This window comes from Malaclemys terrapin, chromosome 25, assembly GCF_027887155.1.
Source record: "Malaclemys terrapin pileata isolate rMalTer1 chromosome 25, rMalTer1.hap1, whole genome shotgun sequence".
In the NCBI taxonomy this organism is placed as follows: Eukaryota; Metazoa; Chordata; order Testudines; family Emydidae; genus Malaclemys; species Malaclemys terrapin.
This window is the reverse complement of record NC_071529.1, coordinates 8481448-8552279: the sequence shown is the minus strand read 5'-3', so window position 1 is coordinate 8552279 and position 70832 is coordinate 8481448. Positions and strand designations below refer to the sequence as shown.

The 70832-nt window shown below is 44.5% G+C and overlaps 3 protein-coding genes across 5 annotated transcripts in view; 2 read left to right on the top strand and 1 right to left on the bottom strand.

Annotated features, from left to right (window-relative positions):
• LOC128829341 (parathyroid hormone/parathyroid hormone-related peptide receptor-like) overlaps positions 1-5289 on the top strand; it is a 12677-nt gene extending 7388 nt beyond the window's left edge. Inside the window, exons 9-12 of the mRNA XM_054014723.1 lie at positions 828-922; positions 2035-2176; positions 3135-3176; positions 4367-5289. Of these exons, the coding sequence (XP_053870698.1) occupies positions 828-922; positions 2035-2176; positions 3135-3176; positions 4367-4756 (669 nt within the window). The 3' untranslated portion in view covers positions 4757-5289. The remainder of the gene's footprint in view (positions 1-827; positions 923-2034; positions 2177-3134; positions 3177-4366) is intronic.
• A 5785-nt stretch (positions 5290-11074) lies between these two features.
• DDX42 (DEAD-box helicase 42) lies at positions 11075-45432 on the bottom strand. Of its 2 annotated transcripts, XM_054014163.1 has the most exons (19): positions 45349-45432; positions 42091-42198; positions 41134-41370; positions 39241-39391; positions 36184-36245; positions 34796-34832; positions 32298-32447; positions 31557-31661; positions 29655-29774; positions 28403-28579; positions 27149-27277; positions 24689-24788; positions 23038-23085; positions 22334-22431; positions 19965-20241; positions 18188-18414; positions 16349-16459; positions 14160-14264; positions 11075-13070 (listed from the first exon to the last, which is right to left on the bottom strand). In XM_054014163.1, exons 2-19 carry the CDS (start codon positions 42096-42098, stop codon positions 12351-12353), a joined length of 2862 nt encoding a protein of 953 aa, XP_053870138.1. In that variant the 5' UTR covers positions 42099-42198; positions 45349-45432; the 3' UTR covers positions 11075-12350. The 2 variants fall into 2 exon arrangements, with proteins under 2 accessions (XP_053870138.1, XP_053870139.1); XM_054014164.1 differs by lacking the exon at positions 42091-42198 and having other exon boundaries at positions 45349-45415.
• A 4643-nt stretch (positions 45433-50075) lies between these two features.
• On the top strand, positions 50076-70152 carry CCDC47 (coiled-coil domain containing 47). Of its 2 annotated transcripts, none has more exons than XM_054014360.1 (13): positions 50076-50187; positions 54970-55235; positions 56118-56225; positions 58905-59079; positions 59441-59562; positions 61007-61072; positions 62385-62486; positions 64215-64325; positions 64937-65022; positions 65210-65268; positions 66245-66354; positions 67973-68140; positions 68455-70152. In XM_054014360.1, exons 2-13 carry the CDS (start codon positions 54975-54977, stop codon positions 68533-68535), a joined length of 1449 nt encoding a protein of 482 aa, XP_053870335.1. In that variant the 5' UTR covers positions 50076-50187; positions 54970-54974; the 3' UTR covers positions 68536-70152. The 2 variants fall into 2 exon arrangements, with proteins under 2 accessions (XP_053870335.1, XP_053870336.1); XM_054014361.1 differs by lacking the exon at positions 50076-50187 and adding an exon at positions 54263-54283.
• The last annotated feature ends 680 nt before the right edge of the window (positions 70153-70832 follow it).

Sequence of the window (70832 nt, the reverse complement as noted above, 5' to 3'; positions counted from 1 at the left end):
CCTTTCTAAACCTGGCCCTTAATCACACGCTTGCTGAAGCACATCATCCCTAACAGGACTGAGCCCATGTTCTCCGTTTAATGGGCAGGTGTCCCACTCTCTCGTGGTTAGAAGTTGTGCATGTTGCAGGTTTATTTACCCTGAGAAAATTCTTATCGCTGTTTCATTTATATTTGAAAGAGGTGCCGTTTAGGGCTCTGAGCCACACACGGAGGCTTCGTAACCAGAAGCTTTCACAGACGTGGCCACTTCAGGGTTCACCATCCCAGTTGTGTGACAAACAAGACTATCGAACGAGGGATCATTTTCAATCCTAATAACGAGGAGGGTTATTAGCCACCCAGACACGGAGTTTATGTCCAAGAACATTGTGGCCTGATTCTTTGTTGCCCCAGTGTGTGTACAGTCACTTACATGGGTGCAAAGGGAGTGCCAGACACCACCACTGCGATTTGGTAGCATTCCCATTGCACTGGTGTAAGTGCAGGATTTGAGCCTTCAGTCTAAATATACATCTAAAGATGAGAATCAGGCCCTTCCTTTCATCTTGACAGTGAATAGAAGAACCTCCCTGAGGACATTTATATGCAGTCCGTAGCTCAAGGAGATCACTTAGGCTGTGTCTACACAGGGAACTTATTCTGGAATAAGAGAGGGTGCGAATTCAAAGCACTATAGCTGTTCTGGAATATGTGGACACATGTGGACACACAGTCGGCAACAGCTGCAATAGTTACGCTGGTCACTTTCCTGCCCGGACGAGCCCTTCGCTGGCCACATTCTGCGTGTGTGGCTCGTAAGGTGATTGTGGGTGTGTGTGTCGGCAGGTGAATTTCTTCCTCTTCCTCAACATCGTGCGGGTTCTGGCGTCGAAGCTCTGGGAGACAAACACAGGGAAGCTAGACCCTCGGCAGCAGTACAGGTGAGTGGCCATGTGCCGCTGCCAATTGACTAACAGAGATGAACCTTCTGCTTTAGCGTAAATAGCATCTCGGCCCAGAATATGGTGCAGGCAGGAGAGGAAATAGTACTAATAGTTGGCTCTTAACATAGCACGGCCCGTGCATGGATCTTAAAGTGCGTTAAAAAGGAAGTCAGGATCTCTGTTCCTCATTCTACAGAAGGGCATTGACTTGGCCAAGGTCACCCTGCTGGCAAACGGCAGAGGCAAGAACAGAACCTCAGTCTCCCACACTGTGTCCTATCCACTGCCAGGTAGCATCCGGCCTCCAGCTCTGGCCAATAGATGAGGCCTCAGGAATAGGTTGCGAGGGGGGCGGAAATGCCCACTCAGCCACCTGAACAATACATTTTTATTCAGGGCAAACGGAGGCGTGACTCTTTCCCAGCCCCCACAGCCAATCTGCTTTCCCCTGAAGAACGAGGTGCTTTGTAACTTTTTGCTGTCGCAAATATCACACCCCTGAGATCAATGCAGCCCAAAGCTTTTTATTTCGCTACAAATAGCGCCACTTAGGGTTTGGGTCAGGTGCACCACAGAAGTGCAGCCATCTTGCCTTGGACTGGAAACTCAGCCCCGCTCCCGAGATAAGTACGCAATGGGCGATGGCAAGGAAAACCCAGTGGTGCTAGTGCTCTCTGACCCAGTGCATCAGCTGCTGGGGGGGCACTGTGCCATAATGAACACGCATGGGCATTAAATAACCCAGAGCCCTCTTTGTGAGATTAGGGGCAGCCTCAGCATCTTAGTCTTTTTTTCCCCTAATCCCACCTCCCTGCAGTTTCATCTGGAGACAGGGTTCATTTCCTTTCTTGACCATAAACTGTCGTCTGTTGCTGCTGCGTGTTGTCAATCAGCTGCCACGTTCCGCCTGGGAGGTGGCTGCCTTGCAGTGGCAGGTGAAGTACTTGCCAAGAGGATTTGGGGAGGAAAAATGCTATAAGAAATGTAAGGTTGTTACTATTTTATCCAGGATATTGTAGGATAAATCCTAGGCGGTGGCTGAAAAGCTGAGGAGAGAGGGTTAGAGAGAGAGGCCGCAGACAAAGCTGGGGAATGGTTTTACCTTTCAGGAAGCTGCTGAAGTCCACCCTGGTGCTGATGCCACTCTTTGGGGTCCATTACGTGGTGTTCATGGCAATGCCCTATACTGAAGTCTCCGGCGTCTTATGGCAAATACAGATGCACTACGAGATGCTGTTCAACTCCTCCCAGGTACGTCTGCCTAGGACTGCAGATCCTGGGGAGCTCTCCTGCTCTCACCCAGCTCTCCGCATGGTCCAGCGCTGGCTCCAAAGGCAGACAGATTGCCAAGCGCCTCACAGGGCAGATCGAGGTAGCACTAGGTAGGCGCGTTCTGAGGGACCCTGCAAGGCACCTTCGCTTCCCACGTGCTCATGGCTTATGGGCACCTTGGAAAGCCCCCCTCAGTGTCCTGCTGGGGCTCCCAAGCTGTTCAGTGCTTCTCCTGGAGCCTGTGATAGGAGCATCGCAGGGCGCCTCCCTGGGGCGCAACACAGCCCTGCAGGTGCACTGCCCTCAGCTCCCTCATCTAGCACCTGTAAGAGCTTCGCCCAATTCCCCCTTTATGGGTCTCTTTTATTAAGTCTCTTACAGTGTATTAACGAAGCTGTTCCTTAACCCCTCGCATCCAACCCTTGTTCTCTCCTGGATTGAGGGGTCCCACAGCCCTCCTCCTAGGGACCGTGCTGATAACTCAGGCTGGCCGCAGCCCTCATTCACCATCTCCAACCTAGCTCCTTGGAAGTCCAGCCATTTGCCCTGGACTGGGAGAAGCAGGCATCTCCCTTCTTTCTTTACATCTCTGGAGGCTTCCTTTTATCTCCACCCGGTGACAGAGCTCCCCTCTGGGAGGTGCACCACAGTCTGGCTGCAGCTGCCCTGCATAGATGATGCCTGTGGAAGGGCTGGTCTGCTAAACAAGCTGGGACCGGTGCACGGAGTGGGGAGAAAGCCATGGGGGGGCCGAGTGGGGCAGTTGTCCCAGTGCACTGGCCACAGATGTGCATAAAACAAATAGAAATGGGGGCCAAGGTGCCTGGAGCCCTGAGCTCTCTGGACCTGCCAGGGAGTGAGGGGCACTGGGCACATGCTGGGAGCTTGTTTCCAGCACCCCCAGGTGAAATCTGTCTCTTTCTCGGTCTCTCGGCAGGGTTTCTTTGTGGCTTTTATCTATTGCTTTTGCAATGGGGAGGTAAGTGAGATGGGCTCAGCCCTGCAGCGGGTTCCTGGCTCTGGTAGGTACATGGTGCCTTTCCCATCCCGTCATCTTAGGGGGGAGCTCAGCCTGGGCTGTGGGAAGCGCAGATCAGAGCTACTATCCTAAGCCCAAGGGGAGCCATGGGATTTCTCCCTCTGGGGCTGTTGGGGGGGGAGGAGCTCATTTTCCCTCTGACCTTGTAGAACCCCTGCCCTTGGAACAGATTGTGAAGTAACCTTTGACCCTTAAGTAACTCGGCACAGTCCTCATGGAGCAGGAGGGAAACTGCCCTCGACTTGCACTGACCTGCAGAGCATCAGGACGTACTGGGGCTAGTGTGTATTTCACTCTAACTTGGCCCTCATTGGCCCCCTTGCTGATAGTCTCAGGCTAAGGACTGTAGGGCTCTGGAGGTGGAGTTCCCCCCTCCAGCCCTGTAGGAGATCAAGCGGGAACAGAGGTGAGTCAAGTTAGCCAGGCAGCCTAAGGCCCGTGTTTGCTGCCACTGCCCATACGGTGCCTGGTCTGCGGGAGAAGAGGTCTAGTCCCCTGGGCCATTAACTGGGGGCCATCCAGCTGCATGCAATTCACTCAGTGTGAACGGAAACACCAGACTGGCTGCCTGGCTGGAGAACACTCCTGAGTTCACCCTGGCCCCAAACCTGTGCCCATGGCCATCGATGGGAGTGAGATTGGACCCACACTGAGCTCTCTGGAGCCGAGTGCCTGCTTTGATCCGCAGCCAATGGGTGATGAAGGCCGTCGGCTCCTCCTTGGAGGTGCTCAGCTCCTTGCAGTGTTTTCTCTGGCGCTGTGGTGCTGATGTTCGCTTGCTGATGTGGCACCCAGCGTGGGATGCAGGCCTGAACGCTGCACTGGCTGAGTCAGCTGACCAGCCTCCGCCTGGTCACCAGCGTGGGAGGGAGATCCCCTGAGTAACCCCCTCCCTCAGTGTAGTATGGAAGGGATGGATGGAGCAGAGACTGAGGAGATGGGTGGGGCTGCAGGGAATTGACCCCTTCTCCACACCACATCCCACCGGGAGCCCCTGGAATCTTATTGCCATCTCTGTACTCAGGCCGGGGGTATTGTGAGGTGTGTGCCAAGAGACCTGGTGGCTGGCAATGCCTGCGCCGTTGTCTTGTTCCGCTGCCCTGCCCTGATAGGCCGGCTGTCTCCCTCAGGTGCAGGCGGAGATTAAGAAAGCCCGTTTCCGGAGGAGCCTGGCGCTGGACTTCAAGCAGAAAACACGCGTCACCAGCACGGGGGGGAGCTGCTATTACGGTGGGCTGGTGTCACACACCACCAACAGCGTCAGCATGAGCATCGCCGGACGGGGGCCGGCAGGGGCAGGGATGCAGCAGAGCGCCAAGCACCGGGTCCTGCCGCTGTCCCCACACACCAGCCTGCTGGGATATATCCCGAGCTCCTCTGCGTCCGACAACTCTGTGCCCTCCCCAACCCAAGAGATTCCCCAGAAGGCCCCTGGGGAGAACGCCAAGGACTTTGTGTGTTTCCCAGACCTGGGTCAAAGTCATTCCAGCCTGAGCAAAGAGGTGGAGACCATGCTATGAAGAGAGCAAGCATGTCTCCAACCAGACCCCCCCAAACGGGTCCGGAAAGAGTTTGTAGTGTCATGTGGCTGCCAAAAGGATGACTGTAGTTTTGGGCTGGCTATGAACAGGCATTATGCCAAGCAGAATGGTTGCGATGGTCCCTCTGTCTGCAGCTCTGTTGTGACTGAACCTGGAATACAAGGTTCAGTGCTAGGCAACATGCAACCACATAAAAATGTGGGTAAATTGGATGGTCAAAGAAGAGCAAGAGAAATGCTCAAAGGACTGGCAGATGAGAAGAGATGTGAAGAGCTCAAACTGGACAGCTCAGTTAAGAGGAACGTGGGGACGGGAATCTGCTGGATTGGGGCCATAGGGCCTAGAGAGGTAGTCCTCTTCTGCACCGTACTTCTAACTTTAGGCACAAGCAGGCCCCTTGAAATCTGCTGAACTACTGTGATTTTAAAGGGAAGCATGTGTTTTAAATGCTTTGCTGGATCAGGGCCTTTCAGAGCAAATGAGTAAAGATTGGTCATTCCCCACCTGCCTCTGGAGATTTCCATTACTTGCATCTGAAGAAGTGAGGTTCTTACCCGTGAAAACTTATGCTCCCACTACTTCTGTTAGTCTTAAAGGTGCCACAGGACCCTCTGTTGCTTTCTACAGATTCAGACTAACACGGCTACCCCTCTGATACTTGATTCCCCACCATGTTGGTTTTCAGAGGAATGATTGACAGGGTGGAGGGTAATCCCAGAACATTTGGTAGCTAAATTCCACACCACAAAACTCAAAGCGAGGAGGCAGCAGGATGTCAGCTCAAGCCCACAAACAAGGGCAGTCAGACAGGTCCGTCTGATGGAATGGATGTGGCTTGGACCATCGTGCAGGCCAACCAGCTGGGCCCTGTTTTGCTGCAAACTGGAGGGTGCTTGGGGGAGGTTTGTCAGCCGACCCAAGTGAGCAGGGGGTTATGCTGAACGGTGACCCTCCCTCCCCCAACTAACATGCTAGTAATGGCGAGTGCTGTGGGCGCTGCTCTGGGGATGGAAGCTCACCGACATTCTCAGCCAGAAGCTTTTATTAAAACCAGGCTCAAAATAGTGACACCTTTGGAGCTTTCTATTATGAAGAAGCAGTGTGGTCTAGTGGGTAGGGCACTGCACTAGGAGTCAAGAGATGTGGTTATGTTCACATCTTGGCCACTGGCTTGCTGCTGGGTGATCCTAAGCAAGTTGCTCCCTCGTGCCTTTTCCCCTCTCTGTCTGTCTAGTCTACTCAGACTGCAAAATGGCTGGGGCAGGAATCTGTGTGTTTCTATTGTGCCTAGCACAGTGGGGTCCTGATCACCAACATATAAATACAAAACTGACCCTGGCCCTCTTCTAATGCCGATAACTGCCCCTTGCCTTGCTAAATGACACTTGCTGATTCAATTGGACATAGGAATGTTCTTTCCTTGCTGTGTACGTGGTCAGTGTTCTAGCCTACGGGTGGTGATACCTCGGTAGCAATTCCTTACCTGTCTCCCAAGTGATGAAGGGAGGGTCAATTAATGACAGCAACGGCACAAAGTGCTTCGAGATGCTTTGATGAGAGGGGGTCTGTTTTGCTCTTGCTGCACAAGAGGAATAATGGGGTCTATTTTCATGAGTGCTAAGCAACCCCAATGACAGTTAAGTGGTCAAAGTATGCTCAGTATCTCTGAAAATCAGGCACATGCATATCGCCTTCCCTAGGAGGTTCTCATTGCTATACAAATAGCAGCAGCACCTTCACATCACATCTAGGAGGTAGAAGGGTTTATCCCCATTTTACAGATAGGGAAACTGAGGCACAGTGAGGGGAAGTGACTTGCCTGATGTCACAGAGGCAGAAATAGAATCCCAGCACCCCGCTTCAGACACTGGACCACGCTCCCAGCAAGTGTTTTCTTCTAACATGATTCATGCCCCCACTCCCCTGGAAAAAAGTTCCTAGAGCAACTCCAGCAGGGCCTCCTGTCTTACAGGCACATTCTTTTCTGGACTGTCCAACACACAACGCACTAAACACACTGACACTTTGTTCTCTGGAGAAGGCACCAGCCCTTTTGTGGATCTAACACAAGCCTGCGAGCTGACTTTTATAGTTCCCTGGCACTGCTCGGTATTTGCTCATTGAAAGCTGAGAGGCCTCTGGTAGCCTAGAGACCACAGTGAGGAATTTCAATAGTGGTATCAAAAAGGTAAAGGGGCCGGATGAAAAAGGAGAGAAACAGAAGATCCACGGCTTGGTCCTGCAACCACAAGCTGAGCCCCATGAAGGGAGGGTAACAGAGCGAGGGGATGCAAATGGAAACTTCCTAGCACTGAGCTGCCATGGTTTGTACAATAGTATAGTGAGGAGGCACTGAGTAGCATTAGGGAATGCAAATCATGGCAAGAGCTCCTGCACTCCAGCCATCGCGCCCATGCACCCCTGGAGTGCCAGATCTTCTCATTCTCCATACTGAACCTTTGTCATGCCCCTTTCCTCCAGGCAGCGGGAACCTGGCCGAGTGCAGCCGGAGCTAATACAAAGGTTTGTGCTTAGACTCATGGTGTGTAGACTTCAAGGCTTCCCTTTAAGTGGTCTGGGAGGCTGCCCCGCTGGTGATGCTCCATTTTAACCAGAACCATCAGTTCCTAGGCAGAGCCCCAAAGAGGGGCTCAGGTCAGTCTTCCAGCTCAAACTGATCTGCTCTCTTTTGGTTGGCAGCTCTGAGGAAAGCTTTGCGAACTCCGCTTGTCTTGATGAAAGAGACCGGTGGTTAGATAACATCTCAATCAGAAACTATTCTGAAGGCCAGGCCAGACTAAGATACTAAGGTGCCTAGGTAATAAGATAGGTGTCTTAGCTTAAACTGTCTACAAGCTAGAGCAGGGAAGTGGGGGCTAGGATGCTGGGGTTCTGCTCCCAGCTGACTTGATGTATGACTTGGACAAGTCAAAGCCACTCTGTGCCTTGGTTTCCCCAGCTGTAAAATGGAGACAAGGCCTATCCTAGCTCACAGGCTTTGAATCTTAATGTTTGTAAGGTGATTAGCACCTTCCATCAGAATGTTACAGGAGAAACAAAAAAATTCCTCTCACCCTTTACTAAAACCCAGTGGACTTTTGGGGAAGAAGGGGGAATATATGAATAGCCATACTGGGTCAGACCAAGGGCCCATTTAGCTCAGCATCTGGTCACCCACAGTGGCCAATGCTAGATGCTTCAGAAGGAATGAACAGAACAGAGCAATTTCAAGTGATCCATCCCCATCATCTAGTCCCAACTTCTGGCTATGGAAGATCTAGGGCACCCGGAGCATTGGGTTGCATCCCTGACCATCTTAGTGAATAGCCACAGATGAATTTATCCTCCATGAACTTACCTAATTCTTTTTTGGTCCTCACAACATCCCCTGGCAATGAGTTCCACAGGTTGAGTGTGTATTGTGTGAAGTACTTCCTTATGCTTGTTTAAAACCTGCTGCCAATTAATTTAATCAGGTGACACCTAGTTCTCAGGATACCTGAAGGGGTAACACTTCCCTATTCACTTTCTCCATACCATTCTTGATTTTATAGACCTCTATCACATCCCCTCTTAAATGTCTCTTTTCTAAGCCGAACAGCCTGTCTTTTTAATCTCTCCTGGTATGTTCCATCCTTCTAATGATTTTTGTTGCCCTTCTCTGCATCTTTTCCAATTCTAATATTTTTTGGGGGGAATCAGAACAGAACGCAGTATTCAAGGTGTAGGCATACCATGGATTTATATAGCAGCATTAGGATATTTTCTATTTGATCATCTATTCCTCTCCTAATAGGTCCTCACACGGTTTGCTTTTTTAACTGCTGCTGCACACTGAGTGGATGTTTTCAGAGAACTATCCATGACTACTCCAAGTTCTGTTTCTTGAGCAGTAACAGCTAATTTAGACCCCATTATTTTGTATGTATAGTTGGGATTATTTTTTTTCCAATGTGCATTACTTTGCCCTTATCCACATGGACTTTCATCTACCATTTTGTTTCCCCATCACCAGTTTTGAGATCCCTTTGAAACTCTTCGCCATCAGCTTTGGACTGAACTATTTTGAATCATTTTGTGTTTGCAAATTTTACCACCTCACTGCTCACCCCCTTTTCCAGGTAATTTATGAATAGGTTGAACAGCACAGATCCCAGTACCAATCCTTGGGGGACCCCACTATTTAACTCTCTCCATTGTGAAAACTGACCATTTATTCTTAACCTCTGCTTCCTATCTTTTAACCAGTTCCTGATCCATTAAAGGACCTTCCCTCTTATTCCATGACTGCTTAGTTTGCCTAAGCGTCTTTGGTGAGGGACCTTGTCAAAGGTTTCTGAAAGTCCAGGTACACTGTATGAGCTGGATCATCCTTTTTCACATGCTTGTTGATTCCCTCAAAGAATTCTAGTAGATTGGTGAGGCATGATTTCCCTTTACAAAAGCCATCTTGACTCTCCCAACATACTGTGTTTATCTATGTGTCTGATAATTTTGTTCTTTACTATAATTTCAACCAATTTGCCCGGTACTGAAGTTAGGCTTATTGGCCTGTGGTTGCCAGGATTGCCGCTAAAGCCTTGTTTAAAAATAGCCATTACATTAGCTATGCTCCTGTCACCTGGTACAGAGGCTGATTTAAGCGATAGGTTACATACCACAGTTAGTAGTTCTGCAATTTCATATCCGAGTTCCTTCAGGACTCTTTGGTGAATGCCATATGGTCCTGGTGACTTATTACTGTTTAATTTCTCAATTTGTTCCAAAATCTCCTCTATGACACCTCACTCTGGGACAGTTCCTCAGATTTGTCACCTAAAAAGAACAGTTGGGTGTGGGGATCTCCCTCACAACCTCTGCAATGAAGACTGATGCAAATAATTAATTTAGCTTCTCTGCAAAGGCCTTGTCTGCCTCGTGTGCTCCTTTTGCAGCTCGATTGTCCAGTGGACGCATTGAATGTTTGGCAGGCTTCCTGCTTCTGATGTTTTTAAAAAAAAAAAATTGCTGTTAGTTTTCATGTACTTCGGTAATTGATTTTCAAATTCTTTCTTGGCCTACCTTATTATACTTTTACACCTGACTTGCCAGAGTTTGTGCTCCTCTATATTTTCCTTATTTAGTATGCTCTGACTTCCAATTTTAAAGGATGCCTCTGTCTCTAATCAACGTTTACTTTGCTGTTTAGCCATGGTAGCATTTTTTTGGTCTTTGTTTTTTTCCCTCCACAAGGATGTTAAATTTAATTAGATTATGGTTTCTATTAACTGAGTGGCTCAACTATATTCACTTCCTGGACCCGATCCTGTGCTCCACTTAGGACTAAATCAAGCATTGTCTCCTCTTATGGGTTCCAAGAAAAGCTGCTCCAAGAAGCAGTCATTAATGGTGTCAAGAAATTTTATCTCTGCATCCCTTCCAGATATGCAGTCAATATGAGGTTAGTTGAAATCCCCTATTGTTTTCTGCCTTTGTAGCCTCTCTAATCTCCCTGAGCATTTCACAATCACCATCACCATCCTGATCAGGTGATCGGTAGTATATTCCTATTGCTATACTCTTATTGTTTAAGCATGACATTTCTATCCATAGAGATACTGTGGTACAATAGACTTTAAAGTCAGAAAGGACCAGCGTGATCATCTAGTCTGATCTCCTGCACATCGCAGGCCACAAAACCTCACCCACCCACTCCTGTAAGAGACCCCTAACCGCTGGCTGAGTTACTGAAGTCCTTAAAACATGATTTAAAGACTTCTAGTTACAGAGAACCCACCATTTACACTAGTTTAAACCTGACCCATGCCCCCTGCTGCAGACGAAGGCAACCCCCTGCCCCAGTTTCTGCCAATCTGACCGTGGGGAAAATTCCTTCCCGAACCCAAATACGGCAATCAGCTAGATCCTGAGCATGTGAGTGAGACCCACCAGCCAGACACCTGGGAAAGAATTCAATTCATTTAGGATTTTGACTTTATTTGACCTTATGCTTTATATAGTGCCACTCTTTCACCAGCATGACCTACTCTGTCATTTCTATATATTTTGTATCCTGATCTTACCCTGTCCCATTGATTATCCTCATGCCAGCAAGTTTCTGCAATGCCTATTATATATCAATATCCTCATTTAATGCCAGGCACTCTAGTTCATCCATTTTAGGATTTAGATGAAAAGGGTGTATAGAAAGTCTGTAGTTCAGCTAGGTCTCTATCCAAATCCCAAAACAGCTGAAGAGGAACAGATGGGTCAGAGAGAAAAAAAAAAAAAAAAAAAGAGGCACATGCTAGGTACATATCCCAATAATAAAACATTTACTAGAGCAAGCAGAAAGTAAATGAACAGCTGATAAAGAAAACTTCACAATGTCACAAAAACCTTACAGTTTCCGATACTTCTCTTTGTAGAAACAAGATAGAGATGAGAACAGAACTGTTTCAGCAAAAAGTTTTTTTTTTCTCCTACCATTATGGCAAAAAAAAAAAGGGGGGGGGGAGGACCCAGGGAATACACACGACAGCAGTTAAGAGTTAAAATCAGTCAAGCGAGATTTTACATTTTTACTATACGTTTCCGATATTGGGCGATTTTTGAGCCATCCCACTTTACTACTTACTTCTATAGGTTCTTCCTAAAGGCTTATCAGCAGCAGGTCCCTGGATTGAAGAACAAGTTCCCCTCCCCTGTGGTTAGTCTTGTCTCATAAAGGGACACTGGACCATGATTAAAGTGGCATATATCAAAGGGCTTCCCTTTTCTCTGAGAAAGCAATTAGTTCTCTCTCAGTGAGCAAACGGGCACAACAGAGATACACGCTCGCTATGCAGGCTTCCACGAAGATTAAGGTTGTTACGTAAGTGGGGTTCTTTCAAAAATAAAAGCCAGCTGGTGCAAAGGCAACAGTTCATTTGCTACAAACTGGCTAGGGTTTCTGTGCTACATTACATGTAGAATTATGGTAAATTGGACCAGACAAGAATCCCTTAAACTGCTTGATGAAATTAACCTTTTATATCTGGCCATTAGTGACACATGGATACATTCTTAACTAGGGGGATGATTTTGAGACCAAATTATGTGGGGGCTGGATGAAAATATGGGGGAGGAATAGATCTGAGACCTTGGTATCACGCAACTCATTGAAAGATTATGCTTAAACAGGTGCGTCCTGAGCATCTCTAGATGGACTGGCTTTTAACATCTACATTGATTAAAGAAAACAGACTACCTTAAACTTTTATGGACGACAGTTTCTTAATGTTCTCAGTGTGTGGAACAAACGGCCTCTTTCCTGCTAACGAGATCGGTTTTTAAATCCAGCAAAAAGTCACTTGAGTGGACGAATTTTTAAATGCAGAACCCAGGAGTTTTATAAAAATGATTTCTCTCTGACAGAAGCATTGTGTTTACACGTCATTAGAGTGAAGCTGTCTGCAGATGTACCAACACCGACTCACATGGGAAGTTTGCATGTTTCCTTCCCCTCTCCTCAATAACCAGTTATCAAAACCCAAGATCTTCCTTAAAAAGACATCACTGCCTGTGTGGATCCCAGGTTACGATGCATCAGCTTTTAACTGTCCCATCGGCTCTTCTTGCGCTTTGGGGGCTCGGGGACAGCAAAACCATCCGTCTTGCTGTCCCGGTTGCTGCCATCTTTCTTGTTCTCATTGATCCTGCTCTCGTTGTTTCTACCCTCGTTGTTCCTACCGTCACCCATATTGCGGCCGTCACCATTATTGCGGCCGTCACCATGTCGGCTACTGTTGCTTCCACCACTAGAGTGGCGGCTTTCACTGTGGCGGTGGCTGTCCCCATGGCGGTTGTCTCCCTGGCGATAGCCATCGCTGTGGCGACCACCACCATCTCCATGGCGCTGATTGTCACTGTGGCGACCATTACCATCTCCATGGCGCGCCGGACTGTCATTGTGGCGATTGCTTCTGTTGTCACTGTATCGTTCTCTGCTGCCGCCGCCAACTCCTCCTCCTCCACCACCACCATTGCCACCTTCTCTGCTGTTGATGCTGGCACTTGTGCTATTGTATCCCTGAATTCCAACCCCTGGATAGACAGGTACACTGCTCAGGTTCCCAGCACTGGTAAAGCCTGGGATTCCCTTTACTGCAGCAGCGGCAATCGGACTGTCAGGACTTGCTGCATTCTGCTGTGCTGAATTTGTTGGTACTGAATTCAAGCTCCCAGCGCTGGTCCATCCACTGGCCCCAGCAGCAGAGCTACCAGTCTTCTGGTTGTTTAAGCTGGCAGCAACAAAGTGGCTCTTGTATTGTGACTGCAGGAAGTAGAAAAAAAGAGTGTTAGCCAATACACAGTGTCAGAACTTGCAAATGCACACATAGCTCTGGCCTGAACTCTGGGGATGTCCTATGTGAAAGGGGCTCCTCTAAGCAGCCGGTCTTTGAGAGATAACATTAGTTTAGTGCTTCTGAACAAGAGTGAATTAAAGCACACACCTGCTGGCAGTACATACAAATATATGTTGAGCTAAAGAAGGGGACTTCTCTATTATGGAGTTTGTTTGTACACTCTGTAGCGAAGGGACTGTCTATCTCATTAACTCTTACAACTTCCAGTACATCACTGGTGCCAAGCAATCTACACAGAAGACAGGAAAGAAAGGGGACTCCTTTAATGATATAGGACATGTCTGATACTGGGGAACAGAGCCCAGACGGAGAATGGAAAGCAAAGGCAATCCTGTAATGCCACTGCACTGGTCAAATGAGTACCAGCAAACAGGAGATGCATGGCAAAGTTGCTCTGTATAACCTGTCATTCAGAACCCTAAATTAACTCTTCTGCTCACGACTGCAACAGGATGCCAGAATGTTCCCAAGAATGTAGTTATATGTGGACGATATGCCAAAGACTCCAGTTCCCTGACAGCAATCAAACTGCAGGATTGCACTACTGAGGAATAGTTGCTGAAGGGATGCGTAGAGCACCCACACCACAGAACAAAATGCAGGGAATGGAAGTTTTCACTACACAAGCAATAGTAATAAGCGGCAAGAGGCACTGAATTGTAAAAGCGTATTTTAAAGTTTCCAGAACAGGTTGCTGGTGAAGTCTCTCCATCCATGATAGTTTCCCAGTTTTACTGCACAAGGAAACTAGAGTCAGGAAGAGGTGGTGCGAATAGCACAGGACATGTATTCTGTCTGTATGACGGGCAGCGTATCCACTCAGAATTAAAGACAGAGAAAGGCAAGATTTTCAGGTGTTAAGTACCCAATTCATACTGAAGTCAACAGGGTCGCTGCCCCTCCAGAAAACTAAGCCCATAACTTGGTCTCTGATCAGTAGTAAAAAGTCCATGAGCTCTTCTTTTGATCTAGGGAACATGAGCGATCAAACAAACCTGAAATGCTGCTTTCATTGCCGACAGTCTGTCTCCCATTGCCCCAGTGGATGGCTTGTACGCTTCATAGTTACTCATCACATTGCTGCTGCTGCTCCCACGGTCCTGAGGAGAAAGCAAAAGGGAAACTGACCATCTCTCTCTAAACTACACACTTTTCACCTCGTCCTACCTCCAAACTCAGGGACCGGATGCTACTCTGCACTATAGTGCCTTTCCCCTGAAGATCTCTCAACAGCCCTGAGATTGTATGCAGTGTAGTTGTGCTGGTGCCAGTATATTAGAAAGACAAGGGGGGTGAGGTAATATCTTTTATTGGACCAACTTCTGCTCTCTCACCAACAGAAGATACTCCAATAAAAGATATTACGTTGTGAGAGGCAGGGTCATTCCCACTTTACTGATGGTTGAAATGGCCAAGATTAGAACTCAGGAGTCCGGTCCCCTGCTCTAACCTCTAGGCAACCTTACCACCAGATGGAGCTGTCCATAAAGAAAAAAAAGAGTTAATAGTGGGAAGGGAAAGAAAAGAAAAATTTTATCTGAAGGTTCACCCTTAACTCAGGTAAACAGATATTTGTGGGATATTCTCATTTCCACCCCTGGAAAGGTGAGTATGAATCCAGAGCAGAAGAGTCCCCTTAAAACCGGTCCCTGCCTGTCTACAAGTCTCCATAAGAACCTAAGAATGGCCATACTGGGTCAGACCAAAGGTCCATCTAGCCCAGTATCCTGTCTTCTGACCGTGGCCAGTGCCAGGTGCCCCAGAGGGAATGAGCAGAACAGGTACCATCAAGTGATCCATCCCCCATCACCATTCCCAGCTTCTGGCAAAACCAAGGCTAGGGACAGCATCCCTGCCCATCCTGGCTAATAGCCATTGATGGACCTATCCTCCAGAAACTTATCTAGTTCTTTTTTGAACCCTGTTATAGTCTTGGCCTTCCCAACATCTCTGGCAAGGAGTTCCACAGGTTGACTGTCGTCGTGTGAAGAAATACTTCCTTTTGTTTGTTTTAAGCCTGCTGCCCATTAATTTCATTTGGTGACCCCTAGTTCTTGTTATTTACTCCTTCTCATAACACTTCCTTATTTACTTTCTCCACACCCATCATGATTTTATAGACCTCAATCATATCCCCCCTTAGTCGTCTCTTTTCCAAGCTAAAGAGTCCCGTTTTTTTTAATTTTTCCTCATATGGAAGCTGTTCCATACCCCAATAATTTTTGTTGCCCTTTTCAGAACCTGTTCCAATTCTAAAATATCTTTTTTGAGATGGGGCGACCACAGCTGCACGCAGTATTCAAGATGTGGGCGTACCATGAATTTATAGAGAGGCCATATGATATACTCTGTCTTCTTTCTATCCCTTTCTTGATGATTCCCAAAAGTCCGTTAGCTTTTTTAACTGCCACTGCACATTGAGTGGATATTTTCAGAGAACTATCCACAGTGACTACAGCTAATTTAGTCCCCATCGTTTTCTATGTATAGTTGGGATTATGTAGCAACACCTAAGCAACAGCTGCAGCTAAAGCAGGGCTGAATATGATTTCGCTGGAAGAGTAGACAAAAACAAAAATCTTCACTAGCTGACCAGGCCTTGACCCTGGTTATTGTACTGGTGCTGCACATGGTACATCATCAATACTTTTCCAGTTAAACTGTGCTCAGTGCCAGCTCAGCGACACTTGTGGCAGACCCTCTGGGCAGCAACGAGTCGTTTTTCTAGCACAGACAGGGCTCTAATGACTGTTCCCAATCAGTCTAAAGGAATTCCATAAATCTTTTGCTGTCAGGAACCAACCTGTGCACAGCTTCTCGGCTCAACTATATCCTGTTCTTGTGGAGCAATCACCACTCCCGGGACCAGTTAGAAGGTACAAGTTTTGTGCTGAATGTCGACTTCAGGAAAAGGCAAGTCAAATTAGAATTACATCCCTCTCAGACCTACTCTGTGGCTCTAAACAAAGCCACCAAGGCAAGTACAAGGAGTTTTCTAGGATACGTTTGATTCTCAAAGATTCTGAGCTGCGCAACAGTCTGAAACCAGATAGGCTGAATCCTGTGTACAGGTCCTGTGGAGTTACGCGCCAATGTTAGCCTGGATTTTCATGATAAGAGATGCCAATTTTAAGTTTAACAGTTTCAGGGCTCTGAAAATAGCCCCCTAAAGTTTTCTACTTACAGAGCCATCGGAACCCAGGCCAGGGCGCTCGCGGTATCCTAAGCCACCACCGCCGATGTTCAGCTTCTTGCCTTTCCCTCCCTTGAAACGGGATTTCCGGAACCAGGCATTCTGTATGAAACAAAGACAACTACTTGACATGCAGAAAAAAATAGCTCAATAATGCAGGCGTGAGAAGAGAAAGGTTTAGTTTGATCGTTTTGAAAGAAAAACATAAAACATCTCTATTTCCTGCCCCAAAACAGAACTTGTCACAAGTTGATGGGATAGGGGAAACAGCTGTACTGAAACTAAAATGCAGATGGCATCGTGCCCTGTTTGTGACTGGAGGCTTCCTCTATGTTATGCATCTTGTGAGCACTGGTTTTCTTTATTAAACTCTTATGCCATGTTCACGGTTTGTTTTTTCTCTTGTAAAAATACAGGAACAAAGACATTCTCTAATGACCTTCACCATGGGAGGTCTATGGCCTTCCACACTTCACTGTTAGGATCCACTGAGCCTATCAATTCACCCCAGCAACAGGCTAAAGCAGAAACTAAGGTATCGAAGGCAAAAAGGTGCTGCCCCAGTTACTTGGAACACCTTGAGTTTGCAAAGCTTTATGTCTACACACAAGCACTGTCCCAGGGTTTTATGATAACTGGTTGTACCTGCCAAATGCCTGGCTTGGTTTGCTCGGTCTGATGGAACCAGTAAGGTAAAATTTTCAAACGTGCTTAAGCGATTTAAGAACCTAAGTCCCATTTTCAAAAGTGAGCCCAGGAACCTAAGCCTTGTTGAAAGTCACTGGACTTACTCTCCCTACTCCAGTGGTCCACAAACTGTCCTAGGGGGCATAGAGGAACGTCCGGGGAGGCACTGCAGGGCCCATGACAGCACCCATGAGGGAGCACCCCTCAGCCTCGCTCTGCCCCCAGCTCCGGCCCTGCCCCCAGCCTCTGGCTGTAGCTGGGGTCATGGTTCTGCTCTTGGGGCCTACTCTCAGACTCCCTGCCCCCACTCTTGACTCCCAGCTCCCGGACACTGCCTCCAGCCTGGCCGCAACTCCGCTCCCTAACCAGGGAGGGGTGGGGCCCCAGGCACATTCTATTACCGGGAGTGAGGGGGGTGGGGAGAGGGAAGGGCGCACCAAGAGGAAAAGATTGGGGACCACTGCCCTACTCTAAGTCACACTGGAAATTGGGCCTTTTAGACATTTCCAAAATATTTACCCATACAATGTCTAACCTATGTAGAGATGAAGCCACGAGAATACTAACGCCATCCCCAAATTATCCCAAACCTCCTGCTCCCCAGCAGATGTGCTGGGAAGTATGGGAAAAGTACTTAAGGAATTCCAGAATGCAATGGTACAACCCTGACTATCAAGCATGCTTTCTGTGGAAATGCCAGCATAGCTTGGACAGACAGTGTTGCTGAGCAGATACTATGAACAGGTAAGAACTCTCTCACAGAGCAGATGTCTCTGCAATGGCTGCCTTGCACAACTCTCAATTAAGCCACATTTTCTAGGTGCCTGCCATAAAGACAGAAAGTGTGCGAGGATTTGATCGTAATAAGCCTCTTTAAACCCATGCAGTGCTCAGCTGGAATCAGCACGTCCTGGCTTCCTTGGCACGGTCAGTCTTTTTAGGCCTCACAAACCCTTGAAAGGTGGACAAGTATGATTTTTACATTTTACAGTGGGGAAATTGAGACAGTGAGACAAAAGGTAATAGAGCAAGTTTGTGACGGAGCTAGGACTATATTCCTGAACTCCTCATCTCCCCCTTGCCCAGCTCTACCCACTGAATGACGATGCTCCCCCTAGCCGAGAGAGATGTTTTTGTTTGTACCTGCATTGCGAGGTCCAAGAGTTCTTTTGAAACATGTTGATTGGCTCCTTCCATATTTCTGACAAGATCACCAGCAAAATTACTATCCTTGGGAGTCAGTAAAGTGTAAGCTATTCCCTTCTCACCAGCCCTGCCAGTACGTCCAATTCTGTGCGTGTGGGTGTCTATGTCACGAGCCACATCGTAATTGACCACCGTCTTAATGGAAGGAATATCCAGACCACGAGCTGTAACACAGAGCAACATGACGATTCTCTTGAATTAACACGAACAAATCCCATCCAGATGGACTGGGGCCACTTTACACAGCTCAAACAAGAGAGAGCTTTGCACTAGACTACAGCCGTGTTATAGCTGAAACCACTGGTTAGCTGAAGTTTAATGACATCCACTCTGACAGCAACACACATCCTACACATCAGGTTAACAGGATCATGGACATTAGAGATGGAAGAGACCCATTCAGTCAAGCATGTCCCCTCTAAGGGTGGGGAAGAGTGCCTTATTAGAGGATACAGCAGATAAAACACAACACTTTGTTTTACTCAAAAGTCCAGGATCTAAAAGCGGTTTTCCTGAAGGTTTTGGATGTCTGTTTCCCCACTCCTAGAAGACTATGTAGGGTCCTAACTGATTTTAAGCTACCAGACAGTCAATACTTCATAAGGGAGCAGTTAACTTTTTCTAAGAGTAGCTGGCAAGCAGATCTGTAGTCTAGTATTGTTAGAACTGAAAATAAGATCCCTCTCCCAGTAAAGCGTTCTTCTGAAAAACATCTGACTATTGTTCCTAAGGCTATAGAAGCGAACCCCGCTGCCTTTTGTTTACTTCAGCAATCCACATAATTGCAAGGTGCTGTGCTTCTCTCAGTGGGTGTGTGTGTGTGTGTGAGTGTGAGAGTGAGAGAGTTAGTATTAATGCTTTGCATTTCTCTATCCCCTTTCATCTGACGTTCTCAGAGAGCTTACAATCCCATGAGGTGGGTGGTAGCCATTTTATAGATGCAGAAACTGATGCACAGAAAGGCGAAGTGACTTGCTCAAGGTCACATAAGCCAGTAGATCAGAACCCAAAGCGTGCTGGCATCAACCTAGTCCAAACTCCCTCTTTAGCTACCTCCTGAAACAGAGCAATAGGGAAAGCCTAACAGGTAGTACACATGGACTTGTATGTAGAGGTGGTTGGAATATTTTTGCCTAAATGAAATTTCAGTGAAGCCAAAATGTTTTGGGGGTTAGGGTACTGGTCTGGGATGCAGGAGATGTGAAAGACCCAGGTTCAAGTGCCAGCTCGGCCTGATTTGAAGTGATCTGGGATGAAAATCTCTGCTCTGAATTAGGCAGAACAGGGACTTGAATCCGAGTGTCTCACATCACAAGCCAGTAGCCTAACCTCTGGGCTAGAAGAGGACACCCTTTCCTCCCCAACACAATTAATTTTTAAAGAAAACACTCCAAAGGTTTTGTTTTCATTAAATGGGGAACAAAAAACAAAAGTTGCTGCAAAAACAGAACAGCAGTACTCTGATTAGCTCATTTTTCATGTGATCATATTAAAATGTCCATCTTGTATAAGATACTGGGTGATAAGTTGGAAAAAAAGTCTTTCATTTAGCTGCAGTATGGTCAGTCAGCTGCCATGCAAATTTCCCCCATGTCGCTCTCACCAGGGTCAATTGTGCACGTGGCAGTGTTTAGTTTCTATGCTGATTCACTAGCCCCTCTGTTGAGGCTGCCAGCTTGTATATATTAACTTTAATGAGAAACTTGTTCCCTACCTGCCACATCAGTAGCAACCAGAATTGGGATCCCCTTTTTCTTAAAGTCTGAAATGACTTTATTCCTTTCGCTCTGGTCCATGTCACCGTGAAGCAGCCCTAGGTTATGATCCTCCTGCTTAAGGTTATTGGCCAGCTCCTCTGCATTCGCTTTCTTGGTGACAAATAGAAGAACACTCCCAGAAGAAGTGAACTCCACCAGGTGCCTGGTCAGCCAGTTCCACTTGCTAGGGCCAGAGGGGAGAATCTCCACAATTTGGGTAACATCTTCATTTGCCTATTGGGAGGAATGAGAAGACTACAGTTATAACCTAGAGTGGTAACGGATGGCACAGCAAATACAAGGCAGACACTGAATGCAGCACAGGGATTCAAATCAGAAGGGTAGAGGCGAGGGGGAGGAATAGGATGAAATGGGGTGAAGTTCCCCTTTTGAAGAAATTTCAACTTCAACTCGCCTTGTCTCTGAATATACTGAGCCAATGGGGCATAGAAGGCTGGGACTGGCTGAACCATCAGTGTGGGAGAGGCAAAGCGCAGACCTTGCCAGGATACCTCTAATGTTCTACAGCTCTACAGCACCACATTTACCATTTAAAATAGATAGATTAAGCAAGACAAGGATCAGAGAGCAGGGGAATAATCAGGCCTAAGGACGTGAAGAGAGGGGCACTCATCAGAAAAATCACTTGTGCAGGATCTGAGGAAGAAGGTTCCTCTGGGAGTTGTGACATTTCACCTGAACCAGGGTAAATCATGGTGTTGGTGGGTTCACTGTACAAACTCTACATTGAACCAATAGGAGTGGGGGATATGGCATCATTTGGGGGTTGACTAGATGACCTCCTGAGGTCCTTCCCAACCCTGATAGTGAGTGAGAGTGTGTGAGAGTACACAAATGGTCCCGAGGAGGATGTTTTCAAAACAGTCAATTTTGCCCAAAGAAACAAGAATATCTGCATTGCCCTGCGGCAACAGAAGGGGCACTGTCTGGCTGAGCTAGCAAAGAGGTTCCTTTTCTCAAAGGCAGAATGCTTGTCAAGGAAGCTGAAAACCCCAGGGCTTTAATCAGCCATTAATTTTCTTTATTAATAAAACATAAGGCAGGCTGTGTTGTCCTTTGAAGGCATGTGTACAGATTTCGGTAGGGAAGGATTCTCTTATAAACGTCCTGCTGTACAGTTAGATCTCAGCAATTTGCATATATTACTTGCAAAATTTCTTCAAAGCAGACGTATGCTTGTCACCTGTTTGAACAATTAGCGGACACATAGCTGTTATGCTATTGCCCAGCGAGTAAGTAGCCAAAATCCCCACATAAACCAGCTGGAAGCTGTTATAGGACTAGTTTCATGAGGAGTCTTATGATAGTAAAACCTGTGCACAGGTTTAATGGATCCTTTACATTTTCAGGGCAAAACCCAGGAATTCCTCCACATGAGTCTCAGACTAACAGAAACGCCAAATTGCCATGCACTGTGCTGAAAATGTACTTGTGTTGTGTTGCCAGGATTAGACATATACTAACTTTAAAAAAAAAAAAAGACTTATTAGAACAAAATTTCACAAAGTTCTAAGTTAAAATAAAGGGGTCCAGATCTTTTCTAGCTCAGTAACCAGGCTAGGAACCTGTTACTCTCCAGGCAATCAGAGGCTACACCAGGAACTAAGGGCCTGAGCCATTGAAGGTAATGGCAGAACTGGGAAAGACTTTAACTTAGTAATTTATCGGAGTTATTTTTTCTGTAGAGCAATTTTCTTAGTATCAGGGTTGCTCCAGGCATTAATAAAAGCTCCCATCAGTGAGAATGCTTAGTTCTACAGAGAATTACTACAGATAATTCTTTCCCAGGTGTCTGGCTGGTGGGTCTTGCCCACATGCTCAGAATCTAACTCATCACCATATTTAGGGTCAGGAAGGAATTTCCCCCCAGGTCAGACTGGCAGAGATCCTGGGTATTTTTTGCCTTCCTCTGGAGCCTGAGTCACTTACTGGTTTGAACTGGAGTAAATGGCTGTAACCGGAAGTCTTTAGATCAAGATTTGAGGACTTCAGTAACTGAGCCAGAGGTTATGGGCCGACTACAAGAGTGGGTGGGTGAGGTTCTGTGGCCTGCGACTGCACGAGGTCAGACTAGAGGTCCCTTCTGGCCTTAAAGTCTGAGTTATTTTAAAATTAGAATACAGGTTTTTTTAATTACATTACTTTTTTTCAGACCTCGTGTTCAAGAATGTAAAATGTTTCCCCCTGGCAGTCAATGACCACAGATGTAGTCTAAGCTTTAATGTAAATAACATAAGACAACAGAATAAGATGGTTTCCTCCACCATCTTTGAATTCTCTTTCAGAAACAATGTTGCAGGATTACCTCTCCAATGTCTCCCTGCACCACTCGAATCGGGTCGATCAGGATATCTCTGGCCAACTTCTCAATCTTTTTACGAAAAGTGGCACTGAACAAGAGAGCTGGAAGGAAAAGTCTATTTGAACTCTCTGAAGAGTACGCTCCCTTTCTGTACCATGAAAACACTTCTGTATAGATCTTATTAACAAGCTCTGTACAACAGAAATATAAGAACTGTGCTAGGTATTAGGGATTCTGAGTTATACTCAATCTTTTACCAAGTTTAAGGCAAATTTCCATCAAATCCCTTAGCACAAACAACTCAGGCATGTATTTATTTACCAGAATACATTAAATACAGACACAGGAAAATGGTTAGAAAAAGAGCATTTATTCAGTTATCCAAAAACAAGATGTGGAAAGATGGGAACGCCGCATTGTATTCCCACGGCGACTTCCATCAGAGGATCTCACAGAATATTAAATATTATGTCTATCAACTCCCCTCTGAGCTGGGTATTAAACACCACCAAAAAACAACTGGAGCTGAACTCTTGAAAGTCTTGTCCCAAGTGACTTATCTAAGGTCAGAGAATGAGTCAGTGGCAAAGCTGGAAATAGAATCCAGGAGTCCTGGCTCCAAGACTCTTGCTCTAACTACTAAATATCAATGCCTCTTCCTAGCTTTTAGCCTGTGGTAGTTTGTTTTGAAACATGCTTGTACTTACTTTGTCTGTCAGGGCGCACATGGCTGGCAACTGATCTCACTTGGTATTCTGAGAAAGAGAAAAACAGCACATAATGCAAAACCTAGCACTATTTCATTAGCGAGTGAAAGGAAATCTAGTCAAGATTTTTGTGCATTCTGTGGATTTAAAAAAAATTAAAGGTACAATAGTACTTTATATATAAATTGTTTTTGCCCTAGCAAACAAAAATCTGAAGAGGTTCTTTCTGTTCAGACTCACTAATCATTGGTTTATTAGAAACCGGCTTATTCCAACTGAGACTTCAATTGGCAAGTGTTTCAGGCCAGCTGATGAAACAGATGAAGACAGCAGAGTAAATGGTTTTTGGCAGAGAGATACTTTTGCTCTGCAAAGTGCATCAATTTTCTGTATGCCTCTGGTTGTGAAACAGCATTCATTACAGCTTCTGAGAGGGCTGACTGACTTCCCGCCTAAGTGTTAGTGCCATGAGTGTGGAGCTAACCTGAGATACAGACTAAGCATGCTGCTCCCCAAAAATAAGGGCACAGTGTGTGTAGTGCTCGAATTCCAGCCACTAACTCTGAATGGCCTTAATACAACAGGCACTGCCTTGGGAAGGTAAGGATTTGAGTCCAATAATCTTTGACTAGGGGGAACAAAACAAGGGCTTGAAGTTGCAATAGAAAAAGAAAACAAACAAGAATTATGTAGGGCCAGAGGGTGAGCACGTTTAAAAAAAAAAATGTAATTCATACTTACCGAATTGTCATGGAAATTTACAAGCACAAAACCTTGCCTGCTCTTTACCATGATGATTATCATGGAAAAAAATTAATGACATTTTACTCACCCAGCAAAAAAACAAACAAACAAAAAAAACCCCACCCCAACACCACAACCAGTTATTAGTAAAAATCTGAGGCTATCAAAATGCTCTAACTTTATTTGCTCAACAATCAGAAGAATAGCTCCGACAGCAATTCCATAGCAATTTTTATGTCCCTTATTTCATATTTAAATTAAACAGATTGAAGAGTTGTCTAATTTTATTATTGCTTCCAGGTTGCACCTGTTTGCTGCCAAAATGCTGTTTCATAACTCCCTTCAATTGTGCTCCAAATTAATCTGAGGGCATGTCCCTACACCTCCTACAGTACACTAGCAAGCCTCTCTCCTCTTTGATTTGCTTCCACCACTGGAGAGTCAAAGCCATGCTACATCAAGGCACGGGGCTTCTTTAATGACACCGCAGAGCTGTACACATATTCAATGCACTGTACAAATATTAGCTGATCAAAACCATAACATCTCAGTGAAGTAGGCAGGTGTTACTACAGCATCCCCACTTATACATGCAGAACTAAGGCACAGGGGTGAAGGGACTGGCACAACGCCACCCAGAAAGTCGGAGGTAAAAGTCAAGATTAGAACCTAGCAGTTCCCGAATCTCATTCCCATGTTCATTTTGCTAGGCCTGCCTGGCCTCTTTTCATCAATGCTAAAAGGTCATACACTTCAAATGCATACCTAGCAAGGGTTCTGTCCATACAGATTTTTCTCAATGGATTTCAAAGTTCTGTTAAGCCACAAGAGTTTCAGCCAGCCAATTCAGATTGACAACTGTGTACCACTACTTTATACTGTATGGAGGCTTTCATTCAATACATACCAAAACCCATGTCAAACATTCTGTCTGCTTCATCAAACACAAGATAAGAGACTCTTTGAAGATTGGTAGCTTTCTTCTTCACATGATCAATCAAGCGACCCTATCAGAAAATATAAATTAAAATCCACAAGCCTTTAAGTGTAATAAGTGGCATCTTTGAGGAAAGTGGCTACTGGTCTGGTATAAATCATAATACTAAAAAAGAGACTTGGAATAGAAAATGTCTCAATGCTTCAGTCTATAATAGATCATTGCTGTTCAAACCGCAGTTCTGTATCAATTATATTTTCAAGTCAGTGGATGTGGATTCCAAATGCATCCAGTTAGTGTGCCCGGTACACTACGTTTTAAAGCTGGGATTTTCAAAAGGGCCTTAAGAGTTAGACACCCAATTCTCTGAAATTCTAATCCCAGCATTTAGGGCCAACACTACAAAATGAACCTCTACTCTTAGTTTCATTCAATTTTGAAGTGAAACATGCAATAGAAACCCCACATCCAGCAGACAACCCAGTGTTTAAACTGGTCACTACCTTGTCACTATACACATGCCAGCATAATTTTCTTAGATCTTAAAGGCATAACAACCTGGACCATTAAATTTTGCTGGGGCCCTGTATATTCACTTGAAACATATTTAAATATAATTTTACTTTGGGGACACTCATGACTGAATTCTTACTTGTCTGATAAGGCGAAGCCCAGTGGTCTACAGTTTCTTATATGAACTCCTTCCAGACCATTAGTTTGATAATCATTACAACACAAGCATTAAATTATAGAACTGTGTTGCAATAATGCAGCTTGTTTGTTGAAAGTCAGTAAGCCACAACGTGGCACTATGAGGATTATGGCTGCAACCATCTCCATTCTGAACATGAATGATTGTTGCAACAATCTGGATTACCTAAAACGTACCTAACACTAAATTATTCACGAGAAGAGCTATATACAGCAACTGCTTAGGCTAATGTGTCATAATGGCTTGGTACAATATAGAAATAGAACGGACATCTGGGGGGAAAACCTGCTCTTAATATAAGACATCCATGCTTTAAAATATATTACAACAATGAACATAGATTATATATATTTAAATATAGCAACAGATCCTGCAGAACTGACCCCTGAACTGTGTCCGCTGTACACAGTACAGTTCAGATGGCTCAGCACAGTGAAACGGACATTATCAAATTTGGACATTAGGTGAATATTTGAAGCATATGCAAGAAAGACTTCAGGAAACCTTGGGAAAATGGGCCCAATTTTGAACTCACTGACACCAGTGAGAAGATCATAATAGGCTTTGTTTGGATACAAACAAAATAATGGAAATAAAATGGAGGGGAAAAAATAGTTCTTTGGTGGGCAATACAAAAGTGCTCCCTCCAGTATATTTAAGTACTTTGTACACCCTAGTTTTAAATGACTCGAATGAAGTGATTTCTACCACTTCCACATTCTAACAGATCTCCTAGTTACGAAATCTTCCCTGATATTCCACTCACAGTTTCCTTCGCTCAGCTGCATCCCTTTAGACTTAGTTATACCACCTTGGATCACTGTAGGGTACATTTCTACTCTTCTTACTTTTCAAATTGTAGGCATGTAGTTTTATTTGATTAGATTAGATAGATATCTGCACAAACACACACTTAAAAGTACCAGATGGTCAAATACCCTATGTTTTTCCTCAATAATTGGTCCAGAAATTTTTCATGTTTTGTTTTCACTCTGGTTATCCATAACAGATAATCACTTGCGTTTCCTTCAGTTTGTCTTTTCTCATTTTACCCAGAGATTTCACTAATACTGATTATTAAAATTTAAATCATTGGACTTGTGAATATTATTGACACATCCCGCCCCCCGCAAATTTCTTCCTTCCCAGGAATCAGTGTAAACTATCTGGTGGGTACGCTGCTCAAGTTCTGCCCACAGTTACAAAATAGCTGGCTGTTTCTAATTGATCGGCAGTGAATCAAAGTTAACAATGGTGCAACTTCAAATTACTATCATTAGATTTCAGAGTTAACACACAACCAAGGTAAGGATGGATTGTTCATGCCTTTCAGTATTATCGTTGTGTGTTGTCTGCTGATTCAAGAACTGGTCACTTTCAAAAGGTTTTCATCACAATCTCAAGGATAAGAAATCAAGTGCTGGTACCAAGCATGCCTCATACTGACTCAATCTGACCTTGTTCTTTCTCATCTTTCCTACTTAGAGATTACCCCTCTCAAAGTTTCCAGATTCAACAATGATTTCAGCATGTTTGTTATAGCACCTCCTAAGCTGTTGGTAGTAAGGAAAGCTGCAGGGCTTGACTAGTTAATGAAAGAGTTCCCCATCACCAGGTTTCAAAAAATCTCTCTCCATTTCAATTTAAAAGAAAGCCAGGATCCTAAGCCCCGGTGCAGGCAAAAAAGAAGGATTCCATCATTGTTAAAATATACTTACTGGTGTGCAGACGACTATCTCTGCCCCTTCCTGTAGAGCTTTGGCTTGTTCCCACATACTTCCTCCTCCATAGACTGCTACCGAGCGCAGGTTATACGCCTTACCAAAGCGTTTACATTCAGCATGGATCTGAAAGTTGCAAACAAAGCAAAGCACAGCTCAGATTAGAGACTCAAACAAAAAGGTCTCTCGCTCTTGGAAATAGCAACTAATTCTTAAATCCCACCATCTCAAACTTGGTCTTAAGGTAACTCAACGGAACATATTACAAATCCTCAAGCTCGAATTCTGCTCTGAAATACATATGTGAAGCTCCCATTAACTTTACTTGGAAACCTATCCATGCATCCAGCTGCAGAATTTAGACCACAGCATTTATACAGAACTTTTCCACTTCAAATCATTTTACGAACATTAACGAACCTCAGCAATGTCCTTTTGAGGCATATATTGCTATATTATATATTCAGCATTCAGGAACAACATAACTGACATTATTATTCGTTATTATGACATTAATAGTAGAAGTATTAGGGCACGTCAAGTATCAATAGGATACAGCATAGGTCAGCATTGTACCAGTCTGTAATTAACATACACAGTTTTTATAGATTTGACGCCTGCTTCCTGGGGCTACTCACTCCAAAATAATGCAAACAAATACACCTCTACCCCCATATAACACGACCCGCTCTAACAAGAATTCGGATATAACGCAGTAAAGCAGTGCTCCGGGGGTGCGGGGCTGCGCATTCGGGTGGATCAAAGCAAGTTCAATATAACACGGTTTCACCTATAATGCGGTAAGATTTTTTGGCTCTCGAGGACAGCGTTATATCGAGGTAGAGGTGTATTTCCATAACAAGAAGAGTGCTGTCTAGATACAAGAATAGGGGACAGGTAGTCCAGATTTCCATGTTCTAGTCCTAGCTCTCATTGACTTGGGTGACGTCAAGCAAATCATTTTACCTCTTTATACTTGTTTCCCCTTCTGTAAAAGGGAGGTAATACCAACCCACTTCATAGGTATATTAGATAATTAGTTAATATCTATAAAGTTGGTTGAGATCCCAGGATGAAAGGAGTTACAAGTGTAGAGCATTATCTTAAATTATAAACCAGGGCATTAACCCACAGTTCCATCTTTTTCAACAGATTATTGCAGTTCATCTGCTAATTTCTCTTGCACAGAGATCTGCCATATTCTATGAGGAAACAGTGCTAACAAATATACTATGGATATTATGTACCTACCTGTTGGCAAAGCTCTCTGGTTGGGCACACGATCACTGCAATGGGACCATCCCCTGGCTCCAACTCCTTTTGATCCATGATGTGGATCAACATCGGCCAGATAAAGGCTGCGGTTTTCCCACTGCCAGTCTTAGCTATGCCAATCATGTCTCTGCCGCTTAATGCAACCGGAACACCCTGAAAATAAAAACACATTCTAAACCTATGCATCAGCTAACACATAAATAGACTGATAAAACAGAAAGATTGAAAGCCCATACAATCAGGACGACAAGATGGCACAAGGGATTGGTAACAGGCTATACACACTTCCATAGCTAGGTTGCCAAGTTCAGGTCTGGATGAACTTGTTAGAGGACTGAAGTTATTAGCACTTCAGGGCTGTTTTGTAGCCTATGTGAAATCAATGGCAAGGGTTCAGTACAGTACTCAGTGGATAAATATACACATCACAAACACAACTGAAATTCCCGTTGAATCTTAGAGGGGTCAAGAGACTGAACAACCCTCTCTAGGGGGTGTCCCCTCCCTCTTGGTCCAGATGTAGGCACACTGGTGGGGTGGTGAAGAGAAGCTTTCACTGCTCCTGATCATACTATACCAGTACTGAGCTGTGATGTACTCACTTTATCTCTAAGTGCTTCCAATCCAGCATTTTTCAGCAGCAGATATATTTATTCGCCGCAATATAGACTAACCTCACATATACCAACCCCTAAACACAGCAAAGTCTGAGGAATTTTATCAATGTTAGACATAACTTTAAAAAATCCCATATATTTATTGCATTTCTTAAAAACCACTTCCCATGTAGCCTACCCATCCTACTCATGGTGCTAGTTAGGTGTGAACTGTTTGCTAGTATAAGGTTCTCAATGTGCTGTTCTTTGTTCATTTTGTGCAACACTTACTTTTAAAGCAACACAGTAAATATAAAAAGGGAACATCTAGCAGTGCCATATATTCCCCTGAGCAACAGGATAACGGCTCACACCTGCTACAAATCCTAGTGGGCGGGCAAATTAAAAAAAAAAAGACTGGACTTGATTTACATTTATTTTAAAAAGTAGCAGGTAAACCTATTTTTTACAATAAGATTAAAGTAATTTGCATGGATGTACGTGAATTATTCATCAGGATGGCTTAATATAGGCAATCACAATTGCTCACAGCTTCATATGGACTAAGGGTAATTTTTGCCTACAACTCTTCTGCTTTTAATGCTAGAGGAATAGGAAGTAACAGTACTCACCTGACACTGTATAGGAGTGGGCTGGGTATACTCAGATTTCCGAATTTGATGCATAAGCTGTTCATCAAATCCAAAATGAGCAAAACTACTGCCAGGTCTGGGGGGAGCTGCACCAGAGACCTAGAAATAAAAAGACACATGTACAGTACGAAATAAAAACTTGGAATTGGAACGAGAAAAGCAGAGAAGTCTTTACACAAAATTAACATAACATTTTTATATCAGAAGGCGGCACATTTTCATTTTGACAGAAATAAGATTAACGCAGTGTAAATGCCATAAGATACAAGTTTGGAGCATTTCAGACTACAGGAACATGAATCACAGCGTACATCAAAGTTTTGTCTTGTAACACTTCCAGGTAGATGTTGCAGGAGCAAACAAGGCGACTTCCTAAGTTTGCATTAACGTAGTCCATGGTAGTGTCCACTGGGGGAGTTACAGCGCACTTTGGTGGCATGCTGCTATTCACAGACCCATAGTCCAGAACCGAGGGACAGCACAGACAGACTCTCAAACCCTTGTGTGGTAGCTGGATAATATAACTTTTTTACAAATGGGGAAACTAATGAGAAAGAGAAATTAAATAATCTGCCTAACACACACAATGATTTGGCTGGGACTCGTATCCAGACATTCTGACTCTCCGAGGCAGATCATCTCCGTTATTTTTTATTTACTGCAGAGGATAAAAAAACCTGCAGAACCGGCCATATACAGCATGAGAAAGATTACTGCTCTGCATTCAACACAGAACGGTTAGTGCACAATGAAGGAATGAGTCTGAACAAGACATTAAATTGGGTCTGAAATGGTCAATTGTATTTAATATTCCACTGTTACCAAAAAAAAAAAAAATCTCAAAATAAATAACATGGAGCATCTGATTTCCAAAGGTGTCCCAGGATAAAGCACAAATGACAGAGGACCGATTCCCTTACCAAACATTACTATAGCGGCATTTCTCCACAGTACAATACCTTAGTCTAATTCAGGAGAACGTGATTGTAGTACTTCTGTTTTTGTTTTTTTTTCCTATGGCAAGCAAACTGCTTCCTTGGGAACCAGAGTTATTAAACTCCTTGATTTATAAACACAAAGCAACATCCCTAAATTATAGAATCTCAGGGTTGGAAGGGACCTCAGGAGGTCATCTAGTCCAACCCCCTGCTCAAAGCAGGACCAATCCCCAGACAGATTTTTGCCCCAGATCCCTAAATGGCCCCCTCAAGGACTGAGCTCACAACCCTGGGTTTAAGTATCAGGGGGTAGCCGTGTTAGTCTGTATCTACAAAAACAACAAGGAGTCTGGTGGCACCTTAAAGACTAACAGATTTATTTGGGCATTTAGCAGGCCAATGCTCAATCCACTGAGCTATCCCTCCCCCTCCTAAACTTAACTATACCACTAAAAAAGTGTGGAACTTCTGAAAGTATATACAAATACATTTTACTTTATTCCTCTATGCATAGGTTGAGTGAGTTAGAGTTTTAATGTTGTTAGATAAATGAGATGGGTTTTGTGTAATGTGCCTAGACAAATGGGCAAGCATGTTAAATATAAATGAAGGACACTGTTTTCCTCATATTTGCAGACATGTCCCATACCCGTGTTGAGTATATACAAACCCTTTAAGAAATATAAACTGCACTTGAAATACCTTGGCCAAGATTTGCAAATGTAACGGATGGTCTTGGGTGTCCAACACGAGATGCCTCAAAGGGCCTTAACTTTCAGGAAGTGCTGAGCACCTGCTCCCTGAAAATCAGACCCCTTTAGGGTGTCTCAAGTGATCTCAAAATCACGGTCCCTTGTGAAAGTCTTGGGCATAGTAACCACTAAAGTAATCCCAAGGGGTGAAAGTGAGGAGTCCTGGGAGTATGGTCTTGTTTCCAGCTTACCCGTAGATTCAATTTATGTCGTAGTTCCACTATCTGCTGTGGGGTGAGGCTGCTGATTTCTTCGTGCTCCTCGTAGAAGTTCTTCTCGAACGGAGGGTATTCAATCTGCAGGTTCAATTACTCAGAGTTAGTCTACGAGACAGGAATCCATTCTGTACACTGGGTTTTGGCAGGAAGGTTTGTCCTTTTCTGAGCAAAGTCTTAACCATCCCTGAAGTTAGCCAACAGCTGGTCTGGGAGGATGATTGTTTATTTGAATTAATTTCAATAAAGAGAACACTTTGTGGCACAGCAGTGAAATGCTGTCTACTATCATTGGCTGTACAAGAGAAGTTTCACAGCTAGTTTGCTTTTTCCAGCAGCCTTCTTCATACCACCTAAACGTCACTGAGTGGCTCTAGCCACTCAGTGAAGTCTAGCTGGTGAGATGACAACAGAGTCAACAATTTTTAACTGAGTTCATTCACGCTTCTTGACTCCACTACTGCCCTGGACATCCCTGACACTTATTCATCATTCTGTAAAATACGACCTTAATTTCTTACTACTCTTTTCCTTACAACTCTCACCTGTAACCCCCTAGTTCTGTTCAATTTCCTCAAACAGATCAAGATTAATTTTATAATAACCATTAGCTAACTTAAACCCTTCAATCAGGTAGCTATTTTGAGGTGCTCCACAAATGTGGCTCATTAACAAATTCCTTAAGTTAAAACCCAGTAGAAGAAACTCCATCCCTACCTCTGAATGATCAATAGGTGGAAGAGGATCTATGACTTTTTTGGACGGTGCAATTGGATTCCCATCACTATCATATTCCAAGTTATCCTCTTCCTCTTCTGGGACCACACCAGCAGTCGGGTTTTCTGCCATGTAGCGAAAATAAGCTTCCTGCAGCAAAACACATCAGTAAAATCACACACAAATACAATGGGAGAAATACTACTGTATTTTTGTTTAACTGGTGCATATATTAGATGGTCACTCGCTTTAACACCTACCATTGAAGGACAACATGTTCACTAGAACAGGCTCTTCTAGTAAACAGCAATAGTAGTAAAGTCCAGAGGAAAGAATCAGAAGAAATGAAGAAAGCTGCTGTAATGTTCACTTAGTACCACAAAATGCTTTAAAAACTTTTTTCTTCTTCAAAAGACTGATTAAGAAATGTTTGTACCAAGAACTGTCATGTGTTATGCTTTATTAAATGGCAGGGTCTATTCTTACATCCACAAAGACTACGGAACAAATGCTGCCGCCTTTTAAACGTGGAAGTTTGAACAAAAAGTCACGTATGTTCAATTTTTTTTTTTTTTTTTTTAAAAACACCCCCACTAAAATGCCTCAAATGTTTATTTTTCACCTCCTCCCACCATCCTCTGAGTGAGGAAAAGTTGTTTTGATTCAACATACTAATGGACAGTCAACACCCCATTTCAGTGGGAAAGAAACAATTCCAAAAGAACCCTTCAAGAGAGGCACAAGTTGGAACTCACTGAAGGCACTGGAAGATCCCACCCTAGACATCTAACAAAGATGCACATCTACTGTAGAGACTCAGTTAGCGCTCACTGTTAATCAGCAAACCAAAACAGTCTCACGGGGAAATGGGTGTCTCTTCTGACTTCTTAGCAAAGATTCAGGGCCAGATTTCCAAAGTCCAGTGCATGTACCTGAGTGCAAATGTTTGCACTTGTCTAACTTTCGCATGTGCATTCACTAAGCCAATTAGCGGCTTAACTAACCATCTCTGCATATAATTTGCATACTATCAGGTATTTGCATGCATAAATTAGCTTCACTCAAATGTATACCATTACAGCACTTTGGCGTGGTCCTACATTACTGAAACTAAAAGAACAGTTACTAACAATCACAAAGTATCAAATAATTAGGATTACATGTCAAATAAATGAATAAAGTACATTTTGAAATGAAGTCTCTTTTCTTCATTTATTATCTGTGTTAGGGCATGTCTACCAGTACACTTACTGCATGGCAAGCTAGGGTGTAAAACTGCAGTGGTCCCAGCATGCGGCACACTAAGGCCTGGTCCACACTAACCCCCTACTTCGAACTAAGATACGCAACTTCAGCTACGTGAATAATGTAGCTGAAGTCGAAGTACCTTAGTTTGAACTTACCGCGGGTCCAGACGCGGCAGGCAGGCTCCCCCGTCGATTGCACGTACTCCTCTCGCAGAGCAGGAGTACCGGCGTCGACGGCGAGCACTTCCGGGATCGATTTATCACGTCTAGACAAGACACAATAAATCGATCCCAGAAGATCGATTGCTTACCGCCGAACCCGGAGGTAAGTATAGACGTACCCTAAGCTTCCACGTGCACCCTACTGTAGTCACAGTACAGCAAAGCATACTAGGGAACTTTTAGTACATACCAGCAGAGTTCACCCAGAGACTTAGTAAGCAGCATGCTGGTGTGTTGTTGATTCAAACTCCAGTTTGCCATACAGTAAGCGTATGTGTAGACATGCCCTTATTGTATTGCCTCATTCAGGTTTGGGGCCCTAATTGTGCATACAGGGTAAAAGCTGATCTCTGCCCTCAAAGAGCCACAAAATTTGGCTGACAAGTCATCAGAGCGACTTCCCATGGTTCCACTGTAGCTCTGTATTAGATGACTATGATCTAGATGGAAGAACAAACTGCCTCCGGGGATAGAAGCTTGGCACAGCAACTTGGCTGACCTAGCAGCTGTTGAGTGGGTAATGTTTCTGAGAAGACGGATCTCAGACAAATTTAAAAAGATTTGGTCTAACTTTCTAGAAACCTTTCATTTATTCCTAACAGATGGAAACCGAGACATCACTCTCCTCTCCCTTCCCTGCCCCCACTTCCTTCCTCTCCCTCCCATTTCTTTTCCTTTCTGTTCTTCTCTTATTTGGGGAGAGGGGAAAGGGAGAGTGTGGAACCAATATAAATAAAAGATATTACTATAACCAGTTTAGATGAGGCCCAGAGGTATTGAAAACTGTATGTATTTTAAACTATCAGTTGAAAGATCCTCTCACATACAAGTTAAGGAACTGTGAGATTTTTCTCCCAATATTCTTTATCTCTTTTCTAAAGCATTTGAAAGGCAGGGACAACAGGGAAACTAGTAGGCTCTCTCGATGAACTTCCAAGTTTGTTTCAAATGGTATTCAAGTTTTGCTTGTACCTAAGTAGTTCAATTTGGGGGGGATAAAATAGATAGAAAGACTGCATAGGAACTCACTTGGTCATCTTCCTCTTCAATGTCATCTCGAATACCCCTGGAAAAACAAGCGGAGAAACAAACTTCCCTGCAAATGTTCCACATACCCAGCTCTGTATTGTCACTTGATTAGTGCTGAGCTCCATACTTTAGTGGAAGACACAACACTAACAACATCAAGCAGCAATTAAATCAGTGTATAATCCCAACCCACAGGAGTTTTCATAATACATAATCCTGCACAAGCTTCATTTTACTTCCACTAGCATGGCTGAAGATTAGGAATTCTTTAATGTGGATTCTACTGTGAAAGTTTTTGAAAAGTGAGCATTTTGGTTTAAGTCCCTGGCGTTACCAAAAGATGTTATTACAAGCCCATAATTAGAGAGGGACAGGAACCAGGAAGTCTGAATCCAGTTCAGAGCTTCCCCAAAGTCGGTGGTGGTTTGGATCCAGTGTTCTGTTTCAGGCCTATGAACAGCCTGATCAACGCCATGCAACATAGACTATATTAACACATTTGATGTTCGCATCAAGTATCAATGGTACCTAGTTATTTCACCTGATCAAGACAGAGGCAAGATTCCCCCTTGTAAATCTGCTTCTGAGCTCAAAATCTCTCAACTGTGGGGAGCAGCATGTGGCACTGTTCTCAACCCCTGAACTAGGTTTGGAAGAATCTCAGTATTTATTGCAAGGTTTTGTTTGTTTATTTCTAAATTTGTCTGTGCTGCAATGGTTCTTTCACCAGATGATCCCAAAGGAGCCATCTATTCTAATAAATATGGTTTTAGACAAAACCAAACATTCCTAATCACTGGGGAGCAAATAGCTTCATCTGGGCCAGTCTGGCAAGCTAGTAGCAATGCAATGCATTGCCATGCAGGGATCTCAGTTGAATCCCTCGGTCCCTAGTTTGCATGGCCTGGGATTGCTGGGCAAAGAGTACCTGAATCACACTTGGGAACAATGTCCTTTGGATATTGCTCAGGGCGGCAGTGACTGGCTCGGTAGGGAGCCATACCCAGTTTTCCTTGGCTCGTGTAGGGGCACAGATGGTTGCTGCAGCGTAGGGACTTTGAGTGCAGGGAGGGAAGAAAAGTCGTCGGTGATCCTTCCCAAATAAAATAAAAACCTGGTTTGTTTTCTTATAAGTGAATCTTCCAGTATGTTTTGTTTTGGGGTGCCTCAAAGGATTCTGCTCATCTATCATCTGATACTATTTTACTGCACAAAACTTTAGCCACTGGAAGGGATTCTATGCTCTGGTTATGTACTATATTTACATTACATGGATCTAAAGAACCAATTAAGTTTAATGTAAAATGGAGAAGATGGTTTTTATAAGCCTTGAAATGCTCTAAACACCCTTACAAGGCAGGATCTGAGAGATACAGAAGAAAGCTTACTTTGTATTCTTTCTTTCCTTGTCTTTCTCTTCAAGTCTCTTCATGTCTCGAGCTGCTTGATCCTAAGAGGACACAGAATTGTATCACATAACAGCAAGGATAAAGCTTAGAAAGGAAAATTCCTTATTGCAATGTTGTTTATACAAAGGGATGAATGACCTTACAGAACATGATAATAAATCTGAAGGGGGGGAAAAAAGTCAGTCATATTGTAATAGGGCCGAAGTAATCAGAGCTTGGTTATTCCATCAAGCTGCAGGAACGGCACTTTTGGGATTCAGCTGTCTCTCATTCCATGTCCTATTATGCTAACCATATCATGCTACTGACTAATCCTTTGGGAGTTCCTAGGCCAACGTTTTCCAACACTATTCTTAAAGAGTTTTCTCCACACACACACACCAGTCAGGAAAGCTGTGCTAGAACCCAGCTAGCACCAACTGTCTTTAAACATAATTGCAGCTAGCAGAATTGATGCCAGGGTATAAATCATTAAGATCAAAGTGACAAAAAAGCTTAAAATACTAGCTTTATTACTTACAATGAATTGTGTTGTACTGCCTTGTTAGATCTTTGGCGATGTTATAGTTCATCTGAAGGTTGAAGGCAATTTGGATGAAAGTAATCATGAAATGATAGATTTCATGATTCTAAGGAAAGGGAGGAGAGGAGCAGAATAAAGACAATGACTTCAAAAAATCAGATGTTAAACTCAGATAATTGGTAGTTAAGGTCCCATGGGAAGAAAATCTAAGGGAAAAAGGAGTTCATGAGAGATGGCAGTTTCTCAAAGAGATCATATTAAAGGTGCAACAGCAAGCTACGCTGATGCAAAGAAAAGACAGGAAGAACAGAAGGGAAAGATAGGAAGAAGGAAAGAAGCAGCCAACATGGCTCCAATCAGGAGCTCTTTAATGCCTGAAAATCAAAAAGAAATCCTACAAAAAGTGGAAACATGGACAAATTGCTAAGGAGGCATACAAAAGAACAGCAGAAACGCGCAGGGACAAAATCAGAAAGGCTAAGGCACAAAAAGAATTACACCGAGCAAAGGACATAAAAGGCAGTAAGAAGAGGTTCTAGAACTACATTAATAGCAAGAGAAGGATGAAGAAAAGTAGAGGTCCTCTACTTAGAGGGGAAGGAGAGCTAACAACTGGTGACATCAAGAAGGCTGTGATGTTTAATGCCCATTTTGCTTCAGTCTTCACTAAAGAGGTTAAAAGTGATCATATACGTAACACAATTAAACAACAACAACAACAAGGGGGACGGAATGGAAGACAAAATAGGGAAAGAACAGGCTAAAGAATATTTAAATAAGTTAGATATATTTAAGTCAGCAGGAGCTGATGAAATTCATCCTAGGGTACTTAAGGAACTAGCTAGAGCTATCTCAGAACCTATAGTGATTACTTTTGAAAACCCTTACAGGGCAGGTGAAATCCCAGAGGCCTGGAGAATGGCAAACATACTACCTATCTTTAAAAAGGGGAACAAAAAGGACTCAGGACAGGATAGACCAGTCAGCCTAACTTCAATACCTGGAAAGATACTGGAACAAACTATTAAACAATTTGTAAACACCGAGAGGATAATAGGGTTACAAATAACCACCAAGATAGATTTGTCAAGAACAAATCATGCCAAACCAACCTAATTTCCTTCTCTTTGACAGTTACTGTCCTAGTGGATGGAGGGGCTATAGACATGATGTCTTGATTTTAATAAGGTTTTTGACACAGTCTCACATGATGCTCTCATAAGCAAAATAGGGAAATGTGGTCTAGATGAAATTACTATAAGGTGGGTGCAAAACTGGCTGAAAGGCTGTACTCAAAGAGTAGTCATCAATGGTCCACTGTCAAATTGGGGGGACATATTTAGTGGGATCCTGCAGCGGTCTGTCCTCGGTTCAGCACTATTCAGCATTTTTATTAATGACTTGAATAATAGAGTGGAGAGTATGCTTATAAAATTTTCAGATGATAGCAAGCAGGAAGGGGTTGCTAACACTCTGGAGGACAGGTTTAGAATTCAGAATGATCTTGACAAATTGGAAAATTGGTCTGAATTCAACGAGATGATTTTCAATAAAGACAAGTGCAAAGAACTTAGGAAGGAAAAATCAAATGCACAACTACGAAATGGGGATAAACTGGCTAGGAGGTAGTGAAAAAGGCTCATATTATCCTGGGATGCATTAAGAGGAGTGTCATATGTAAGATGTGGAAGGTAACTGTCCCACTCTACTTAGCACTGGTGAAACCTCCATCGGAGTACTGTGACCAGTTCTTGGTGCAACACTTCAGGAAAGAGATTGACAAATTGAAGAGTCCAGAAGAGAGCAACAAAAATGATAAAAGGCATAGAAAACTTCACCTATGAGGAAAGATTCAAAAAAACAGGGCATGTTTAGTCTTGAGAAAAGAAAACTGAGGGGGGACCTGATAACAGTGTTCATATATGTTAAGGGCTGTTACAATGAGAACAGGAATGAACTGTTCTCCATGTCCACTGAAGGTAGGACAAAAAGTAATCTGCAGCAAGAGAGATTTAAGTTAGATATTAGGAAAAACGTTCTAACTATAAGGGTAGTTAATCTCTGAAATAGGCTTCCAAGGGAGGTTGTGGAATCCCCATCATTGGAATTTTCTAAGAACAGGTTGGACAAACACCTGTCACGGATGGTATGCTAGCTATACTTTTGACCTTCCTCAGTGCAGTGGGCTGGACTAGAAGTCCTCTCAAGTTCCCTTCCAGACTTACATGTCTATGATTCTTTTGGTAATTTTTTTTTGGCTTTAGTCACTCTTAAATGGTTTTTACACATATTGGGATTTTTTTTTTTAATTCTCATGAAGATAATAGACACGGACTCCAATATACCAAGTACGGCCTTATCCATGTCAACATGTAACAATATTATTGTAAAAAGCACCTTGAAGAGTACTAATATAACCCTTAACCTTTTGTATATCTATCTATGTTTCCTGCTCTTGACCAGAGAGGAGTTTAACACCTAAATTCATAAAGACTTAATGAGTTGGGGCTTGCCTCCACTTCAGCCATGAATGCTTCCAAGGGATCATCTTCACTGTCAGAGTCTCCTGATTTGGAATTAAACTGCTGGCGAGTGGGGGAATTCTCTGCGGGAATGTATGGCAAATCAACATTGCTGGAATCTTCCTCTTCATCCTCAAAGTATCTGACAAGTAAGAGAGAGTAGTTTATAGCACAGTAATGGGCCAAGTCAGCACATGGCTATAACAAGTCATGCAGTGGGTCTATTTGTTTGTAGAGCCATTGGTTTGAGTCTCTATATAACTGATTGGAATGAACAACAAAACTTTGTACTCATCTAGTTTTTTCCATTAAAGGATGTTGAGGTGTGATACAGGTACGAATGCATTAAGCTAGTAACTGAAGTAAGGCAGGCAGCTGTGGACAACTGTTCCTCTTCCCAAGCCCTCCCCAGAGTCAGGTGCTGCTACAAAGCACTATTCTTTCACCCTCCTCAATGTGTGTATGGGACTATAAGAAGGGTTAGTAAGGAGGCCAATGTTTTCAGGATGCTGGCAACACCCAACTGTATCTCGTTCGACTTGGATGATGCTGGTCAGTGCCTCAGCCAGTGTCTAGCTGAGACTGAAGTATAGATGAAAGTGAGCTAGCTGAAACTGAACACAAACAAGATAGGGCCAGAGGGAAGCAAGTGGAGATCCATTTATCAATCACTGTAGTTTCTGACAGCCTCACAATCTTTTTTAATATGTTTAAATACGTTCTACAGACGACAAACTGAGGCACAGAGATTAAATGCTCGCCTAAGGTCACATAGGAAGTCTGTGGCAGAGCAGGGAATAGAATCCAGGTCTCCAAAGTCCCAGACTAGTGCCCTAAGGAATGGACCATCCTCTCTCTTTATAGAAGCGGCAACTTCAGACTGTTTAACAGAGGGAGTTATCTTGCTAGGGTTTGTAACATGGGGTGATTTCAGACTCCCAGCTGCTATCTGACAATCGTATTGCAGAAGTATTCCAGTCAGTTTACCACCATGTGCATATGGCTAAGAGGCTGTGACTTTTCATTCTGGATGGAGACTTTGCCACTGTTATCTATGCTGTTATTACCTCAAGATTAGACTACTGAGAGTGCTCACCATGGGGCCACACCTTAAAACCACTGAGAGACTGCAGTAGGTGCAGAATGCAGTGGCTCCCTTACTGAGTGGGGCATCTTGCTGGGAATATGCAATAGCAGCACTGCAGGAACTGCACTGGCTGACTGGAATTTTGGGTGCTGGTTATGACTTATAAAGCCCTACATGGCCTGGGACTGGCCTACTGGAGGGATCACCTCTCTCCCCATGCCATTCTGCTACAGCTGTAGTCAGCACGGATGCTCAAGCTGGATTCCCCTCATTATAAAAGAGAGGGGGCAATTGGCAGGACGTGGGAGCTCCAAGACTTTGGAACTTGGTCCCCCGTTGGTCTAAAACAGCCTGAATTTGGTGACCTTTTGAACATGCTGCAAAAGACATGTTCAATTGGGCTTTTGGAGGAGGCTATGGGCATGCTTCCTACCATGATGAAAGGGTAGAAAGGAGTTTTTGTAGTTGGCTGGCTGGTTAAGTTCCTGTTGAAATGATTACGTAAAATGTACTGGGATTTTATTATATCCACTAATGATGGGTTACGGTGTCTAGATCCTTGGATAGGCATCTTGTTATTATTTTAAATCTAAATAATTAAAATAAGCTTCACAAACAACTCCCACGACATAGAGAAGGGTATTATTCCCCTTTCACTGAGAAGAAAACCCAGGCTCAGAGAGTTTAAGCTATTTCTCTGCTTGTTAGTTTCCATCAATGAAGTTTGCTCCTTGAAACCTATAAAACAACCAAATCTAGAACAGGATACACACAAAAAAAAAAGTAGCACAGCTTACGCATTCTCCTCATCAAAGTTTGCTCGTTTTGATCCAATTTTGTAGAAAGAAGGGAGCTGAGGCGGTGCGGACTTCCCAAACGCAGCTGAAGAGCCAGGTGTTCCAAAAGCACTATGGGACTGCGAAGGGAGTTTTGGTTCTTCTTTCTTTCCAGGGGCTATGGCAAATCCTCCAAAACCGAAGCCTCTTTTGGTGCCAGGTCCACCTTTGTTCCAGTTCATGATGTCAGCAATATCTCTGTTAAGGTCAGAATATACCAGTTAACATCCCCTCTGTTATAGTTTGCCAGATACAAAAGGCACAAATTCTTTTGACCAGGGCTTCCTAAGTCATCTGGAGATGGATGTTTGAGAAGATAACCCCAACTAGGATTTTGGCTTTGTTCCTCTACTGAAAATATTAATATATAGCAGCATTTGCACTTTGCATTAAAGAAAAATGAACAGGTTGCTGTCCAAAATATTACATCCCTTTTATTTTTTATTTAAAAAACTTCTATCAAAAAGTAATGTTACCAGGTTTATGGATAAGATAGTCTATCACCCATTAACACAATGGGTAACAAACATTCCTGCCCTGTAGATTTTACAATCCAAGATAGACAAATAAACCCAAGGCAAGAACCCTGAACACAAGAACCTATGTGGGAGAAGTGGAAAGTCAACTGAATAAATATTTTGCATTTCTATACAGTCCCATCCCTGAATGTTTTATAGCTTGGTAAATACTGCACAGCTGAAATCCAGCCAACTTTAGAGAGGGCAATAACCAATTAGCACATAGCAAACCACACAACCATAGGGGGGAGGGGAAATGTTAGTCAAGAACAAAAAGTCAAGCCTCACTTCTTAAGAGGTGTGCCTTAGGATATTTAAGATACACACAGAGTAGACAGCACCTCAGTTCTTGAGGTCACATTTGAAAGACTCCCACCCAATCTGTTTGCACAGAACTCACTTTTCCATGTCAGCAGGATGAAGGGCTCAGTTGTTGATGCTGCTAGGATTTGACCCTGATTCCATGAAGTTTAGTATTTTCCCAATGCTTGGGCAACTAAAGTCATACCTTCAAGGCACAAAAAAACAACAACAAAAAAAAAGGGCATGACGCACAGCCCTTTCAAGTGTGTTATAGTTAGAGAGCTCCTAGTTTAGCGGTCTTATTAGACAACTCTCTGCATTCACTGGAACTCCTTCAATTAAATTAAAGTGCATAGCTAAGAGAAATAACTGGCAAATCTGAGAGTAAATTCTGTATACTACTTCCTACACAAAGCATTTACCAGTTTAGTATCTGCTCAACAAATCTAAACGTCTAGAACATGGAGCTCACTAGGTCATTTTTGGAAAAAATCATTCCTCTGCTCTCCATGGTAGAGGCTTGACTCCAATAATCTGTTCTTCCCACTTGCACCAACACATGTCTCAAGCTTCAAACCTGCTGATATGTGACAAACGCCTGAATTGTAGAACACTTGGCTTTTGTTGCTTGTGCTGTACTTGATGAATTGTAATATTTTTAAACTATTAAATCTGTTTGTAAGGATGTTTTCTCACTGTGTGAATAAAAGAAAACTGAAAAAGCATATATCAAGTAAAATCAGAAACACACACTCTGTCCGGTGTCTGCAGAACAATCTGCTATACTTGATTATGAAGTCTACTCAAGTCTTTGCTATTGATTTTTTCATGTGGATGGTGCTCAGACATCACAGTGATAAGCTGCAGTAGAAAACCCTAAAGATAGACAGAGGTGTGTGCAGATTTCCCCATCGACAACATTTTGGGAAAAGAGACGCTGAGGATCGCATCTTCTCTGGAGGCCACCTTGCCTTTAAGAGATGGAACACCACAGCAGTCTCCCCACCCCCAGTTCATCACACTTTAGGAAATTTACTGGTTAAGAGAACAGAGGCTGAAACTTTGTCCCCTGAAAAAAACATCAAGGAGTCTGGTGGCACCTTAAAGACTAACAGATTTATTTGGGCATAAGCTTTCGTGGGTAAAAACCTCACTTCTTTGGATGCATCTGAAGAAATGAGGTTTTTACCCACAAAAGCTTATGCCCAAATAAATCTGTTAGTCTTTAAGGTGCCACCAGACTCCTTGTTGTTTTTGTAGATACAGACTAACATGGCTACCCCCTGATACTATTTGTCCCCTGGGGATGATATGACTTGAGGATTGGGAAGGGGACAGACACTATGGCCTCCTAACTACACAAGACCATTTTGCCTTGTGGAAGATCCTACACTGGGTGGGTGGACGGAGAATGGGACTGCAGCAGTATCCCCTGCCAGATCATTCTGCCTTGAAAAGACAGGAAGGAAGGAACACTGCAGCCTTCCCTCTTATGAATCATCCTAAATTTGAGGAAGGAAGGAACAAACTGCACCTACCTGTTCTCCCCATCACCCAGTCAGTGATGGTGTGTATATGGGGAAAAGAGAAGAAAACCACACTTCAGTATCCTTCCCCCAGAAATCACCCAATTGGGGATGGTGTCTGTATGGGGGGGTGGGAGGGTCAAAAAAGAGAAGAGGACCACACTGCACCCCTCCACCTTCCCCCACTAAGGATCACCCAGTCAGGTACTGGCTGTATGGGGGAAGAGGGGGAGGGAAGAGAATGGGATAGGAGGAAGAGAGCAAAACTACACTTGCAGCATCCTTTCCTACAATGGGGAAGGCTGTAGCATCACCTCTCTTCCCCTCCCTACTCCATGATCCAAGCTTGTGGGGAAAGTGAGTGAGAATATCCTGCATCCCCCTCACCCAAGCGATCATGCTGCCCTGCACGGGGTTGGTTGGACATTGTACCTTAGTTTGGGGGTGAGATCCACGCTACTCTGGGGGAAAGGGGAGACACTGTAGCTCAATTTGGCATGACGTACATACTGCCCTGGAGGAAGGGGGGACACTGTAGCTTGGTTTGGGGGTGAGATCCATGCCATCCTGGGTGGGAGAGGGGCTACCCTAGCTCGAGCAGGGGATGAGAACCACACCACCCTAGCTTAGTGTGGGGGTGAGACCCGTGCTGCCCGGGAGGGGGGGCACTGTAACTCGGTGGGGGGGGCGCGCACGCGCTGTAGCTCAGTGTGGGGGGTGAGACCCATGCTGCCCGGGGGGGTCCACTGTAACTCGATATGGGGGGGTGAGACCCACGCTGCCCGGGGGGGGGGGGGGAGGGCACTGTAACTCGATATGGGGGGGGTGAGACCCACGCTGCCAGGGGGGGGGCACTGTAGCTCGGTGGGGGTGCAGGACCCACGCTGCCCGGGGGGGGCCGAGGGGCGCCGCTGTAGCGCATTGCCCCGGGGGGGGGGGGGCGCTGTAGCTCGGTGGGGGGGGGGTGTCAGACCGCATTGCCCCGGGGGGGGCGCTGTAGCTCGGTGTGGGGGGGGGTGTCAGACCGCATTGCCCCGGGGGGGGGGGCGCTGTAGCTCGGTGGGGGGGGGTGTCAGACCGCATTGCCCCGGGGGGGGCGCTGTAGCTCGGTGTGGGGGGGGGTGTCAGACCGCATTGCCCCGGGGGGGGGCGCTGTAGCTCGGTGGGGGGGGTGTCAGACCGCATTGCCCCGGGGGGGGCGCTGTAGCTCGGTGTGGGGGGGGGGTGTCAGACCGCATTGCCCCGGGGGGGGGGGCGCTGTAGCTCGGTGGGGGGGGTGTCAGACCGCATTGCCCCGGGGGGGGGCGCTGTAGCTCGGTGGGGGGGGTGTCAGACCGCATTGCCCCGGGGGGGGGGGCGCTGTAGCTCGGTGTGTGGGGGGGGGTGTCAGACCGCATTGCCCCGGGGGGGGGGGCGCTGTAGCTCGGTGTGTGGGGGGGGTGTCAGACCGCATTGCCCCGGGGGGGGCGCTGTAGCTCGGTGGGGGGGGGGTCAGACCCGCGCTGCCCGGGGGGGGAGTGGGGGAAGAGACGGAGCCGAAGCAGCAGCAGGCGGCCCCGGCCCCGCCCCCTCCCTTTGGGGCCCCGCTCCCAGGGGCTGAGGGGGGGCGAAGCCCGCCGGGCAGCTCACCCCACAGGCGGCCCGCGCTACGGCTGAGGGACGCGCGGAGTCTCGCGCAGGGGGCGGGCCCTTTGTCCGGGGCAGGCCCTGGCGCCGCCAGCCGCGCTAGGCCGCGGGCCCCCACCCGCCGGAAGCGGGCCCCGCTCACCGGGCCCCGCGGGGAAACGCGATGCAGGGCCGCGCCTCGGCTCGCCCCTCCCCCGACTCACTCGGTGCTCGGTCTCCGCTCGCTCCAGCCGCCTCTGCCCCCGTTACCGGGAGGGGGAGGGGAACGTACGTGCGTAGGGGACGGGATGACGTCACCGCGCGGCGGCGTGTCATGCGCACTAGGCACGGCTGAGGCTGCGCGAGCAGATGGGCAGGGGTGACCTCTGACTCAGTTGACCCACCCAACCCCCATAGACTCATTATAGGGGGTCTCAAACTGGGGGTCGGGACCCCTCGTGGGGGTCACAAGGTTATTACATGGGGAGGGGTCACGAGCTGTCAGGCTCCACCCCAAACCCCGCTTTGCCAGCAGCATTTATAATGGTGCTAATCCATAAAAAGTGTTGTCAATGTATGCACTCAGGCTTGCTGTGTGAAAGGGGTCAGCAGTACAAAAGTTTCAGAGCCACAGCTCTGTTTGGTTGGATGAGGAGCCAGGCACAGGCCCTGAAGCAAACCCAGAGAGTCTCATGGATGGGTGGGAGTGAGGCATGAACTTTGAGGCAGCCCTATAGCCCCCCCCCAGGGCTGGCTCCAGTGGTGCTTGGGGCGGCAAAAATGCTAGAGCCGGCCCTGCCCCCCGACTTTGGGGTGAGTGGGAGGGAAATACAGTCCTTAGAAACCATATAAACCTCCCCATCAGGGTGAATGTGAGACACCAACATTAACCTCTCCCCCTTATCTCTGCAGCAGCCAGATATCCCTCAGTGTCTGGTCTCAAACAGATGTGATTCTAAGCCAGTTTAAGGGAGTCCTGCCTAGACCCTAAGCCTGCAAAATATAGCTGAAGTTTAAGGCCTCGTTATAGATATTGGTTAAAAGAGTTGGACCTGGCCTTATATTAGGGTTACCATATGTCCGGTTTTTCCCAGACATGTCCAGCTTTTCGGCAATCAAACCCCCGTCCGGGGGGGAATTGCCAAAAAGCCGAACATGTCCGGGAAAATGCCGGCCGGGCACTTCCCCTCCCGCGGCTGCTCTGCTCCTCCCCTGACTCTTCGGCTCTGTTTAAGAGCCGAGCTGCCCGAGCGCTAGGGGCTTCAGGCAGCCCCCTTGCCTCTGGACCCCAGCCGCCGGCCGGGCACTTCCCCTCCTGGGCTCCGGCGGCCACGGTGGCTCTGCTCCTCCCCTGACTCTTCGGCTTTGTTTAAGAGCCGAGCGCTACGGGCTTTGGGCAGCCCCCATGCCTCCGGACCCTACGCCGCCGGAGCCCGGGAGGGGAAGTGCCCGGCCGGGGGCGCAGGGTCCGGAGGCATAGGGGCTGCCCGAAGCCCAAGTGCTACTGGCTTCACGGTTTGCCGGGCAGCCTCCAGACCCTGCGCCCCCGGCTGGGCGTTTCCCCTCCTGGGCCCCAGCTGAGCTGGGGAAGCGCCGGCCAGGGGCGCAGGGTCTGGGCTGCCTGGCAAACTGTGAAGCCGGTAGCGCTCGGGCAGCCCTTTTCGCGTGGCTGGGAGTGGGAGGGAGGAGGGGGCGGAGTTAGGGCGGAGAAGGGGTGGGGTTGGGGCGGGGCTGGGGAATGGGCGGGGCCAGGGCCCCGTGGAAGGTCCTCTTTTTTTATTTGTTAAATATGGTAACCCTACTTATATATAAAAGCAGGACTATTCTACAACAATTGTCCCAGTCGGTAGTAGTCTTATGCTAATTTGCAGTGGTAGTAGGGTATGTCGTCACAGCCTGTGGCAGGGAGCCTCCTAGCCCAGGTTGACTACCGTGCTAAAATGTAGACATGGCCGTTTTGGCTCCGCAGCCCAGGGAAGGGAGTGGGCTTTAGAGCTTGAGCTTAGCCTCAGTTGCAACTTCACAGTACTGTCTATACAGCTATGTTTAGAGCTCTAGCAGGAGCCTGAGTCTGTGGACCCATGCTGGGAGGCTTGCTGCTGCCTTTACTGCCCTAACGCAGTAACAGAGTGTGTCCAAATCTCAATTGATCTTGAGTGTCATGAGAGTTAGCATTTTTCTCACAGCCCCAGATCCTGACATTAGGTAAATACTTGACCAAGTATCAGAGGGTTAGCTGTGCTATTCTGGATCCACAAAAACAACGAGGAGTCCGGTGGCACCTTAAAGCCTAGCAGATTTATTTGGGCATAAGCTTTTGTGAGTAAAAAAACCCCACTTCTCCATGCATCTGAAGAAGTGGGTTTTTTTACTCACAAAAGCTTATGCCCAAATAAATCTGTTAGTCTTTAAGGTGCCACCGGACTCCTCGTTTTCTAAATATGTGAGAATCTCAGCTTTTGTTTTATAGAAGTTCGTTTCCCTCATGATTGCAAAGAAATGTGAATCCTAAAGGCTTAAAACTAGAAGGCAAATAAAAAGACACAACAGTGATTAAAAAAAAAAAAATCTTGATTTTTTGAGGCCTGACTCATGATATTTGACAGGCAGGCAATACTGAATACGGTTGTTTTTTAAATAATGAGAGTAGGAGAACCCACAAGACTCTCTATCATTTAGCCTTGACTTAAATAATAATAATATTAACTTCCCTTTATGGCCTGATATGATTATTGCAGGGCAAGCCAACAACATTAATAAATAATGAATTATAATAACAATAAAAAATAACACCTAGCTGTTACAGTCAGATTAGGATCTCTACACACACAAAGACACTCCTGACCAAAAATAGGAGGGATGAGGAGCAATTATGTTGCAGGAATAAATTCTGCCTGGCTGTACCACACAAACCAGTGAAAATAGATTAAAATCATAGTGATTTATTATGCTGTCCTATAGATTTTCGAAGTGTTTTTACAAACTTTACCTAATTAATCTCAACAGAAAACGTAACTGTGAGAGATTTTAATAAATGATGAGCATGATTCTGCATGGTAAGGCTACCACCTATCTTTGCTGCTGGTGGGTGTCATCATACTTCTCCTTGGGGATATATCACATTCCCTGATCAATGAGGGAGTCAACAAGCATGTGGACAAGGGTGATCCAGTTGATATAAGTATGTTTGGACTTTCAGAAAGCCTAACTAAGCAGTCACGAGTCAAAAGGTTGTTACAAGGAGGAGGGAGAAAAATTGTTTTTCTTAACCTCTGAGGATAGGACAAGAAGCAATGGGCTTAAATTGCAGCAAGGGAGGTTTAGGCTGGACATTAGGAAAAATTTCCTGTCGGGGTGGTTAAGCACTGAAATAAATTGCTTAGGGAGGTTGTGGAATCTCCGTCATTGGAGATTTTTAAAAGCAGGTTAGACAAACACCTGTCAGGAATGCTCTAGATAATACTTAGTCCTGTCATGAGTGCAGGGGACTGGACTAGATGACCTCTCAAGGTCCCTGTCAGTCCAATGATTCTATGAGATAAGAGGGAAGGTCCTCTCAGGAATTAGTAACTGGTTACAAGATAGGAAACAAAGGTCAATAAGGGAAATAAAGGGTCAGTTTTCACAATGAAGAGAAGTAAATAGTGGGGTCCCCCAAGGATCTTCAGCAATGACTAAGGGGGGGTTACAATAAAAGGCCTATAGAATCATAAACGGTATGGAGAAAGTGAATAGGGAAGTGTTATTTCCCCTTCACATAACACAAGACCTAAGGGGTCACTTAATGAAATTATTTATTTATTTTTTAATTTTAGGCAGCAGATTTAAAACAAACCAAAGGAAGTACTTCTTCACACAACTCACAGTCAACCTGTGGAACTCATTGCCAGGGGATGTCATGAATGCCAAAAGTATAACTGGGTTCACAAAAGAATTAAATACATGCATGGAAGATAGGTTCATCAATGGCTATTAGCAATGATTATTATTATCAATGGTCAGGGATGCACCCCCATGCTCCAAATGTCCCTAAACCTCCAACTCCCAGAAGCTGGTCCTGGATGACAGGGGATGCATCACATGCAGTTGCCCTGTTCTGTTCATTCCCTGTGATGCATCTGGCACTGGCCAATGTCAGAGCCAAGACAGCAGGCTAGCTGGACCTAGGGTGACCAGACAGCAAATGTGAAAAATCGGGACAGGGGGGTGGGGAGTAATAGGAGCCTATATAAGAAAAAGACCCACAAATCAGGACTGTCCCTATAAAATCAGGACATCTGGTCACCCTGGCTGGACCAACGGTCTGACCCACCAGTATGTCAGTTCTTGTGCTACAAAGTCAGTTTGGGGCCTATGAAACGTCACCTGGCTGTGATGCTGCGTCACCATGTGGCGATGCTTCCATGCAGCCTGGTGGTGTTTCAAAATGACATCATGACAGTGACAATGCATTGGGGGGGAGGGAGAGCTCAGTGGTTTGAGCATTGGCCTGCTAAACCCAGGGTTGTGAGTTCAGTCCTTGAGGGGGCCACTTAGGGATCTGGGGCAAAATCAGTACTTGGTCCTGCTAGTGAAGGCAGGGGGCTGGACTCGATGACCTTTCAAGGTCCCGTCCAGTTCTAGGAGATGGGATCTCTCCATTTATTATTATTATTATTAATTATGGCTGGGCCATGCCGTGGGATGTCACCACGTTCCCTTACATCACAGCCCTGCTTTGACGTGACGTCATAGTGCCAGGGACTGGCATTTGCACGGATGTCAAGGGGCTGCGACGTCAGCTCCGGTGCTGCCGCGCCGTTGCCGGGCGGCCGGTTGTAGCGCACGTGGTGGGGCGTGAGCAGGAGTCCCGTCCCCCCGCCCGCAGGCCCGGAACTCAGCGCGAGGCCGCTGTTCCCGCGGGCCGCCTGGGAGCGGCAGCAGAGCCGGAACCCCGCCTCCCTGCTCGCACTGCGCCTGCGCTCACCTACGCAAAGCGCGCAGCGGGCGCAGCTTGCGCGGGGGAGCTGAGCGCAGCGAGGCTGGGCCTAGGTGGCGGGCGCGCGCGCGCCGGCCGGACTCAGGTAAAGGCGGCGGGGCGTGGGACTGGCTGGGAGCCCCCTCCCCTCCCCTCCCGCCCCGTGCTGGGAAGCGGCCCTGGGCCCCCCCCCCGAGAGGCGGGGTTGACAGGCCCCACGTGGCGCTCGCCTCCCTGACCCCCGGAGCGGCGCTTTTCAAACTTCCCTTCTGCGGAGCCGGTTGAAGGAAATGGTTGATGCCCGCGACCCAGCGGAGCTGAGGAGGAGGGGGGGCTCGGGGTGTGGGAGGGGCTCTGGGCTGGGGTGAGGGCAGCGGGGTGGGGCCGAGAATGAGGGGTTCAGGGTGCAAGGGGGGGCTTTGGGCTGTGGGCTGTGGCAGGGGGTTGGGGTGCAGGAGGGGGTCAGGGCTCTGGGCTGGGGGGCAGGCTTGGGACTGGGGATGAGGGGTTTGGGGTGTAGGAGGGGCTCTGGGTTTGGGGGGGGTCAGGGCTGGGGCAGGGGGTTGGGGTGTAGGAGGGGGTCAGGGCTCTGGGCTGGGGATGAGGGATTTGGGGTGTAGGAGGGGGCTCTGGGTTTGGGGGGGCTCAGGGCTGGGGCAGGGGGTTGGGGTGTGGGAGGGGGTTTGGGCTGGGGGTGCAGGCTCTGGAGTGGGGGATTTGGGGTACAGGAAGGGATTCTGGGTTTGGTGGGGGCTCAGGGCAGGGGATTGGGGCATGGGGTTACTTCTGGCGGCTCCCAGTCAGCGGCACAGCTGGGGTGCAGAGGCAGGCTTCCTGCCTGTTCTGGCACCGCGGACCGCGCTACGCCCCAGAAGCGGCCAGCAACACATCCAGCTCCTAGGTGGAGGCGCACAAGTGGCTTCCTGTAACTCTCACCTGCAGGTACCGCCCCTCACTCCCATTAGTCAGGTTTCCAGCCAATGGGAGTGTGGAGCCAGTGCTAAGGGTGGGGGCAGCTCGTGGAGCCCTGTGGCCCCCCTGCCTAGAAGCCGGACCCGCTATTGGCCGCTTTCGGGGTGCAGCGCAGTGTCGGAAAAGGTAGGCACTAGTCTGCCTCAGCTGGGCAGCACCACCAATGAGATTTTTAACATCCCAGTCGGCGATGCTGACTAGTGCAAAGTGACCCAGTGCCTTACGTGCCATGACCCAGTACTGGGTTGCAAAAACACTGCTCTGGCGAAATCTCTCTCTCTCCCCCCCCACCCCCCCCTTTTCCAATGATGCTGACTTCCAAACTCCTAATTTCTCTTGCTGGGCCGTGTGTGGCAGTGACCCCCCCCTTAAGGGCGCTGGGGTTCTGAGCCCTGGTGGGCGTGCCCTGGGCATGTGGAGCCTTGCTCTGCCCGTCTGCTCCATTGGGGTGAGACACCAATGTCTTTCGGGACCCTGCCTGCTCCCAAGAACAGAGCTGACAGGTGGAGTAAGGTGGAAGAGTGTGGTGTGCACCCAAGAACTAGGGCACAGCTAATTTTAGGTACTTTTACCTTGACTGTGTGTCTTTAAGGACTTGTCACGAGATCCTGGAAACTTGCGCTCCCTACAAGAAACAGTGCCACCCCATCATATAAGGTCCTAAATTCCAGATAGCACCGTGGCTTTGTGCCCTGTGGGGTAGGGCATTGCTATGAGTCATTTTTTCAGTTGTGGAAGCTGTGAGTTAACTGCCAACTCTGTTCTTGCACCACGTGAATTGTGGTGACCACACAGGACCCACTATGAAGTACGGTGCTTCAAGCAGTTTTTTGCTTAGGCCTCCATTGCTGCAAATATATTCACTGTGACACCCAAATCTGTTAGTTAAATACCTCTTGGGAATCGCAGTCATAATCCATTTTTCATATGACTTTACAGAAGTGGCAGGGTACTTGGTAATTGGATATGCTTTAGTAGTCTCAGAATTCCTTATTCCAGAGGAATGAGAGATGTTCCTCTGATCATATAGCCCGACTGAGTTGATCTTTTTACCCGTATAATGCTAGTTCTCTCTTCATAAGTAGTATCACTATTTTCATTCAATTCACATAAAATTTGTGGAACTCCTAAGGAATATTCTAAACTTCAGTGCTTTATCTAGCTGCATTGTATCTTGCTCATGCACACTCTTGTACACTTCTTATTTAGGCTGTCTGTCTAGAGTGGAAGGCCTTCAAAAAAGGGACTCATTTGTTATCTCTCTAAAATAGTTTGGATGCTCTGGGGCCATGCAAGTACACCTCTACCCCGATATAATGCTGTCCTCGGGAGCCAAAAAATCTTACTGCGTTATAGGTGAAACCGCGTTATATCGAACTTGCTTTGATCCACCGGAGTGCACAGGCCCGGCTCCCCAGAGCGCTGCTTTACCGCATTATATCCGAATTCATGTTATATCGGGTCGCGTTATATTGGGGTAGAGGTGTAGTACTCAAAGGTATATCACATTAAGGTAACAAAAAATGGTTTCTGTTAGTTTCGGGTAACTAAAACGAAAGTCAACATTCAAGTCAGCACCACAGTGAGAATGAGAAAGATGAGCTTTGCTTCCATCAAACTTGGTGGTAATCCTCCACAAGTGTCTGAAGTGCTGCGGTTGACTTAGCATTGTTCTTAGAGGCCCCAGTTGAGACCTCATTATGCTAGGCACTGTACTATTTTAGGAGTTTATGATCCGTAGACAAAACAAAGTGGAGACCAGGGAAACTGAAAGTGAAGTGACTTGTCCATGGTCACACCACAAGCTAGTGGCAGAGCTGGGAACAAATCTCAAGTTTCCTGTGTCCCAGTCCAGTCTCCTATTCAATGGCCCACACTGCCTCCCAGTGAAACAGCCATACTCTTCCCAATTTTCTTTGCCCAACACATAAGAAATGGGTCCAGAATAAAAGCAGAAACTGCTCAGCAGGACCCATTCCTGGACGCACATCTTAGAATGATTGAGAATATGTTGTTTGAAAGTAACAACACGATTGCTGCTTGCTGTTTCAAATGATTAGATCAAGTGTATTTTGTGATATTGATGGTGCTATTGCTACCTAATTTTTCCATTTAGTGACCTGACTACATAGGTAATAACCATCACAGGTGCAATCTCTTATGTTCTTTAAAATGAACAGAAAATGGAGAGAGTTGGTCACTCGGACATTTGATGAGTGATACTGTTGGAGAGAGTATCAGAGGGGTAGCCGTGTTAGTCTGGATCTGTAAAAAGCAACAGAGAGTCCTGTGGCACCTTTAAGACTAACAGATGTATTGGAGCATAAGCTTTCGTGGGTGAATGCCCACTTCGTCGGATGCATCCAACGAAGTGGGCATTCACCCACGAAAGCTTATGCTCCAATACATCTGTTAGTCTTAAAGGTGCCACAGGACTCTCTGTTGCTGTTGGAGAGAGAGTGTCTTATTAGGAGTACAGAGTTGATAACTTAGTCCATCTTTTTATCCTGACATGGGTAAAGTGATAGATATCTAACTTATATATTGTATATGTTCCCAAGGACACTGTGGTAGGCATATTTACTAAATAAACAGTAGCAAATACTCCACCTGTAGCTGCAATAAACTATGTTGATTTCACTATTATTTAATTTTAATGTGCGCATTCCCTTGCTGTGTCTTTTAGATCAGGAATCTGGTGCAGGAAGGCTTTTCAGTATAAGTCACCACTGTTAGTAAGCAAACTGACTTGATTAAGGTCAGACTATGCTTCCCAATTGGCTAGGCATTGTTTGTACAACTGTTTTTATTTCTTTATCAGGTGTGTATATAAATGATGTACTGTACCAATGCAGAGGGGAAACCCATACTTGGGTGTTAAGCAAACACTTGATAAAGGAACCAGAAGCATGCGTACATGGGTCAGGCATCTGTACATCCTCCATTCCATTATCCAACCTTTTGTCTGAGGACCTGTGTGTGTCTATGTGTGTACATATGTATATATGAAGGTAAAAAGGAATGTTGCCTCCTCTTTGAATAGTTGGTGAGAGACTTTAGCAGGAGTAGCCAGACTGGTCTGTGGGACCAGTTCTCAGAATTCAGTGCTCTGTCAGTCCTAGTTGCTTGCTATGATTGTATGGGAGGGAATCTCTGCAGTCTGCACTTCCATATTAAGCGAGAGGGTCTGCTACATGCCATGTAAATTGGATGTAGCCTTCAGGCTCATGGTAAGTTGCTAATGTGATCCATTGTATACTTTTTAAGTGCCTTACTATATAGGGAATAGGATGTCAATGTCATTTGTCCTGAACTGCAAAGACCCCTGTCTCAAACCTGAGAGGTGTGAGTTGCATGTTGGAAAACTTGAGTAGAGAGAGAATTGCATGATTATTATTTATTTTTTTAAGAAAAGCTGGAAAAAAAAATCTCTAGAACTCCTCTTAGTTGTGGGGAGGAATAGGAGTATGAGAATTTATCTCTTTCCTTGGGGCTGAAGCCTCTTAAATTAAGATTTGGCAGTTCTATAATGTATTTCATGCCAGGATCTCAAAGCATTTTACAGACAAACCTCTATGTGATGTAAGTATAATATGAGGTACCTTCTCTAAGCCTCAGTTCACCCATCTGTAAACTAAGTAACTTGTCCCCAAATCTTTGATAGAGCTGGGAAAGAACCCAGGAGTCCTGTCTCTGTCTCTTGTGCTAATCGTTAGATATATTTTCACAATCCACCCCCCACTTTGCCTTTTAGGGAGCCTGAGCTCAAAAATTGATTAGATGATGTCTTATAATTGTACCCTCCTTCTTCTGCATTCCCGTAATCGGGCAGATGTTTAATGCATTAGGACCCTAAGCGAACTAAATAACTTCCCCCTTCTAACCTGAGTGTTTTGTATTTGAATTTTTTTTTTAGTGACAATGAGGAGCCTGTGGATCTTCCTTGCTGTTTTGTTTGCCTCATGGGGCTTTTCTTTGGCCAAGTTTGATGAATTTGAGGACGGAGATGACATTGTGGAGTACGATGATAATGACTTTGCTGAGTTTGAAGATGTTACTGAAGATGTAACCACAGACTCTCCCCAGAGGATCATAACCACAGAAGATGATGAGGAAGAGGCCACTGTAGAGCTTGAAGGTCACGATGAGAATCAGGAGGACTTTGATGATGCAGATGCACAGGTAATGTCAAATTCATGCCGTTGCCCCTCTTAGCCTCTCATTTGAAATGCCCTTTCAGTTATCAAACCAGGATCCATGATTGTTCTTGTACTATACCCCAGTGCAGTACTTATGCTGTGATCCCATCAGATCTTCAAGATATGCAGGGTCTGGCTGGGTCAATATTTAGATGGAATATTTCGAAGAGCACCCAAGATATTCAGATAGTGGTACTCTTCCTTTAGAGTCGGTAGTGAACCCATTGTGGTGCTAGGGAGAGCTCTGCTGCTGGATATAACATCTTCCTAGTGAATTGTAAAATGGAGATCCAACTAGTTGCATTCATTAAAGATCCCATGGCACTTCTGTAGAAGTAAAGATGTTAACTTCTGCATCCTGGTCCAACTTGGGAGGCAATATATAATCACCCTAAATGTCCCATACAGTTTCAATTGCATGTAGTCATCTTCTCTTCCCATCATAAACTTTGTAATGCTTTGCTGTGTCCTGTTGAGAGCTTGCTATGATCCACTGCAGAGGTAGGTGCATTTCAGTGATAAATAAAACCGTCTTTTGAGAATCATTTGGGTATTGGTTAATAAAGCACTTTGATATCCTTGGGGTTGTAAGGCACTTGATGCATGTAAGAAAATGGCTGTTAAATCTTCATAAAATTGTGCATAAATATTTTATTGCAGAAATGTTCCAAATTAAAAAAAAACACTAATACCCAGGTGATTTTCATTGATCTTAACTTTACAGTCTCAGCTGTAACATTGTAAAAGAGACTGCTGCTTTAGAGGGATGATGCATAGCCCTTTATTTTCTGTCCCACATCTGTCATATTTGCCACGTGCTTACCAGGCTTGAGATGTTTAGACTGTTTGTGCTCTTATCCCTTAGGAAGGAGATACTGAGAGTGAGCCATATGATGATGAGGAATTTGAAGGCTATGAAGAGAAAACAGATGCATCTCCCAGCAAAAGCAAAGACCCCATAACAATTGTTGATGTAGGTATAAATGTCGGAGTGTCTTTCCATTCGGCACTTTATGATTTATTTGTAGTATGGTAGTCCCTAAAGGGTCCTGCAGAGAACAAGGCCGCCTTGTTCTAGCTGCTGTACGGACATAATTAAAGGTAGTCTTTTGTCCTGAAAAAATTACAACCTGAATTGACAAGACAAAGGGTGGGAAAGAAAACTGCTCAGAGACATGACATGTCCAACGTCACATAGCAGCTTAGTACCAGAATTGGAATTAGGTCTCCGGAGTCCCATTCCTGTGCTCCTCTGCACTGGATTGTGCTGATTGTCACAGATTTGTAATATGACATTTGAAACTGATGTATTCAACTATACATGGCTTGTTCCTTAATGTGTAAACAACTATGTAAAACTGCTAGTACTTCCCACTCTTGTGCACTCAAACTGAATTGGCGTCATATTCTGGTCTAGTTTATCATCACATGGGAATACAGATTTCCTTAATATTATGCCCATGATCAGTAAATGTCTCTGCAACAAAAGTAACCGTGTTTTAAACATGGGTTTTGGCCAAAGCATCTTTGAATATGGTTTATCCTTACGTTAGAGAGAGAAAACATGCTATAACCATAGTAACAAATCATGTTTTAGTTAGTGTACCACAGCTAAAACATGATTCGCTAACACGTTTGTGTATCTTGATTACACAGGCAACAAAAGAACATGTTATGATGGTTATAACAACTGTATTTAAATTGTTGGGTGTTTTAAGTGTAGCTGGGGTTGAACATTGCAGATTTGAAATATACAATATTTAGTCCTCTTGATGCCAAAAAACCTCTGAGGCTTTTACAAAGCAGTTCAGAGACAAAAAGGGCAGAGTTACATTTTTCTAAAATGGTGTAATCAAATGTGTCAGTGGGAAATACCTCATCATCTCTTTTTTTCTGAGGGGCAATATCTTGGCAGTAAAACTAATAACCAACCTCTAATGACTTCAAAAAGAGAACTCCATAGAGAGACAGCAGGATCTTCCTATTAAATTTTGGTCACTATTTGCACTATGGCTCCTAACTGTGTTCTGAAAACACTTTCAAAAGTTGGTCACAACACAGTTGTAATGCATCTTTCAGTCACACCTTTTGTGGTGCTCAGATAATGCAGTGATGGGCATGGTGTCAGAACCTGAGCAGAAGTGTGTTACAATTGTGATGAGGTGCTAGGCTGACTACACTGGAGATTATTCGTTAGCACAATCTGGCTCTTGGAAAAGAAATCTTTTCTCCACACTGGTCAGTGATCCGGTATCAGTATAAACTGTGTTGGGCATATGCTATGTTCTAGGGCGCAATTCAGACCAGCGAGAGGTTGTCACTGCTTGTCCTGTAATCCTGCGTGCCTTAAAATGGTCTGCTTCTGTTGCTCCCTATCGAGACGCTTCCAGCCAGTGTACAAGCATGCACTGAGTGTCTGTGTGTTGATCAGTTCTTGTTCAGCAACTCTGATAGCAGCAGCCTGCTTGTTATACCAAAGTCATGCTCTGGTCTCCACTAGCTTTGGTTACTACTAGCCAAATGATCCCAAAACTGTGTGCCCAGAAATGTCCAGCCCTCTTCTGGAATATTCAAAGGAGTAATAAGGTCCGTTGCTCCTCTAAAGAGACCAAAGCATAGCAGCTTGTTGCTTTAACTGAGTTAATAATCACTTCAAATCAAACATAGTACTTGGTAGATTTAGAATAAAAGTAAAAGAGGTTTATTTAATCAGAGAGAGATTTTACATGAGGTCAGATATAAGCGATAATGTCAGATATGGTTACAAACAAAAGTAAAAACGCTTTCTATGACTAAAACTCAACAGGCTACAGTCTTGGTTCAAGGTAAGGTTTTTACCACTCTTCCTTCTAGCAAGATGGCTGACCATCACCTTGGTCAGGATCTCCCACAAAATACACAGTGCTCCATTCCTTAGTCGTCTGAGTTGAAAGATAATTTGGGGTTCTTTGCCCCCCTCTCTTTTATAGTCCGGTGAACTTTTGAAATGTATCCCTCTCAAAGTTCAGTGCCCCTCCTGTGAGGAAAAGTGCCACAGAGTCTGATGGAGAACTTTCCATGCTGGTTTCTTGCCCAGAGGTACTTTCTGCAATGTAAATTTATCTGCCCCTTCAGCTTCCAGTATGCCACTGGAGGGTCACTTGACTGTGATTGCCAATTGTCTATGATTGCACCTGGATTGAGGCTTTTTCTTTGGGGGGGGAAAAACCTGTTTACCTATTCCCCAGACTTGTCTGGGTCAAACACATTTTAGAATCATCATACAGAGGGAATTCGTAACTTCACATATAACATTATAGCACTTTACAATTCTATTAATAACCAGAGTGCTGTTAGCTTTCATATGGTACAACACAAGGCATATTTTGTACAAATATTAGTGCAGTAGTATTTAGAGTGTGAATGCTTGGAGCCTAAGGTCAAAGAATACTGTATCAACTATCTTCCAGCATGATTGCTGCTAGTACAAAATAAGCCATGTGTCAGTAACAAAGTTGGCCCTAAGTAGGCTCAACTCTGTAGCATAGCTTTAGCGAAGCTTATCGCTGTCATTCAGGGATGAAGCGCTCTGGTAACTTACACGTTCCAAAACAAATGATTGTGCAGAATCCATTACATCCAGTAATAAAATTACTTCATTCACTCACCACAGGTCCCTGCACATCTTCAAAACAGTTGGGAGAGTTACTACATGGAGATCTTAATGGTAACTGGTCTTCTTGCGTACATCATGAACTACATCATTGGGAAGAATAAAAACAACCGGCTAGCTCAGGCCTGGTTCAACACTCACAGGGAGTTGCTGGAAAGTAACTTTGCCCTTGTTGGTAAGTTTTTGCAGTTGCTATGCCCAACTGTTCGCTGCTTTGAATGTGACTGGCTTATATGACTGATGAGAATGGGCTGGGGAGAGGAATAACCTTTTCTCTGGCAGCACTTGTTGAAATTAATGGCAGTTCTGCATGCATTGAAGTAATATACCACCCCTCCAATGCTGAAATGCGATCTAAATGCAGCGACCATAATGGTGTAGAATAAGTTGCATAAGAGAACATTAAGATGGCACCTGTAGTCCAATAGAATAACCCAGGAATACCTGAATTCTAATCCTAATGATGTCATTTCACTACTTGTCACTGACCATTAGCTCACACTTCCTTTTATTAACTAATATAGTCTTACTTTCAGGGGATGATGGCACAAATAAAGAAGCCACAAGCACAGGGAAGCTCAACCAAGAAAACGAACACATATACAACTTATGGTGCTCTGGCAGGGTGTGCTGTGAGGGAATGCTTATCCAGCTAAAGGTAAGGGTGGGGGAATCTTGCAGTATTGTTCCACTAACTAACATGTGGAAGTTCAAATTTTGGCCAGGTGCGCTCTCTCTCTCTATCCCCAGGTTGGGTAGCTAGAGACCTCGGTATGGCTTTTTCTTTTTATCATTCAGGTCAGCAGACTGGATTCCGAATACACCCAGGAAGCAGATATGCTGAATGAGTAGTGGCCATTTTTTACGTAGTCACTTTTATTATTATACTATAATTTTAAGTTCCAATCTGTCATGATCTGAGAAGAGTACCAATGAGTACTTCATACTTCTGGATAGTGGAGAACTCCCACTGTCCGGTGCTGTGGGGCAATTGTTCCTGGTCATGATGGTGGATAAGAGATTGGACTGTAAAACTGTCGGTGGTCCTTCAGTCTAGTAGTGCTTTTTTTGGTCACTGAATATATCAAGTCCTGGGTTTTGAACCAGTGGAATGCTCATCACCTGGATGGGGGAGAACTTGTCTTTTTCTTATTAGCTTGGCAAAGCAATCCAACCTAAGATCAATAGAAATATTTCCATGATTTCCTCCCCCCCCCCCCATTTCAATGGAAAGTTTTGTGCTTGGATGTAAATATTTATTTCCCTGCAATGTTTACAAGCTGAACACTACAGATTTGAGCTAGCACCTGAGAACCAAAAAATGAAACCATGAGACTAATAATAAGCACCATGCTGTGCTCCAGTAGTAAGTGTTTGCAGCATCTACATTTAGCTTGGAGAATGAAAATGGTCCAAAAATAGCTTAAAATGATCAAAAGTAAACTGGATATTTACAATTTTCCATTTTAATTGCCTTTGCCTGTCATGACTATTTAGGCTGAAAATCCTATTTTTTCTTTTAACCTTTGAACTTCTTCTAACTACTACCTCCACAAACTTCCCATCAGACACTACAGCGTAGCCAGTCCCAAATTATCAGTCCCTTCGCAACTTTGACAACTTCATTTATTCATCTTAATGTCCATTTACTTCCATCTTAGCAGAAGGAGCTCTTAGTATTCTAGAAACAGATTCCAATGAGAAATGAAGTAACTCCGATGTCTTCCATATCAAAAAGCTGAATATTTGATTCATGCTAAATACATGCTTTTTGTGATCACTGGAGCAAATGCAGAATGGAAAGCGGTGTAGGTTTCTAAGACCTGGTCTCTGCACAGAGTGGTGCCAGTTTAACTAAAGCTATGATATTTATACCAATTAGTTAAACTGGCACAGGCCAAACTGATATAACCAGTTTTAAACCAACAGTCAGCACACAAAGTGGCACCAGTTTAACTAAGCAAATTTAAGTTAATCTAGTGAATCTTTGTGTATGCAGACAAGACCTTAGCTTGCCTGTAGATGCTACTACATTCCAGTAAATTGCTAAATATGCAAAAACTGCAGCACTGTCTACTGTACTAAAACATTCTCTCTTTCAGTTTCTCAAGAGGCAAGACCTTCTGAATGTACTTGCTCGTATGATGAGGCCAGCCTGTGACCAAGTGGTATGCACTCAATTCTTTACATTTACTGTGCATAGTTCCTGTTGCATTCCTTCAACTCCACTGAGCTTTTGGTCTTTCCCACAACTAGCCAGATGGTGGCTTCAGAGAGAAATGCAGCTTTCTTCCATCTTCCTTCAAACAAAGTAACTCTGTGAAATGATCTGCAAACACCATTCACGTTCTTTTTCTCTTTTATGATGCACCAGACTTCTGATGACTGGTGAATTGTTTGTGTCTCTCTGGGTTTTACTGTTCATGTGGTTTTGTGAACTAAGTCCGTCACACTTTGACTTCATCTTGACAAAACTTGCTTTTGGACTGGAATCATAGATTCTTAGAGTTGAAAGGGACCTCAGGAGGTCATCTAGTCCAGCCCCCTGCTCAAAGCAGGACCAATCCCCAACTAAATCCCCAAGTCCCTAAATGGCCCCCTCAAGGATTGAACTCTCAACCTTGGGTCTAGCAGGCCAATGCTCAAACCACTGAGCTATCCCTCCTTTTGTGACTTGCAGTCTTGAACAATTGTTCTGTCTTTTGAACCCTTTTATGAGTGCAGCCTAATCACACTGGGTAATCTGTTATCTGCCCTGTATTGTGCATCTTGTAAAGCTAATTGGTGTCTAGCAGCTGTTGTGTTAGGGACAATGGGAGCCTATATACCCATATACATGCCCTGTCAAAGTATAAATGCCAGTATCCACACAGTATCCATTAGGCATGCTGTAAGGAAAATTTTGGGGGGGAGAGATGCTCTGCTAGTACTTATGAGGTTTTACTTTTTCATATATTTTCTGTTATAGTTTAGTTTTTATATTGTTGGTGTTTTCTTTATTCTATCTTGTTTAGAAGTGGCAAATGCATGCAAACAGTCTGCTATTGGCTATCTAGTATGCTCTCAAACTAAGTCCTCCTAAAGCTCTGCTACGTTGCCCATTGCCAATAAACCCTGAGATTGGGAACTCCGCTTTCTAATTGTGTTAGACATTTACCGTATGGTTTTAGGAGTGAGAAAAGAAGCCATTAAGTCCAGACATAAACAGAATAGCTTTATCCATGTTGAAATAACACCTGAATATAGTAGCTGGACTGAGATTTTCTTTTAGATATTTCAAAAGAAAAGGTACAGCTAACTTTGTAGTGAAAACATTTGTTCCACAATAAGAGTTGGATCGGTCCATTGCAAGTGCTCCATGGCTGGGGGAGTCTATTATCGGGGTCCTAGTCCGTGATTATGGCTCCTAGGTGCTATGATAATACAAATAATTAATAATCGTATAAATCCAGTCACTATTGCTGTCTGTCTTTTTCTCAGCAAATAAAAGTAACAATGAATGATGAAGATATGGATACCTATGTGTTTGCTGTTGGAACAAGAAAAGCCTTAGTGCGACTTCAGAAGGAAATGCAGGACCTGGTATGTGTGTGTTCAAGTTGGAAGGAAATGGATAGTTCAGGCGATTGGGAATGGGGTATAAAGGCTTTCATCTCTAGGTTGCTTGTTCAAGTTCAGGGCCAGTTTGGAATAACTGAAAGTTGTTACCAGCCGAAGGCTAAGTGGCCTAGAAGAATTAATTTGGGAAGTGCGTTCTCAGTCCTGTTCCCAGTGGACAAGTATCCACATCCGAAAGCAACTGGCACTGACTTGCTTCTGTATTGGCAAAAACAACGAGGAGTCCTTGTGGCACCTTAGAGAGACTAACAAATTTATTTGGGCATAACCACTTCATCAGATGCATGGAGTGAAAAATACAGTAAGCAGAATACACCTCTACCTCGATATAACGCTGTCCTCGGGAGCCAAAAAATCTTACCGTGTTATAGGTGAAACCGCGTTATATTGAACTTGCTTTGATCCGCTGGAGTGCGCAGCTTCCCCCTCCCCCCGGAGCATTGCTTTACCGCGTTATATCAGAATTCGTGTTATATCGGGTCTCGTTATATCGAGGTAGAGGTGTATATATTATAGCACATGAAAAGATGGGAGTTGCCTTATCAAGTGGGGGGGGTCAGTGCTAACGAGGCCAATTCAATTAAGGTGGAAGTGCCTATTCTCAACAGTTAACAAGAAGGGGTGAATATCAAGGGAGGGAAAATTACTTTTGTAGTGCTAACGAGGCCAATGCAGTCAAGGGTGGACGTCGCCCATTTCCAACTGTTGACAAGAAGGTGTGAGTATCAGCAGAGGGAAAACTACTTTTTGTAGTGACCCATCCACTCCCAGTCTTTATTCAGGCCTAATTTGATGATGTCCAGTTTGCAAATTAATTCCAGTTCTGCAGTTTCTCGTTGGAGTCTGTTTTTGAAGTTTTTTTTGTTGAAGAATTGCCACTTTTAAGTCTGTTATTGAGTGTCCAGGGAGATTGAAGTATTGCAATTTTAGCAGAAGGGAAAAGGAACTTCTTTGTCACCTTTACAAGGGGTCTCTTGAAATCGAGTTAACAGGTGCGCTAAATTTTTTGCTTGATCTCTCTTAACCCAGCCCCAATTACTTTGTCCAATTTTGAAAAATCTACTCACTAGTGATGACTGGGGAACTTTCTCTGGCAAGTCAGCGAGCCTAAGCCATCAATTTCGGCAGAATTTAAATTTTCACGAACAATCCCCTCCTTAAAAAAAATCCACTTTCAAGTCTTGATACTTTCAACGAATCTTTCCTGATGTGACCAACTCTGTAGACTACTCTAGAGCCACCGCTGCTGCTTGTAACTTCCCCAAACAGCAGCAGCAAAGTGAAATTGGCAAGATGTGGGTCAGTTTTGCTGCTGCACTTCATTGTACAGGCTTTGCTATATTGCCAAAACCAATGTAAGATGCATCAGTTCCCTGATATATTCATGTCAGCATATCCCTACAGTCAATTTTCATCTCATCTGTAAAAATCAATTGCAAGTACCCTCTCAAAACTTAAAAAAAGATACTAAATTAAGAATACAATATATATGTTAGTATCTGGAGTGTTATGGTGTTGTGGGAGTGTATTTCATGCTGAAAATGTCTGTCCTCAGTCAGATGGAATTAAGAAACAGTAAATCATGTTTATTTGTATTTCAGTACTGGCCAGGATCCCCATTGTGCTAGGCACTGTTTGAACCCAATAAAAGAGAGACACTTTTTTTTTTTTTTCCTCTTCTCCTTCCAACAGAGTGAGTTCTGCAGTGACAAACCCAAGTCTGGGGCAAAGTATGGGCTTCCAGAGTCGCTGGCTATCCTGTCAGAGATGGGAGAGATCACAGAGGGAATGATGGACACAAAGGTAACGTTGAAAGAACAAGTAGAAACTCTCAGGCATTTTCTTGATGGACTTGGCCATTTTAAGGCTGAAGTTCAGTGTGGAATCTCTCACAGATGATACAGCAGGGAATTGAATGCCACATCGTTCTCTCCCTTAGAGAATCCTAAGAAACAAAGCTCCCAAAGCAAATGCAAGAGACAGAAAATAGATACAGTTGTCAATGGAGCAAACATCTGTATTAACTTTTATATATTAGCGTATCCATTGTAAACTTGGGACTTAAGCTGTCATTTGCCATGCTGACGTAGGCAGAGCAGCGTTGCCAAAGTGGTGTAGTGTTAAAGACCTTCAGTATACGCCTTCAAAGTTGTGGCAGAGCATTGGATGAAATGTCATGCCCCAAATGAGAACTCTCCATTTTACATCCTTGCATTGCTAACATTCACCCAGGACAGGGATGTAGTTTATCTGCATGGAGTTCTTCTCTAGCAAGAGTCACTAAATCAAGCTGGTAACTTTAGCACAAGAATTGTCAAAAAGCAGAACGCAGAGACAATATAAGCAAACCATTTCAGGGGACGGGTTGGAGATGAATTGGTTATATGAAAAACTAATCTCCGTTTCTCTTTCAGATGGTACATTTCCTCACACACTACGCTGACAAGATTGAGTCCGTCCATTTTTCAGACCAGTTCTCCGGTCCAAAACTTATGCAAGAGTATGTATGAAACTAGACATCTTTTAATAGCTATTATAACAGAGTAGCAGACAATGTATAGACTGACATACTTGTCTGAGTATTCTAGCAGTATCTAGTGTGTGTTAAGAAATACACAGTGCAATGTTATGTCCATATTTTGTGTTCTCTTATTCCAACTACACCTTTATTTCCTCTCTTCTGCCAGGGAGGGTCAGCCTTTAAAACTGCCCGACACTAAAAGGACACTATTGTTTACATTTAATGGTAAGGAAAGGTTTCTGATAACTTATCTGTTAAAAGTCTGATCACAGTGCTCAAGCCATGCCACTTTTGGGATAGTAGACAGTATTTCTAGTGACTTAAATGCAAGTAGATAAAGGTACAGGATCCCTGAGTAACAAGTGAAAGGGATGCAATAATGCACAGTAAGGGACTGGGTGGTATATTGCATTGATAATGGAGCTTTGGTTCTCTAGGTTACCAGTACAAATTCAGCCCAGGTCAATAATGATCAAAAGTCATTCTGGCCTGATTGCAGTTTTATGGTATTGGGGGAAGGAATTTGTTTTCTGCCCACTTCTTGTGGGCAGATGTCCATATCCCACAAGCCATCACCACAAGTGGCGATGATGGCCAAACAACCAACTTGCCAAAAGTCAAGAATTGAATGTCATCCCTAATGGTGATCCCATTAGGACAGGGAGGGATAGCTTATGGTTGCGCCTGTTGCTGTCTGTCCTGTGCTTGTTTTTTTGGATTAATAGAAGCTGTCAGGGCTGCCAGGCTTTAGCACCCTTTAAATTAAAAACAAACCTACAGGGATTCCAGTTATTTTCAGCAAAGACCAATTTTTTCCTTCAAATGCATACACAAACTTCCCATTGACTACAGAGGAAGCCGTGGGCATGTGAGAGGGCAAAATGTGGCCTTTAAATTGTATTTTGCAATGATCAAAGCAGGAATTTCATACCTGTATAAAAACATGGTTGCAGCCTGTATTCTTAATCAATCTGGAAGTATAGTATGAGAGAAATGTGCCTGCTGCCATCTGAAGTATCTGAATTTAATCTCCAAAGCAAATACTTCTGTTAATTAACTCATTTTTAAAAGGAGGATTAGAGCATCTTTCTTCGCAGACTTTTATAAGCAGGCTGAGCAATGTGGAGAGGGCATTCTAATTAATAGCAAAAGCCTTTCCAGTTTCCCGAACTAATCTGATGAAAATGTCTTTGCTTTACAGTTCCTGGTTCAGGCAACACTTCCCCAAAGGATATGGAGGCTTTGCTGCCTTTGATGAACATGGTTATTTATTCTATTGACAAAGCGAAAAAGTTCCGTCTAAATAGAGAAGTAAGTCACATGCTCCTGTGTGTGTTGCTGTCAGATAAGATATAAAACTACTTATGGTTAAAGGTCCCATGGTAACTTTTGTAAGGGGAAGAAGGTGCATCTGAAGAAGTGGTTTTTTTACCCACGAAAGCTTATGCCCAAATAAATTTGTTAGCCTTTAAGGTGCCATCGGACTCTTTTTGTTTTTGTGGATACAGACTAACACGGCTACCCCCTGATATTTGTAAGGTGAGGAGCCTTAAAATTCAAATGTAACATCTATGGTGATTACATTCCACTTGCCTTAAATCATATGGGGAATATCAGTTGGATTTGATATTCTCTGCTTCCTGTTGCATAAGAAAAGTATTCAAACTATTGCACTCAAGGAAGCCGATACAACCACAGTCTTACTTGGCCATGGGAGGCAGGGAGGGGTGATTAGAGATGGCAACAGTTATTTACAGTTGAGTATCTGCAAATAAAAGAGGTAGTTCAGTCTGAAGAGAAGGTGAAGAGTTCAGATGATCAAGAACCAATGCACACAAAGGCCATAGGAAAGGGTATTTGCAAATAACTTTAAGAGGTAATTAAATGAAAGGCGGTATATAAAGATCTTGCATTTATTGTCTTTAGATGATAAACCTCCATATCTGGGATGCATGTTGGTATGGAAAATTCCTCTTAAACTTTTTAAAGCTTCCTTGAAGTAAAAGAGACCATATACTTGCCCATATCTTACTAATATGTGGTTCCACTCTGAAAAGTTATTATATTAAAACAAACAAACAAACAAAAATAAGTAGCCCCATTTTACTCAGCAGCAGATCTGCTCCATGCATGTATTAGTCAGGCCTGCTTGCTTTAGTAACACAATTTTTGTAATTGCTTTTTACACTTGTTAGCTCTGCAAAGCCAGTAGAGCTGAGGCTACGTCTACACTACGGGGGCGAATCGATTTCAGCTACGCAAATAGTGTAGCTGAATTCGACGTATCTGATCCGACTTACCCCGCTGTCAGGATGGCGGCAAATTGACCGCCGCGGCTCCCCTGTTGACGGCGCTTACTCCTACCTGGGCTGGTGGAGTACGCGCATCGATTTGGGGATCGATTATCGCGTCCCGACGAGACGCGGTAAATTGATCCCCGAGAGATCGATTTTTCTACCGCCAGTCCGGGCGGGTAGTGAAGACCAACCCTCAGAGTGAACTGGCTTCTCTTCCTCCTTGTATAAGGCCCATAGAACTAGGTACCAGACAATTATGCCTGTGTAATGGGACTGTACTTGTGTGACTGTGGGCTTAACTTGACTTGCAGAACCTTTACTGCTGTTGAAATAATGAGGAAAGAATCCAGTTTCATACTTAGGCCCTGGGCTGAGTTTGTACAGCTGACCAATATTGGAGAAAGGTGTGGGGACCACACTTTTTACACGTAAACCAGACAGGTTTCATCTGAAAGCGATACATGTGGAATCACTCTTTCAGAGTAGAACTGCCATTTAAATACTGAGAGGAGCTATTTTCAGTGTCTGTAGCTATTCCAGACACTGTCCCTCTTTTTGCTTGTTGGAACCTTGCCTTAGTGCCAATCATTTATCTGTATTAACTGTTCTTATTTCTGTCTCTTGGGGGAAAGGGTAAACAAAAAGCTGATAAGAACAGGGCCAGAGTGGAAGAGAACTTCCTTAAACTGACACATGTGCAAAGGCAGGAGGCTGCCCAGTCCCGCCGGGAAGAGAAGAAACGGGCAGAGAAGGAGCGAATTATGAACGAGGAAGATCCGGAGAAACAGCGCCGGCTGGAGGTATAATGGCTTTTCAGAACAGCTAAAGCACTAACAGCAAGTGTCTCCCATGCATTACGAGGCTCACTTGTAGGTATTCCAGAAGCATGGCAGTGTATTATCTTCTGTCCTGCTGGAGATCTGACATAAAGTGGAGCTGGTTTTCACTTATGTATTGATTTGTTAATTGTTTGCCAGTCTGTGTGTCTAGAGGAGACTGCATCCTGAACACAATACCTTAATTAGCCGTGGTATCTTGACCTTCTCAAATTGTCAGCTTGCTTTTTCAGTGAGAGTACTGACGTTCATTCAGTTCTCTGTATCCTTTCCTCCAGGAAGCTGCTTTGCGGCGTGAGCAGAAAAAACTTGAGAAGAAGCAGATGAAGATGAAGCAAATAAAAGTGAAAGCCATGTGAAACCGTTGTGGGAAACTCGATCTCAGTGCCCTATGTAGACTTTTAATTCACAGGGTACAAAGAACTAGTTAATTTCATAACCTTACACTTCTTCAAATACTATTCACCATTAAAAGAAATGCTCTTTGCATCCATGCTATTTAACAATTAATTTAGGTATTACAGCAATATACAGATATGTATAGAGGGTTTTCGTCTCTGCAGCTTTCTTCCCGATGGTTGAATTATTTTGCTACTTCTGATGCTTTAAAAAAATCAAAAAACTTGCAACATCCCTTGAACTCCTTTTGTGATTTTTAAAACAAAAAAAGATTATAAACCTTTTAATCTTTACCAGTAACTTTACATCAGTGCTTTGATTGAGATTTTTAATGTTACAGGTAATTTTTTCCACTTAATTTAGGGGGAGGAAAATAGCCCCCCCCCCATGTTAGTGAAATTGCACAATAAACATTGGTGTGTTTCTATATCTGCATCAAGCTTGTAAAGGTGCAAAACATAGAGCCTTCCATATATGGTATGGATATTTCAGGGATTTAAAACCAGTATAGTTTAGAAAGATAACTTTTTTTTTAACACAGGGCACTGAAACAGTATTGCACAATCTATGCTATGGTTGGCATAAAGATAAAAGCTGTAGATCGGTTAGATATCAGGGAATGGCATACATGAGCACTGTTTCTTATCTGTAGTTGTGAATGTTGAAAGCGTAATACAATGTGAATTCTGTACTTTGTGTTTCTTCTTCAGACGCGAATGCATGGTGAGTTGGCAAGTTCCTCTAGATTTGAATACTCTTAGTGTACGAATTTGCCTCTTAAATATTTCCCTCATTTTGATGGCAACTGCTGCCTATTTAATGTTCAGCAAGAGGCTAGATTTGCAATTAAATATCCGTGCAACTTCTCTTTTCCCTAAGCAAAGAGAGAACTTTTTTAGAGGCTATATAGCTTTTTGATCTGTTGAAATAGTTACTTATTTCAGGATTTTAAGCTTGAGGTGGGGGAGAGATGCATGTGGAGGTAGGGGGGGAAGAAATGGACACAACTGTACAAGTACGCTGCTCTCTAAGCGCTGCATTTTATAGATGTTTCCTACCTAGAAAGCATTTTATTGTTTTTTGTAACCTACTTTATGCAGTTGTTTTTCTGGGGGAATAATCTGGGTGTCTTTCTCTTGCATTTTCTTGTTTGATGCTTTGAGTAAATAATTTTGTTCTGAGGCAATAACAATGAGCTGCTGTTGAAACAACATGTGCTAAAGGCCTTTGTTACCGCATGAGACATTTTACACTGATTTGAATGCAAAAATCTGTAATGTGATAGACATACAAAATATAATCATTTTTATAACAGCTGGTGAAAAGTAATTTAAAGCCAAAAATAGCATACAATTATGTGTAATTTTACTCTTTTAGCTCTATTTAGCTTGAGAGGGTGCAAGTCATACAATTTCACAAAGTTCTCTTTAAAGAAAATGTGAGTTTGTGCTCTTTTGAGTAAATAGAATGCTTTGCTGAAGTTCCATACACTTTTGGGCCATGGCAGCTGATTTTGTAATATGAACATTCATACGAACGATCTATGAAAAGAGTAAAATATAACTGAAACATTCTAACTGCCTTCTTTACTTTGGTGGACTCCTTGTGCCTTTTGAGTATAGCCTCTATTAAACCCTCGTATCTTCTATGAGAACTACTATTCTGTTAAAAAATGTACATCGAACCAGCTCATATTTCCACTCTGCTCCAGCAACTTGTCGTCATCAAGAGTGCTGTCTCTTAAGAGAAGCTATTATCTTTTGTTTCAGAGTAGCAGCCGTGTTAGTCTGTATCCGCAAAAAGAACAGGAGTACTTGTGGCACCTTAGAGACTAACAAATTGATTAGAGCATAAGCTTTCGTGGACTACAGCCCATTTCTTCGGATGCATATTATCTTTTGATCAGCCTTACAGTATATAAGCCCATCTAGCATTCTGGATAGAAATTGCCATATAGTACCCATTCTTTTTACATAGAGAGATCAAGCAGGTTTCGAGTGACTTTAGGAGCCCTGGTTTGCCATAGATGAAATACCAGTGCCCTAGCCCTTTTCACTTGGTAGTGCTGAGACCTTGCGGGGGGAAATGAGATTCTAGAATTTAGAGCACTAGGCAACAGCCCATCTCTGGGTCGTAAGGGCATGGGTAAATCTACGACAGTATTAATATTTTGGGAGGTAAGACTAGTCACAGGACAGTTTAATGTATCTCTTCAGTCACTAGATATCTTAAATCTTTCCAGTTTCATTAGTCATTG

Excerpts from the sequence above, each read along its gene's own strand:
- CCDC47 (XM_054014360.1), top strand. The coding sequence starts at position 54,975 with ATGAGGAGCCTGTGGATCTTCCTTGCTGTTTTGTTTGCCTCATGGGGC. Across the intron at positions 55,236-56,117 it reads TTGATGATGCAGATGCACAG|GAAGGAGATACTGAGAGTGA; the intron begins GTAATGTCAAAT and ends CTTATCCCTTAG. Across the intron at positions 62,487-64,214 it reads AGAAGGAAATGCAGGACCTG|AGTGAGTTCTGCAGTGACAA; the intron begins GTATGTGTGTGT and ends TCCTTCCAACAG.
- DDX42 (XM_054014163.1), bottom strand. Across the intron at positions 18,415-19,964 it reads GGTTGCTACTGATGTGGCAG|CTCGTGGTCTGGATATTCCT; the intron begins GTAGGGAACAAG and ends TCTGTGTTACAG. Across the intron at positions 13,071-14,159 it reads CAATGAAAGCAGCATTTCAG|TCACAATACAAGAGCCACTT; the intron begins GTTTGTTTGATC and ends TACTTCCTGCAG.